The 72,089-nt window shown below is 39.0% G+C and overlaps 3 protein-coding genes across 7 annotated transcripts in view; 1 reads left to right on the top strand and 2 right to left on the bottom strand.

Annotated features, from left to right (window-relative positions):
* rnf144aa (ring finger protein 144aa) overlaps positions 1-11,323 on the bottom strand; it is a 90,890-nt gene extending 79,567 nt beyond the window's left edge. Inside the window, exons 1-2 of one of the 3 annotated variants that reach the window (XM_062041582.1) lie at positions 11,223-11,323; positions 10,806-11,127 (exon numbers count right to left, since the gene is read on the bottom strand). The gene's annotated coding sequence lies outside the window, so the exon portion shown is untranslated. Of the gene's footprint in view, positions 1-10,805 lie in introns of all 3 variants that reach the window. The other 2 variants (XM_062041581.1, XM_062041583.1) reach the window with 2 other exon arrangements.
* Positions 11,324-21,674: 10,351 nt separating this feature from the next.
* On the bottom strand, positions 21,675-32,146 carry rsad2 (radical S-adenosyl methionine domain containing 2). Its single transcript, XM_062041580.1, has 6 exons — positions 31,846-32,146; positions 31,623-31,784; positions 26,802-27,031; positions 26,582-26,731; positions 26,201-26,233; positions 21,675-24,649 (listed from the first exon to the last, which is right to left on the bottom strand). The coding sequence occupies exons 1-6, from the start codon at positions 32,144-32,146 to the stop codon at positions 24,485-24,487; spliced, it is 1,041 nt and encodes a 346-aa protein (XP_061897564.1). The 3' UTR covers positions 21,675-24,484.
* A 512-nt stretch (positions 32,147-32,658) lies between these two features.
* Positions 32,659-48,953, top strand: cmpk2 (cytidine monophosphate (UMP-CMP) kinase 2, mitochondrial). Of its 3 annotated transcripts, XM_062041577.1 has the most exons (6): positions 32,661-33,289; positions 39,735-39,867; positions 40,158-40,359; positions 40,455-40,688; positions 46,160-46,317; positions 48,694-48,950. In XM_062041577.1, exons 1-5 carry the CDS (start codon positions 32,723-32,725, stop codon positions 46,278-46,280), a joined length of 1,257 nt encoding a protein of 418 aa, XP_061897561.1. In that variant the 5' UTR covers positions 32,661-32,722; the 3' UTR covers positions 46,281-46,317; positions 48,694-48,950. The 3 variants fall into 3 exon arrangements, with proteins under 3 accessions (XP_061897563.1, XP_061897561.1, XP_061897560.1); XM_062041579.1 differs by lacking the exon at positions 46,160-46,317 and having other exon boundaries at positions 32,659-33,289; positions 48,694-48,953; XM_062041576.1 differs by lacking the exon at positions 48,694-48,950 and having other exon boundaries at positions 46,160-47,606.
* The last annotated feature ends 23,136 nt before the right edge of the window (positions 48,954-72,089 follow it).

Below are 72,089 nucleotides of genomic sequence, written 5' to 3'. Positions count from 1 at the left end.
TTAGTTTCAATATACCTGCTTCATTATCTTTCATCTCATTCGTATTTTGCTCGGGAGACTGAACTAATTAATTATTTTACATTTCCTTAGCTACCTTCTTAAATAAATCTCTGTTTCCTTTTTACTACCATCGATGCACTTCTATATGTTCTTTTAATTAGTGAAGCACATGAAGAGTCTCCTATTTATTACAATAGCTGCTACGTTTTTATAAAATAGAATTTGCTTCCGGGTTGCATCACGCACGTTGAGAGTGGCGCATACGCGATACGAAGGGTCCTCTCCAGCCGCACACAACCCCTCGAGAGATCTGGTTTCCAATCGCATAACTTAGGTTTGTTAGTCCGACTTTTCAAAAACCGAACACGATCGGATTAAGGTGTTTCCATGGGTTGTAGGAGGTTTATTTAAAGCTAAACTATTTGAGAAATCGGACTAATTTGGTGCATACACACGTACTGAGTGTGTAGTGTAGCATGTTAGCTATTCCTCAACTTCCATTGATAATGTCAATTGTTAAAAATGGTTTATTTCTCACCATGGAGGAGAGAATCGCTGACTTAGAAGCTGCATTTTGGAGGGAAGTTAGCTGCCAGCTCGCTAGCTAGGAAACTACATTGTGTTGAGGATGCGTCTGTTCGCTTATTGCTGTCTAATTTGCGAGACACAGCTAGAATGTGTCATCAACATGCGCTATCACCGTTGCATTAAAAGCTCTACCGTCGGCCAAATTTATATTATCTATACTGTATCATATATCGTCAATATCGCGCAACCCTACAACAACAATAATAACAGAAGAATGGAAAGTGAGCTGTCTTTATGTGAAGCAACACACCAAAGCACAAGTGGTCATTAAAAAATTTTTTTTACGATATACTGTCAACTTATTTTTTCAATGTTATAGATGCTGTGATGTTACGTAAAACATTTCCAGGTGATTCAACTTTTAAGATGGCTAAAGGTCGTTCCCAGGAATGGAGGATTTTTTATTTACTGTATGTGATTTCTTACAGGAAAAATTAACCCGAAAAGTTGACAATAGTGTTTGACTTCAGAGGTTGTAATGTAAAGTAAAAAAAGTGTCACAAATGGTAAGAACGGCTTTTAAACAACCCCTAACTTGTGCTGGGTTGTAGCACCTCCTACCTCCTGGTACTCGCAACTTTCAGTCTACCACTCCTCTTGACTCATCTCGTTCTATTGTGGTTGGTTACTCACTGCCAAATAAAAGGGAGTCCAAGTCTGGACGCCCTCTGTTCTGTTCTAACGTGTAGGCGGAAGGAGTGCAGTGATAGACGCACACTTCGTTAGCGCCATGGGCTGGCGTGATTCCCGGTCGAGATGAAGTGTGAGAACACGAAACACGGTTTGTTATTGAACTGAGCTGAACTCTGCTGAGGCGTAATGTTTATATTTATCTCCCTATACAAAATCTCTCTTTCTGTCTTTCCATTCCAAATAAGTTGAGAAAGAATTGCTGGCACAGTGAGTGGAAGTGGAAAGCAAAACATGTTTAGAAAGCTTTCTTGTAAAAAGTCAGTTTTAACCGTGTTGGAAATGGCTCGGCTTCATGCATACCATGGTGCTGAATAATGTATAAGTTTGGCATGTAAGTAGATTCCAAACAAAACCTGGGGCCAAAATAGTATTGACATCTATTATTAAAGTGAGTCAATATGTGCTGCATGTGCAATAAATAGTATTAGGTCACCCGCCTATGACACTAAAGGAGAGTAGAATTAAATATAATATGTAGTTGGTCTCCTTTATATGCAGCTTTCACTATTCTGGGAAGACGTTCTACAAGATTTTGGAACAGGTCAGGGATTTTTTTCCCTCCATTTACCCAAAAAAACAATTGTTAGGTCAGAAGTCACTGATGTTGGAACTGAGAAATCTCTGTTTTGGTGGGAGACTACATTAACAGGTACATTTTTACTTAGAACGTTAGAACTGTTACAATACATAAACATGCGTATAATATAAGCATATGATTGATCAAAATATATTGTTAAGATGAAGAGTTAAGTTTTAAGTTAGGTATTGCAATAGTTTTGGCCAAACAGTATATGGTATATGGGCTTATGTGCAAAAAATAATTATGACCTATGGGTTAAAACTGGAATAAATGAAAATACATAGGTAACATAGATGGATAGATGGAAGTACTATCTATCTATCTATCTATCTATCTATCTATCTAACATACATAAAGTGAACCCACTTTTACTTTAAGACCAGATTGTGGAAAAACTATTTTAAGACAAATAAAAAAACAGAAGTCCTGTTTCCAATACTGTATCAGTGAAATAACAACTAGTTGGTAACAATTAATCACCATCATTTTTAAATTTGTATAATAACCATGCATGGGTATCGCTTACATTTTAACCAATAACTTGTGCCAAACGATACTTAAACGATGCCTGAACTGGTGCAAACATTTTGTTTAAAAACAATAGATTTATAAGTTTTCAGAATTTTGCGACATGCAATTTGAACAGAATAGTAATGTGAATACTTCAATCATATGAATGAAATAACTAACCAATACAGTCAACAATAAGAAACAAAATTTACAACAAATAGTTATCGCAGCGATAAAAAACAAAAGAATTTGAAAAAAAACCACGTCCTGCTTGTGCTTGAGAATGCCTGTGACCGTGATTGGTACATAATGAGCAAGTGTTGCGCTGCTGCGGTGTTAGACCAGAGTACTTCAGTTTGTTTGATTGTTAGTTTAGTTTAGTCTTTTTTTGAAGGGACAATGTACAGAAACATTAAGCTCAAAGACAGATATGTTCTGTACCAGATTATAGCTAAATAGCTAATTTCCATCTGCAGTCCCTGGCTACCTAAATTAAAGGGATACAAAAATCATGCAATAAAATTATGACAATAAAATCATACACAAGTATTAAGAAAAAAGTCATAAAATGCCCTTTCATGGACACATACTTAATATACAATACAACCACACCTCATTTACATAGTCACACAGACAATACATGCTTTTGTTAACATCTGTCATCATTTGTAAAAACAAGCTTGATTTTAACACACACACCTCACAATTTACAATACAAATGCTCTCATGGATAAAGGTCGGCAATAAAGTTTTTATAGGACATCAGGCTGTGTGTGTTTTTGTGGGGACTGTATCTTACTTACAAGACGTTACTTGCGCAATATCACCATGATCAAGGGTGATGGGTCAAATGCAGAGAATAATTTCGCCACACCTCGTGTGTGTGTGACAATCTTTGGTACTTTAACTTTTAACTTTAATCAAACACTTGTTGCAGGTGGCTGAGTCTGCATTCATGTAGCACTGAACTGAGGCATTGGTAGCTACTTTTTGTCGGTCTGGTTACTACACTAGTGCTAATATGGAACCGACAACCTAATCATTACTTTGCTAACATGCTAAAAGCCCTTCAGACACGTTTTTCAAGATCTCTGTCACGGCGACCAAACCGCTGGTGTAGGTGTGGGTGACAGGAAGAAAAACTCTGACAGTTACTTGGGGAGAAGTTGTTGGGTGCTTGTTACCTGTCAAGTTTTCATGGATACATCTCAACACAGTATATACTAGAGATGCGCAGATAGGCAATTATTTCATCCGCAACCGCATCACAAAAGTCGTCATCCACCCGAACTAACATTTTATCAAAACCACAACCGCCCGCCACCAGCCACCCACCCGTTGTTATACATCTAATTTAATATAGACGATGCAAGGCATTCCTGTTAAAGAAAGAAGACTGATCCAATGCAGCAGAGACATTCAATGCGTGCCACGCATTAATATCTTTTGGCCACGCATTAGAGCATACTTGCCAACCCTCCCGGTTTTACCGGGAGACTCACGGTATTCAGCGCCTCTCCCGATAACCTCCCGGCAGAAATGTTCTCCCGATAAACTCCCGGAATTCAGCCGGAGCTGTAGGCCACGCCCCCTCCAGCTCAATGCGGACCTGAGTGGGGACAGCGGCGACAGTCTGTTTTCACGTCCGCTTTCCCACAATATTAACAGCGTGCCTGCCCAATCACGTTATAACTGTAGAATGATCGAGGGTGAGTTCTTGGTTTCTTATGTGGGTTTATTGTTAGGCAGTTTAATTAACGTCCTCCCAGCGCGGTAACAACACACAACAACAGCAGTCACGTTTTCGTCTACCGTAAAGCAGTTCGTCTGCCGTAAACAGCAATGTTGTGACACTCTTAAACAGGACAATACTGCCATCTACTGGATAGCCTCAAGAACACTGAAATTCAAGTATTTATTTTATTTATATGTATAATAAAATAAATAAATAAATTAATTAATTAATTAATTAATTAATCTATATATATATATATATATGAAATACTTGAGTTGGTGAATTCTAGCTTAAATATATTCCCCTCTTAACCACGCCCTTAACATCGCCCCCAAACACGACCCCGGCCCAACTACGCCCACCCCCGACCACAATTTCTTCTCCCTACAAAAACCTCCCCCCCCCCCATTTACTTCCGTGTTCATGTTTCCTCTTACGTCATTGACAGCGATCGATAGCACTTCGGCTTTGACTGCCCGTCGCTGGAAGGATACTTCGTCTTTGACAGCTGCTGGAATCTGAAGAAATCGATTATTGTTTTTTTCTGTACAGGCGCGAAACAGGACAGTGGCGTGCGGGTTAAGGACCCCCGGCAACTTTGTGACTTTATTGGACGCAGCCCCGGAAGTAAATGGGGGGGCGGGGGGGGGTTTGTAGGGGGGAAGAAATTTGTCGTGACAGCTGCAGCAGTGCCTGATGAATAATTGCCTGTTTCAAAGAGTGCTGCTCGTTTTTCGTATGTGGGTAACATTTAACTATGTATTTTTATTTTCGGAATTGGTTCAACCGCCACCCGCCCGAATCTATTTAAAATCTATTTTTTTCGTAATGCATCCGCCCGACCCGCGGATTATCCGCGGACTATGCAGTTGTGTCCGCAAACCGCGCATCTCTAGTATATACTGTATGTTATTTTCAGAATGTTTTCTATGGAGAAAATAGCATCTTAGTTTTGGCTCAATACAGTTTAAATTGAATGAGTGTCACACTTCAAGCCTCTCTTTACCAGAAGGCAACTAATTGTCTCAGTTTCGTTTCTAGATTATAGCATGACAAACCTAGAAAAAAATCTTATTGTCAACTATATTTCCACAAAGCTGATGTTTTAATTGATCTATTTGGAAACAATTTACATGGTTGTCCTTATGACAGTGGTGTCAGTGGGTGGTAGTTATTTTAGTACCGCATACAGAACATGCTGGACACGCTAATGTTGTCCACATCAGACTGTCAACCGTCAACTTATAAAAACCTTAACAACGTTAGGCCTCCACACTGGGGCATCACTCATTTTGATTTATGTTGTTCTAATAGACCAGGGGTCGGCAACCTTTACCACTCAAAGAGCCATTTTGGCAAGTTTCATAAAAAAAAGAAAATAATGGGAGCCACAAAAAAAAAATTTAATTTTAAAATGGAAAACACCGCATACAAAGCTTAAATTGCTTTTTGCTATTTTAACCAGGGGTCTCAGACACACGCACCGGCACGCACTCTAACATGGAAATTTGATGTCAGTGCGGCCCGCGAGTTTGGAATGAATGGCGCTTGATAGCGTCATACTTGCCAACTCTCTCACTATTTCCGGGAGACTCCAGAGTCCAGGGGTGGGCAATTAATTTTTACCGGGGGCCGCATGAGCAACCCGAGCACTGCTGGAGGGCCACACCGACAATATTTCAATTAAATTTTGCACAAATTATTTTTGATATACCGTAAGAAAGATAATAATATTTTCATTTAACCTAACTTATCTTTATACAAAAGCAGATGGCTTTTGATGGTTTTATTTTTAACACTTTCTTACACAACACTTCCTGATGTGTAATACAATACAAAAATGTCCATTTCTGTCACTTCATCCTGCATCCTCTTTGTTGTGAACGTAGCACGCTTGTAAGGTGATTGGCGAAGAAGGAAGAAGCGTTGCTGTTGCGGAAATGAGGAGTGAGGATTGGTTTTCCTTTTGGAAAGAACGAGATAAGTTGAGCTGTGTTAGTATAGCTTGCTCAATAAAAGTTTAAAAAGAGCATCAGACTTGGTGTGCACTTCTTCTGGACGCTACAATTGGTGTCATAAGTGGGATGAAATGCCTCCCAGTTCGCCTTGCCATCAAACCTGGGAGTCTTCATTGAGGGCGGAATTCCCCCGTGGCAAGCAGCGTGGCTGCACCTGTAAACGCTGCCTCTCTCTCTCTCTCTCTCTCTCTCTCTTTTTGCGGCAAGCTCCTCACGTAGCACACAAGCAGCGCAGTATGCGCAGTTTTACTTCTGCCACCAATTGTAGCGTCCAGAAGAAGTGCACACCAAGTCTGATGCTCTTTTTAAACTTTTCTTGAGCAAGCTATACTAACACAGCTCAACATATCTCGTTCCTTCCACACGCACGTCTCCTCACTCCTCATTTACACAACTCAAGAAGACAACATCTACTTCAGCAGGTCGTTACACTATATTCTTTAAACACAACAACGTGTGTACCACAAATTGAGCACACGGCTTTACCTTTACTTGGCAGTCCATGTCTTGTTGAAAACACGCCATTCGTCATCAACTTTTCTCTTTTTAGCGTCTCGGGGATAACCGGGCATCACTTGTCGCTGTGCGCCTTCCCTCACAGGACATACACACATATAACACTTTTCAAAATAAAAGCAGCACAGTTGTATTGCACGCACGACAAAGATGTTTTTTTAAATTTATTTTGTGATTGCCACTCGTGAATTTTGTATTTGTGATTGCCGCTGCGCGCACGAGCATACGTCCACACGGAAGTAATACAAATAACGCTTTTCAAAACAAAAGCAGCACCGTTGTATTGCACACTCGAAATAGATACTTTTTAAAATGTATTTTGTAATTTATAATTGGCCTCACGCGGGCCGCCGCAGAATTCCCAGGTCTGCTCCAGACCATCAGAGCGAGATGGCACTGCTTTGGCGCCCTCTGCAGTCTGCCCTAATAGTGTACCTGCTCGACCACATGTAGAATGCAGCTTCAACTTGCTCACGTTGGTGACAGCAAGGCGTACTAGGTCAGCAGCCACACAGCTTACACTGACGGTAGCCGTACCGTATAAAACAACTTTAACACTGTTACGTTACAAATATGCACCACACTTTGAATCCACACCAAAAAAGAATGACAAACACATTTCTGGAGAACATCTGCACTGTAACACAACATAAACACAACACAACAAATACCCAGAATCCCATGCAGCACTAACTCTTCCGCTCAACCGACGCACGGAGGGGGGGTGGGGGGGGGGGTTATGTGTGGGGGGGTTTGGTGGTAGGGGGGGGCTGTATAATCTAGACCGGAAGAGTTAGGGCTGCATGGGATTCTGGGTATTGGTTGTGTTGTGTTTATGTTGTGTTACGGTGGGATGTTCTCCAGAAATGTGTTTGTCATTCTTTTTTGGTGTGGGTTCACAGTGTGGCGCATATTTGTAACGTAGCAGTGTTAAAGTTGTTTTATACGGCTACCGTCAGTGTAAGCTGTGTGGCTGATGACTAAGTATGCTTTGCTGTCTCCTACGTGTGCAAGTACAATCTACATACAACATGTGGCACGCTGGCACGCTGTTTGTAAATGCTATAGAGGACAATTACTGCAGTTCAATTAGGGCACGCCCTTAATTTAGTAATTAGAGTGAAAATAGGATTATATTTTCCCTGGGAGTTATCTAGGAGAGGCACCGAGATCCATAAATCTCCTGGGATAATGGGGGGGTCGGCAAGTATGCAGTTGAGCCGCATCAGAGTGGTCAAAGAGCCGCTTGCGGCTCCGGAGCCGCGGGTTGCCGACCCCTGTAATAGACCATCATTTACAACAGTTACAAAACACTTAAAACATGCATACACCGCATCCAAAATCTTACAAAATACAAGAAACGTTCCAAACTATTTGCCTTTACAAAGATTTTTAAAAAATGGTCAGCTTTAACTGGAAATGCCAAGGTGGTATTGATTACAGAGTTATTGACGTACTAAATGTGCATGCACATGAGGAACCTCACTCAATTCACCAGTCTATTTTCTCTGAATAGGAATGTGGTATTCCTATTCAAACATTATTTTTCCATACCGCTTGTCTTAAATAGGGTCACTGGAGCTGGAGCCTAAACCACCTGATTTCAGGGGAGAGGCAGGGTACACACTGGAATGGTCTTTAGTCAATCACAGGGTACATATAGACAAACAAGCATTCAGAACTGTCTCCAATTAACTTTACATGCATATTTTTGGAGTATGAAGGTTAAAGGGAAGAACATGCAATCTCCACACAGAGATGCCTGGTGGAGATTGGAACCCTCAACCTTATTCTGTGAGGAAATGCTAAAGTTGTCTTATATACAGAAGTTAGAAATGTATACATTTCTTCTTCACCCAATCATCTTCCCAAGAAAGTTAGGAGCTTTTCTTCCTGTCACTCACAGTGATCTAGGGGTCTGTACAATACAGAATGATGAGTGTCTTTTTATTCAAACCTACAAAGGACAAATTTAGGGCACGAGTACGCTACATTGGAGGTTTATAAAAGTTTTTGAAGAAATCGCAATGTTGTCCGTGTTCATGAATACCTGCAAAAAACGACAACAGTTGGAAATGTCACTTTGTAAAGAAGAAGGATGTTATCCAAAATTTAAATGTACTTCTTATTTCGTCTCTTGAGCCGGAAGTACTTGTCTACAGCGTCTCTGCTTGAAAAGATTCTTCATTTGTAAGTTTTACAACATAACTAAACCAATTCATACTTACTAAATGCACGATGTTTGTAGGAATGCTTTCATGCATAACTGTGCGTGCCATCATTATGTAATCAAGCTAGCGTCGTTATCATTACACGTTTACAAGTGTCTGTGTTAGTATTATTAACTTAAACTAGCATTCTTATTGTATTGTTTCAGTTTGTCCTGGGCATGACAGTAAAGTGCATCCGGCAGTGGAGGCTCCTCTATGGGCTCTTGGGGCACTAGGAGGTTAACCCCTTTACTACTGTTACCCCAGGTGGCCTTTGGCAAAGGCCTAGTAACTGACTTCCCCCGAGCCAGGAATACGGTGAAGACCTCAACGGCGGTGAAGGCGGAAGACGGTAGATGTAAGAACTACCACAACGGCTGCGATGGCGGAAGAAGGCACCCCCACATCCATGCGGGCTCAGTTATGGGGAAATAACAACCCAAGACCTCAACGGTAGAACAGGCGGAGGATGATTGCTAACCCTATGGAGCGTCACAACGGCTGGGATGGCGGATGAAGGCTGCAGCAGAAAAGGGTCTCCAGTCGTCTTGGACTCCATGCCACTGGACCCTGACCCGGATTTGTCAAGGATCGTGTGGTGACGGTCTGTGCACCAGTCTCCCCACGTTAAACAAAGTCACGCACAGGCATCCTCCATAAAGGGATACGCCCCTACCAGGAGGATCGTCATACTCGCTTCGAGTGACCGCCGATGATTGGTTCAGTATCGTAAATTCACCAGAACGTTACCGTGGAGTTATTGAGTCTGTTTGGCTGATTGGAGAGTTAGTTTCCGCAGCTAGTGGGTCCATGATGATGACTTCTGTTTCGTCTGGTAAGCTGTTTTGCTGCCGTGTTACAGACACCGTTTGGAAATAAACTAAATATTTTGTACCGGTATACACTACCGTTCAAAAGTTTGGGGTCACATTGAAATGTCCTTATTTTTGAAGGAAAAGCACTGTACTTTTCAATGAGGATAACTTTAAACTATTCTTAACTTTAAAGAAATACACTCTATACATTGCTAATGTGGTAAATGACTATTCTAGCTGCAAATGTCTGGTTTTTGGTGCAATATCTACATAGGTGTATAGAGGCCCATTTCCAGCAACTATCACTCCAGTGTTCTAATGGTACAATGTGTTTGCTCATTGGCTCAGAAGGCTAATTGATGATTAGAAAACCCTTGTGCAATCATGTTCACACATCTGAAAACAGTTTAGCTTGTTACAGAAGTTACAAAACTGACCTTCCTTTGAGCAGATTGAGTTTCTGGAGCATCACATTTGTGGGGTCAATTAAACGCTCAAAATGGCCAGAAAAAGAGAACTTTCATCTGAAACTCGACAGTCTATTCTTGTTCTTAGAAATGAAGGCTATTCCACAAAATTGTTTGGGTGACCCCAAACTTTTGAACGGTAGTGTATATCTGCGGCTTATATAGCACGGAAATCACGGTAGGTTTTTATTTTCTTAATACTCAATAACAGTACTCAAATCATGTGTTTTCTCTTTGGCCTGGCATGCAGTCATGCAGCTTTTTTTCCCTGAGCATCAACACAATCTTCCTCCTCCTCACTCTTTTAAATAAACTCATCTTTCCTGTGGGAGCTTGGCTGATGGCCGCTGGGCCTGATAGGGAGGGTGTTTCTGTTTAGTGTGGGCCATCTTTGTACTTGTTCTCAGCAAAACACAGTATTTTAGTCACCATTATGTCATTTCAAAGCAGGACATTAAAGAGGAAATGCATTTAGACAATAAAAGGAAGATTAGTTAACATACATCTAAGGAATATATTGTTTAAGGGGCATGCTATTTAGATTAAAAACAACAATTTACTGTACAACCCAAGGGAATGTTGTGTTGCCCAGCCTACTACTTTAAAATTGAAATGGCATTTGAACAATTCACTGTCACGGAGAAACAAAAAGTCTAAAGGAAACACGTCTTACCCGTCTCTAAAGCAGGCTTGATGTTTGGAGTTGGACGGGAGAGGTGAAGATGAGCTCCTGAATTGGATTTAGCAACAAACAAAAAAAAGGGCGTCCAGCCAGCAGAGTAAGATGGGGGTGGGGGGGGGGGTTATTTCAGGAGGGCTGGTGCCCATCCATGGTCTTTGTAGACATCAGCACCATTACCTTCGCCTTGTGACAAACTAGCAATCCTTCCCGGATGATAGTCTCGATGCGTGCCAGCCGAGGCTTGTTGGTGCATCACCACAACAACAGCAGCAGCTATCTGTTCCCGTAAAGAGTGCGCAATGTCCGCCAGTGCCTGCGACACACAAATGTTCTCCTTTATAAAAAAATAACAATAATAAAAGGAGAGAGGCAACGTTGGAGAAAAGAGAGGTGCCGTCCGGTTACCACCTAGTTGCCGTCAATTGTTGTGCCAAGCTCGGCGGGGAATGAAGCCACTGCAAGGACGCCATATCTAAAGACCAGAGATAGAGAGAGAGGGAGATAGAGAGAGAGAGAGATAGAGAGAGAGAGAGAGAGAGAGAGAGAGAGAGAGAGAGAGAGAGAGAGAGAGAGAGAGAGAGAGAGAGAGAGAGACAGAGAGAGAGAGAGAGAGAGAGAGAGAGAGAGAGAGAGAGAGAGAGAGAGAGGCTTACAGGAAAACACCAGCTACTTTTAACCGCCGACAGCGCCCCTTGTTGGACAAACTATGCTATCGCACCATACCGCACTTCTACAGCGCCTAATCACTGGATACAGCATCCGTACCACAAAAGCGCCTTTAAAAAAATCTTCGCTGACTCAAGATGGTGCGTTTCCCACCTAGGCCTTCAGTGATCTCCGACTTCAATGATTACCTCTCAAAGTACCATAAATGATGTAACGCATTCTCCTTCCATGCCACATTGATTGATTGATTGAAACTTTTATTAGTAGATTGCTCAGTGAAGTACATATTCCGTACAATTGACCACTAAATGGTAACACCCGAATACGTTTTTCAACTTGTTTAAGTCGGGGTCCACTTAAATTGATTCGTGATACAGATATATACTATCAAATATATACTAACATCATAAAACAGTCATCACACAAGATAATCATCAGAGTATATACATTGAATTATTTACATTATTTACATTATTTACAATCCCGGGTGTGGGATATGGAGGGGGGGTGGGGTAGGTTTGGTTGGTATCAACACTTCAGTCATCAACAATCAGCATCAACAATTGCATCATCAGAGAAATGCACATCGAAACAGTGTAGGACTGACTTGGTAGGATATGTACAGCAAGTAGTGGACATAGAGAGAGAGATCAGAAAGTATAAGAAAAAGTGTCTACATTTGATTATTTACATTTGATTATTTACAATCCGAAGAGGTATTATGTGGAAGGGAGGGTGTTAGTTTAGGGCTGCCTGGAGGTGTTCTTTTAGTGTGGTTTTGAAGGAGGATAGAGATGCACATTTGTCCAAGAAAGTCTTGATACCCATGTCCTTGACCCAGTCACACACAAATAAATTGTAGACCTCCATGCTTTTCCAAGTTTTCATCTGTTTTGTCGTGTAGAATGATGTCTGGACCACACGATAGTTCGACACGCCTGGGAACTCCACTGACGAATAATGCTATTTATCACTCAACCATCTATCCATCCATGTTATACCGCTTGTCTCTTCTCTGGGTATCGGGGGGGGGGGGGGGGGGGGGGGGGGGGGGGGGGTGCTGGAGCCTATCTCAGCAGTATTCGGGCGGTAGGCGGGGTACACCCTGGACAAGTCAACCAATCTTTTTTTTTTTTTATAAAGTATAGGGATCTATTCCATTGTTTTGTTGGATTTGTTGCTCATATGTGCTTTTTGCAGGAATATATAGACACCTTGTATACTCAGATAATGCGCGCTGCTTGCTGTGCAACAGCCATCGTAGCTTAGTTGACCACCACTGGTTTTCACTTCAGAGAATTCACTTGTCCGAATACAAGCAATTGTATCTGTAATAAAATAGAAAATGTGAGTCATTTATTTTTTGATTTGTGACACTGCATTTATTTTGGGTGTGGGTGGAGATAAGAGGTTGGCGAAAATTATAATGCATAGGAATGACAGGAAGAGGAATATGGATGACAAAAAGGCACTTTGATTGTGTGGAGGGGGCGTGGCCTGCGGGCCTGCCGCGGAACGGTGTGTGCAAGGACCGGCCTTGAAGACAGCGACAGGTGAGTGGATGGCTCAGGCGGGCCTTGTTATCTAATCACCTGTCGCCTTATAGCAGCAGCCGGAACGAGACACGGGGAGAGAGTTGGAGTGGGAGCCAGAGAGAGAGAGAAACACGGAATAAGAACATACATTTTGCTGGAAAGCAAACAGCTCTCACATTTATGACAATACAACAGTGTTGTTTCCAGAATACCGAGCTCGCGTGTCAGTGTGTGGTGGTCAGGGGAACCCACGGCAGAGCACTGCCACAGATTGCTTTTAAGAATGATCTGAGAGAACAAAGTTGTGATAATGTGTACAGTGAAAATGATGTAGATGAAGCATATGGTATTTTTAAAAAATATTTTCATGATGCTTTATGACAAACATTGTCTATGGAAACAACCAAGTAAGTAAGAAGTAAAAGAAGATCAACCGATCTTCGATCAACCATGGACGACAAAGGGATTGAAAAATGCTTGTAACAAAAAGAAGACATTATATAGAATATTTATGACACAAAAATCAACAAAGGCAGGAAAAACGTATGAAGCGTATAAGAACAAACTAACGAGCATCTTACGAGCACGTGTAGCCGAGCTAAATTTTATTTTATTTTATTTTAATTTTGGTCAATTATTCACATCATTTTTTGTTGTGAACTTCCCCAAAAGTGTTTCTCATTGTAAATAGGTTCCACTCTATTATTTTCCGTTACATACCTTTTTGTTTCCCTGGGGGGTGATTTGGCGTCGCACCTTTGTGACCAGCTTCAGTTAGGGATGGGCGATACCACACTTTTAGGATTCGATACGATACCGATACTTTTTCTTGCATTTTCATCGATACCGATACCGATACCATTAATTTCTTATTGGCAGTTTTTGTCAGTCAAAAATATTATTACTATTATTATTTAAGACAAATCACAAGACAAATACAGACCATTTTCACCACATGTATTATGGTCAATATATAATAAAAGTAAAATTAAAATAAATAACATAAATATGAAAAATAAATTCAATATTATATATAATAATAATTATATATTATATATAATAATAATTAGATATTAAGGCTTTCCAATTAACTGTCAAATCCGAATCGCAAGAAGCTGCAGTTATTTTTTAAAGTTTGTGATATAATTACCAATTAATGAAATATGAAATAGGCTAATGTTTTCAAAATGTAAGAAATCATGTTACAGATTAAAACCAAAATCACATTCAATGATATATTTCAAGATTTTCTTGGAAAAAAATAAAACTGTAATGCAAAGATGAAGAAATTCTTCTCCAAATTGCATCTCTTTCTTATCTTGTTTTAAATACTCAAGCAATTTTCAACCAACAGTAAATTCCCCTGTGTGGAAATTATTTGAATTTAGGATAATAATTTCAACAAAAATATTCAGTAAAAAAATAAAATAAACAATGCCTGACACTGGATATGCCTGGCTGCATCGCTGTCGGCTGGCTGTGTGTGTGTTGCACGTTGACGACGCTCATTCGCTGTCTCCTGTCACGTGACTGGGCCAGCTCTATACTCTGCCAGGTACAGGGGTGTCCCAGCACATAGTAAGTTAAGTAAGTCATCAAAAACATCTGAAAGTGATGCTTGCACCCCCCACACGCCGTTTTTTGGTTTATATCGATACTTTTTTCAGAAAAGTGATGCCAAATGAGTAGCGTGTGAGTATCGATATATCTATACCACAGGATCGATACGCACATCCCTAGCGCCTTCAGTGAGCACTGACGCTCGGAGCTGGTAAGTCACGTTTATGGCTCTCTCCTTTTGTTTTTTATAAACTTTTTGGTTGTCGCTTTTAAAAGTGTTTTGTGGGAATGCACACTGTTTTGTGACTTGTTGGTGTGCACGTGTGTTGAATTCCCGAATGGTTGTTGAATTTTTGAAAAAAACTAACTTTTGTATGCTAAAGGATGTGTGGATTAGCTTGATTAGCTTACTGCTAGCGGCAGTTGTTGCGGGGTCTCCTGTCTCATGAGTTTGTGCACGGGTCAGGGGCTCTGCTGTGTGTCTGTGTGGACATCTTGTGTGCCGCTGTAGCATTAATATGAGTGTGTATTTTTTTCTTTATTCTTTAGTGGAGAGGGATTCTGTTTGCCGTGGACTGTGTGTGACGCCCTGTTTTTGTTTTTTTCTAAAAAAAAAGGTATGTCTGTTATGAGTTTTTTTGGCATAGTTTATTGTATAAAAAATATAAAAATAATTGATGTGGGTGGGAAAGATGAGGTGTATTGCTGCACATTTAAAGGCCTACTGAAATGATTTTTTTTTATTTCAACGGGGATAGCAGATCTATTCTATGTGTCATACTTGATCATTTTGCGATATTGCCATATTTTTGCTGAAAGGATTTAGTATAGAACAACGACGATAAAGATTGCAACTTTTGGTATCTGATAAAAAAAAGGCTTGCCCCTACCGGAAGTAGCGTGACGTAGTCAGTTGAACATATACGCAAAGTTCCCTATTGTTTACAATGATGGCCGCATGAAGTGAGAGAGATTCGGACCGAGAAAGCGACAATTTCCCCATTAATTTGAGCGAGGATGAAAGATTTGTGGATGAGTAAAGTGCAAGTGAAGGACTAGTGGGGAGTTGAAGCTATTCAGATGCTGTGAGAGCCGGGGGTGACCTGATATTCAGCTGGGAATGACTACAACAGTAAATAAACACAAGACATATATATACTCTATTAGCCACAACACAACCAGGCTTATATTTAATATGCCACAAATTAATCCTGCATAAAAACACCTGCGTGTTTGTTACGCTAGCTCCTAGCTCCTCTGCTAGCTCCTAGCTCCATAGAACACGCCAATACAATTCAAACACCTGATCAACACACACAATCACTCAGCCCAAAGGACCGTTCACCTAACCCAAGGTTCATAAAGCTTATATATTTTTAAAAAGTTACGTACGTGACGCGCACATACGGTCAAGCTGTCAAATGTTTAGCAGCCAAGGCTGCATACTCACGGTACCTGATATTCAGCTGGGAATGACTACAACAGTAAATAAACACAAGACATATATATACTCTATTAGCCACAACACAACCAGGCTTATATTTAATATGCCACAAATTAATCCTGCATAAAAACACCTGCGTGTTTGTTACGCTAGCTCCTAGCTCCTCTGCTAGCTCCTAGCTCCATAGAACACGCCAATACAATTCAAACACCTGATCAACACACACAATCACTCAGCCCAAAAGACCGTTCACCTAACCCAAGGTTCATAAAGCTTATATATTTTTAAAAAGTTACGTACATACGCAAAAAAAAGTTGCGCACATACGGTCAAGCGATCAAATGTTTAGAAGCCAAAGCTGCATACTCACAGTAGCACGTCTGCGTCTTTGTCATCCAAATCAAAGTAATCCTGGTAAGAGTCTGTGTTGTCCCAGTTCTCTACAGGCGTCTGTGTATCGAAGTCAAAAGTCCTCCTGGTTAGAGTCTCTGTTATCCGAGTTCTTCCATCTTGACTGCATCTTCCGGGAATGTAAACAAAGAAGCGCCGGCTGTGTACTGTTGTTGCTGACTACGTTTGAAAAATACGTCCATTTCGCACCGACAACTTTCTTCTTTGCTTGCTCAGCTTCCTTCTCCATAATGCAATGAACATGATTGCAACAGATTCACGAACACAGATGTCCAGAATACTGTGGAATTATGAAATGAAAACAGAGCTTTTTCGTATTGGCTTCAATGTGGAAGGCATACCCGTGTTCGCCGGTCTACGTCACGCGCATACGTCATCCTCAGAGGCGTTTCGAACCGGAAGTTTAGCGGCAAATTTAAAATGTCACTTTATAAGTTAACCCGGCCGTATTGGCATGTGTTATAATGTTAAGATTTCATCATTGATATATAAACTATCAGACTGCGTGGTCGGTAGTAGTGGGTTTCAGTAGGCCTTTAAGGATCCTTTTTCTTAATATATATTGTTATTTGCTGAAGTATATATTTTATATACTGTGTTTTATTTAATTAATTTATTTCAGACTATTTTATGCTTTATTTACCATTATTATTATTATTATTTCCATTTCCACATTTAAACATATATAATTGAATTCAGTGAGCACTGACGCTCGGAGCTGTGGAGAGGGATTCTGTTTGCCGTGGACTGTGTGTGACGCCCTATTTTTGTTTTTTTTCCAAAAAAAGGTGAATAAATCCCCATGATTCAACTCCGGTGTGTGCGCCTCACTAAGAAGATACACAACGCAGAACACTGACTGTTACACACGTAAAAAAGATTTTTACTATTTTTAGATAGGAACAAAAACAAAATGAGAGCTGAGAGGGGCATCCTAAATTGCATCATTAACAATGGTACAAAGAGGGATTACTCTCAATATTTATTGAATGGAAATGTAAAAAAAGGAAAAGATGAATGAAGTAGTTGAACGTTTCAATAACTACTTTGTAAATATTAGAACCAATCAGGAGAAATATATTCTAGATCAAGTCTCAGTTGAGGACGTCAATGAAATTTCAGCTCAATGTTCCTCACAGACATGACAGAAGAACAAATAATCTAAATTGTGAATAAATGTGTCAATTAGATCAGATTTTAGACTTCATTTGGGAATACAAATGACTCACAAGTTACGTAAACCCTATTTGCACAGACCCAAATTGTCAGGAGGATTAGCACTACCAAACTTTAGGTTTTACTATACTAGGCCACCAACATTAGATTTCTTAAATATTGGCTGCAATATGAAGCATTTGATCCTGCTCCATTAAAGCTGGTTATGGAGGCAAACACAACTAAACCAGTATCTCTTAGGGCTCTGATTGACTCTCCCATTCCTTCATCTACTTTCGCTTATATGAAACACCCAACTGTAAAAACTTCATTTAGTATTTGGATTCAGTTTAAGCGCTATTTTGTTTTGGAGACTATTTCTAGTCCTGCACCCTTCAGTGCTAACCATGCTTTCCCTCCCTCGCTTGTCGATAGTGCCTTTTTAAGATGGTCAAGTCTGGGGATCAACAACATTAAAGATTTATACATTGACAACACTTTTGCCTCTTTTCAGCAACTTTGTAATACATTTTCGCTCCCCGAGTAAAACTTTTTCAGAAATCTACAGATCCGCAGTTTTGTTCTGAATACTTTCCCCAGGTTCCCAAACTTACAGACTTACACAGTTTTAGATGTGTTTCTGACACAGCTTCCAACTTTAAAAAGATCAATTACGCGTATTTATAGCCAATTTTTATGTTATGCCCTGAGTCTTTGAATTCCAATTAGTCACTTTGGGATAAATATTTAAGAATTACCCTATCTGAGGAGAGCTGGACATAGGTTTTAAGTAGAGTTCATGAGTCTTCTATTTGTGCAAGACACAGCCTCATTCAATGCAAGCTAATACATTGTAGTTCGTACTTATTATACCAAAATCTGACTAGCTAAGATGTATGACGGAATATCAGTATCATGTGATCGTTGTCAGTCTCCAGCTAACTTAATACATATGTTTTGGCTCTGCCCATCCCTGTGCAGTTATTGGACTGACATTTTTAATACTTTGTCTTTGGTAACTGGCAAAAACATTGAACCGAATCCTCTAAGTCAGTGGTCCCCAACCACCGGGCCGCGTCCTGGTTCCGGTCCGTGGACCGATTGGTACCGGGCCGCACAAGAAATTTAAAAAAAAAATATATATATATATTTTTTTTTTATTAAATCAACATACAAAACACAATATATACATTATATATCAATGTAGATCAATACAGTCTGCAGGGATACAGTCCGTAAGCACACATGATTGTATTTCTTTATGACAAAAAAAAAAATAAAATCAATCAATCAATCAATGTTTATTTATATAGCCCTAAATCACAAGTGTCTCAAAGGGCTTTACAAGCCACAACGACATCCTCGGTACAGAGCCCACATACGGGCAAGGAAAAACTCACCCCAGTGGGACGTCGGTGAATGACTATGAGAAACCTTGGAGAGGACCGCATATGTGGGTAACCCCCCCCCCCTCTAGGGGAGACCGAAAGCAACGGATGTCGAGTGGGTCTGACATAACATTGTGAAAGTCCAGTCCACAGTGGATCCAACACATCAGCGGGAGTCCAGTCCACAGCGGGGCCAACAGGAAACCATCCCGAGCGGAGACGGGTCAGCAGCGCAGAGATGTCCCCAACCGATGCACAGGCTAGTGGTCCACCCGGGGTCCCGACTCTGGACAGCCAGCACTTCATCCATGGCCACCGGACCTATGCAACTCCCCCTCGCAAGGGACAGGGGAGAAGAGGAGAGAAGAAAAGAAACGGCAGATCAACTGGTCTAAAAAGGGGGGGTCTATTTAAAGGCTAGATTATACAAATGAGTTTTAAGATGGGACTTAAATGCTTCTACTGAGGTAGCATCTCTAACTGTTACCGGGAGGGCATTCCAGAGTACTGGAGCCCGAATAGAAAACGCTCTATAGCCCGCAGACTTTTTTTTGGCTCTGGGAATCACTAATAAGCCGGAGTTCTTTGAACGCAGATTTCTTGTCGGGACATATGGTACAATACAATCGGCGAGATAGGCTGGAGCTAAACCGTGTAATATTTTATACGTAAGTAGTAAAACCTTAAAGTCGCATCTTAAGTGCACAGGAAGCCAGTGCAAGTGAGCCAGTATAGGCGTAATATGATCAAACTTTCTTGTTTTTGTCAGAAGCCTTGCAGCCGCATTTTGTACCAACTGTAATCTTTTAATGCTAGACATAGGGAGGCCCGAAAATAAAACGTAAATAAAAAAATAATAATACAACCCACCCACCCCTGGTCCGTGGGACAAATTTTCAAGCGTTGACCGGTCCGCAGCTACAAAAAGGTTGGGGACCACTGCTCTAAGTGGACTATTTGGGGTGGCCCCTCTGTCTTCTCTCAGCAAATCCAAAAAGAATCTGGCAGCATTCACTACTTTGTTGGGTGAAAGACTCATTGTGTTAAATTGGAAGGATGCAGCCCATCCCTGCCACACCTGCTGGGTTGTAGATATTATTTATTTCCTTAAATTTGGGAAAATTAGGCTGACATTCAATGTGTAAAATTCTGTAAAGTTCTGTAAAGAATTAAGAAGTATGGGGTGCTTTCCTAAAATATGTAACGGTAAAAGAGACTGATCTTCAATTTAGCCCCAATTGAAACGCCATTGAAATGTAGCTAATTTATGGGCGTTTTGTTTGCTTTTGTGTATTTCTGCACCATGTTAGGGCCACTCAGGAGTGCCGTTGTCTGTGGCATTATGTCAACAATATTTGCCTGCAATTATTAAACAATTTTTTTTTCTTTTGGGTGGGGAAAAATAATTATTAATTGTATTGTATTTCTGTTAACTGTGTTTCAAGAATTCAATAAACAACTGTTTCATTTTTTTTTTTTTAAATTGTGACTAAATCTAAATTCAAGACCTCAACTGATTTAAACGAAATTAACATGGGAATGATTAAAAAAAAGGTTACTAAACTTCCTCATTGGCGTCGTTAGGCATATTTTAGGGGGCTGAAGCCGCCCTATTAAATATTGAATAATATAATATAATATACTAATAATAATTAATTAATTAATAATAATAATAATATATTAAATAATAATATAACCTATCATTATTCACTATGATTATAAATCATTTGAAGACCCTTTGTCAGCGCTTATTATTCAATCCAATTTGTCCCATCAGTAACGCCCGCATTACTATACTGAAAATCCAGCCTTAGCAAGGTGGAGCCAGACCGCAGCAGTATTAAGAGTACTTCAGTGCGTTCACAACACTGCAGGGTAGGATGTCCAATTCAGATTTTTTTTATCAAATCTGATCTTTTTTTGTAGTCGTTCATATGACAAAAAAAAAATGTGTCCGAACTCCAATGTGAATGCAAACTGACCCAAATACAGACACAGCGTCATGATGTCGCACGTCCTGCAGCGTTTATGGAAGTAAACCCGGAAGTAGACATGCTTCAATTCTAGTCGCATATTGCAAATACTGGCGTATTTGTTGCCATTTAAAAATTCTGTGTAATTAAAGTCAACATTTTCTGGACTGCGGAGAAGATTATGAAAGAAGATTTGCGGACATTTGCTGCATTCGGGTGGAAGGCGGGGTACACCCCGGACAAGTTGCGACCTTTATTATAATCCACTTTAAGAAACTGAACTCAAAGTGTTCATAAAATAAAAGTGGATCTTGAACCTTATTCATGAACGACACAATCTATCGCATGTTCAGTAAATTATGTGAACCATACAGTAATTTAACTATATTCATGTGAACTCTGTTGATATTTATTTATTCCGTTTTTTGTTGTTGTTGAAAAATGACGTTAACTATTGTGTTGGAAATTATTTCTAGACAGAAAAGTGGTGGGGTTAAAAAAGCTCTGCTTCTACCTACTCATTTTCAGACATGTTAGAATCTGAAACTGTAAACATGTGATGTAAACATTGAAACAGTATACATGTTCTAAAAACATCACTATGTTGTTATTTTATTTTCATTACTCAATTGTTGCTGTTTTGTTTCTCTCTTCTTTTTTTTTTTAAATGTCCAAAATAAATACTTCCAAAACAATACAATACAGAGGTATAGAGATCTCCACATGGATGGAAGGATGGATCTTTATTGCCATTGCACAAGTACAACAAAATTTCATTTTCAGCACAAACCCATTCAAGATTAGGCAAACATTGTTCAGGGTTACAGAACAGGAACGCTGACGGGTTGCCACATACGGCGCCCCGTAAAAGGTGGGAAAAAGATAGACGCTGGGGAAGGATGAGTAAAAAAAAAATCGATTATAGACTCGGCTCCTATTGAGAGGGCCACAGTCTGGAGTAGCGTTGTACGGTATACTAGTACTATTAAAGTACCGCAGTACTAATGAATCAAAAACGGTACTCCGTTTGAAAAATACCGGTTCCCATTTCTTTTTTTTTAACAGGCATGACAGCGCGCTTTAATCACGTTGGGACATTGCTGGCTTTACAAGCAGTGCAGAGGAGCATGTTAAAGCAGACACAGTGTGTCGACAGAAAAGAGAGAACAGACGCATTTTGGCTTAAAAACTAACAATAAAGGTGAAGCTATAACACTATTTATTAAAAAATATTTTTAATTATCAATTTACCAGTAATTTATTTATTTTAGCACAACATAATTGTTTGTAAATTTATGTAAATGTATTTTTCGCCAATTAAAAATGAGTCCCTTCTCATGCAATATATTTGGTTGGTACTTATGTTTCTAATCAGCCTCACTTAAGCTTAAGGTTTATGTGTTAAATAAATAATATTTGGTGATTAACACATGGTTTCATATCATTTGACAAACTATAAGTAGGTTAGATATCAATACTGAATATGATTAAAATCAAGATTACTAATTTAGTGTTAATATTTGAGTGGTCCCTCTGTAGTGGAAAAGGTGGACCCTGGTATCAAAAAGGATAAGAACCCATGCCTTAAATTATTGTCTTGTATTTTAATGTTGATCATAATGGTGACACTTGGAAAGCCATGTGTTTTGTGAGGTGGTACTAGTACTAGTTCAAAAACCACTGCTGTAAGGGTTAACTGAGAGCCAATAGTAACTTTTGCTCAAATAATAAAATGAAGTAATTGCATGATTTGTGTTGATATTGTTACATAATCTTATATTGTATGAAATATTTTCATATCCCCAATTATTTATACTGTAACTGTTAAAAATAAGATAACTTTAAATAAACCACAAAAATGATCTCATTAATAATGTATACACGCAGATTACAATTTATTTTGTTTGCAAATACTCCTTTACCTTAACCATGGATGGTTACATTAAAGGTGGTTGGGTTGTTATATGGTCAGTGATCAGGTCAATTCATACACCAGTGCAAAGATAAGTGAGAAGACTCCGACTGATGTGCTCGGTAGCAAATTTTCCTTCAAAATAAACCTCAATGGGACTTTAGCTGTAATTGTTATCAAGTTTTGAATAAATGACGTGCAATCAATTAAAACATCTTAAAAATGTTCCTGTATGACATTCTGACAATAAAATAGCTTTAATGTCCAAATATTGTTTTTTTTCTTTAAGTTAATTTAAATTATGCAAGCGATGTATTACTTTATGTAATGTGTATTGTTATGTAACCTGCGAGTAATCATGATTAATCCAAATTCAAAAGTGTGATTAATCCGATTTTAAAATGTAATCATTCGATAGCACTAGTTCATACAGAAGTTTGTTGATTTGTTACAAATATGTTTTTACTTGCCTAAAATCTTTGTCCAGTGTTTTATTTTCATTATAACTATGATCAACAAATTAAAGTAAAACAATTACACAATATTTCAATGATCTTGAAAATGTCCGGCTGACATCAAAGTATTGGTGTTGGCCAATACTTACTTGGTATCGGATCGATACCAAAACCTGTAGTACTGTATCAACTACCTTGTCTGCAAAACTTCAAGCATCTTTAAGCCCTACTTTCTTCATAAAAAACAACAATAATAGGTAGACACCTTGATAGTTTTTTTTTTCTTTTTCCAGTCTTCTAGGGAAAATATGTGCTGTTCGGTGCGATCAATAACATTAGGAAATTTCACAATACAGTATGAGCTTCTCATCACTACGTACAGTGGTTCTGAATTCTGATGTCGACATAACGAATATAACAACTAAAGGTGTTCCAAACTTTTTCACTTCTGATACAAATTGGATTTTTTAGTACTGACAGATACCAATATTGATTTAAATAGATCATAACAAATCATCCATACTTTTATTATTTTGTAGTTTGGAATGTTAGAAAAGGTTTAATCAAGTGAAATTACTCAGAGAACAATGGTAGATACGAAAAACACTAACCTATTTGTATTAAATCTCTGGAATGGATTTATGATGTCTTTAAATTGAAGTGGAGTGGTCATTGCTTTTTTGGCACCACATATTGGCCACAATAAATCATGACGTAAAGCCTGGAAAGCAGTAAGTGGAATGTTGTTAATGGATGCTTTGGAGACTTTGTATCTGTAATAAATATGCAGGTATAATTATTGCTTATAATTATTAGGACACTCATTACTTATATATAGATTATTGCTATTGTGTGCTTGGCTGTTGGGTAGTTGCTAGCTCTATGTAGCCCATGGCCTACCATTTTTTTTTAAAACATTTTATAAATGATTTCACTAAATAAAAGAAAAGACCAACCTTGTGGAGATCCGTTAGCTTTTAGCTGGCTCTTTAGCTCTGCACTGCAGAACTACTTAATGCTGTAACCCCTTTTTTTATGCTGATATCGGACCAATTTCCGATATTAATAATGAATCAGGACACCCTGATATTAACAGCAAAAAAAACGTTTTTGACAAAAACAACATAAAGTTTTTTATGTACAGTGTATCAAGTTTGGGTATCGTACAATGTTACCACTCCAACTTCATGTCTGCTTTGCTCCACACATACTTTCCTCCCCTTTTTAGAAACATTTTCTCATCAAAGCCACTGAAAGTGATGGCCTCTTCCACGCCGACATCGAGGATGGACTTAGACGGGTCTTTTCGACCCTCTCGACAGTCCAAGAAACGCATCTGAGGGGAGGAAAAGGACGATAACGAGTGCACAAGACAATGATAGACAATGTAACTGCTCCAAAAATGGTTCAAGTCGGCAGGTGCGTGGTCTACAAAGGCAAAAGACAGCTGGGGTTCCTAATTAGCACCAGGTCAAAAAACATTGGCATTTACAGCTGTGGCTGTAGTCAACCTCCTGATGTAGTTTTTATCAACTCTACAAGAACGCAGTAGCGGCATTTGAAGTAGCATGAGTGGTCAGCGTCGAGCTTTGTTCTCTCCCTCTGCATGCACTTTAAAATGGTGCTACTGAGCATATTTCCCCATAAGGTTGTTAATAAATGGCATGGTTTATTACATATACATACATACACATACATACATATACACATATGTATGTATATATATATATATATACATATATATATATATAGTCGAGGTTTCTGTGGTGTGTCCGTTATACAGTGCTCAACACCGGGGTAGAGCGGAATATACTCTTCAGGGATTTTTTAGGAAAATCCCCTGAAGAGCAGTGAAACCTGCGAAACAGGCTTGTAGGGATGAAATAGCCTCTGTGTTTTTTCCTGACCTAACGTATATATATATATATACACCAGGGGTCACCAACGCGGTGCCCGCGGGCACCAGGTAGCCCGTAAGGACCAGATGAGTAGCCTGCTGGCCTGTTCTAAAAATAGCTGAAATAGCCTGCCTCTATTTTTTTTAATTGTATTTATTTACTAGCAAGCTGGTCTCGCTTTGCTCGACATTTTTAATTCTAAGAAAGACAAAACTCAAATAGAATTTGAAAATCCAAGAAAATATTTTAAAGACTTGGTCTTCACTAACTGACAAAGAAACAGATAACAGATTTGGTGTCCAGTTCAAAGTGTGACATGATTTATTTAAACATTTGAGAGTTGACTTTTGTATTTTACATGAGTTATTATTTGTACAAACATGGTGCAAAGTAATTCATGATTTGTTAAAAAATGTTAGTGGCTAGCTAGTTAAAATGGGATATTGTGATTTCACAAGACTGTCTTAGAAGTGATCATTTGAAAATGTTCAATTTGAAAAATGTGCACTTAGAGAAAATATAAAAATAAAGTGTTGCATATTGATATTTATCTGTTTCTATATATATTTATTGTGAAAAATCATTGAGATGATCAGTGTTTCCACAAAGATAAATATCATTAATTATTAATAATAACATGTAAATTGAGCAAATTGGCTATTTCTGGCAATTTATTTAAGTGTGTATCAAACTGGTAGCCCTTCACATTAATCAGTATCCAAGAAGTAGCTCTTGGTTTCAAAAAGGTTGGTGACCCCTGATATACACAAACTTGTTAATAAATTACCATGTGGTGAAATAGTTAAGTTTTCAATTCCACGTTCTCATGCATTCCAAAATTATGATTGAGGTTAAAACATGTACTTGCTTAATTTCATGAAGAGATTACATCTTTTCTCAAAGTATTGTCTACTTCCAATTTACATCCCGTCATTTTTGCCACCTATTATTAGAGCGTTTACGACAGATATGAGATAGAACATACTTACGTATTCATCCAAGATCAAGTAAGAATTCCTCATCTGTGAAGATAAAATTCACAAAAAATGTTTTGGGTCTCAACAACTTAAGGGTTTCCATATTGTATATTCCATCCATTGTGACTATGTTCACATGAGTAAAAGCATAGACTTGTTAATTTATCAAATGTTTTTAGCAAACATTAACAATATTTTATTACATATTTATTAATCTAAAAAAGTGTGAGACTTTCTTTCTCAATGTTGTAAATTCCAGTTTCCATGCCAATCAAATGTTGTGTTCCTCTTAACTAGACAAATAAGACTGGCCTCCAGAATACTGGTTGTAGCAGAGTAGTGCACTCTATTTTGCACACACTGAATCAACAGTCAATAGAATGGAAAACTAACCTTCTCATTGGACTCAGGAACCAAGCAGGAGACACTGCTGTGTATGTCCAGAAACTCCTGAAACTGTTGGTCGCTGATGGTGAACCTCTCAGCCTCTCTCAGGGCTTTCTCGCCCACATTTTCACCATCAATCAGCAGACACTGGAAGACCTGAAACAAACAAAAGACAAGTTACACGGCAGGTAATTATTATATACACCAAACAATGTCACTTGCTTACCTTCCATCGGACCGGGCTGAGCTGAACAATGGGCTCTGCCATGTTCTCGTCCACGTTGAAGGTGTTGATAACTGAGTTGATTTTGAAGGCCACTTTATACTTCTGGCACCAGTTCCGGATGTTGTACAGACAGTTCAGGTGGCTCTTCTTGCCTTGAGCTCGGCCAATCAGCTGGTTGGTCGCTTCATCAAAACTGTCACAGGATATGGCCAGGATGTCAAGATGGCTGCCTAACAGTGAGGTAGGAGGGAAGATCCTTAACCATGAACACTTTTTTCATAGATAATCACCTCAAAATACTTCATGAATATAAAGTAGCCTTTTATAAAGCTAGGAACCAAATTTGTATGTATATATACACACACATATAAACATATACGTATGTATATACACATACATTATATGTATATAGACATACGTTATATGCATATACAGTATATACACACATACATTATATGTATATACAGACACACATATGTACACATTGATATATATATATACACACCCATTGACAATCAATGGGTGGCTGACTAAATACTTTTTTGCCCCACTGTGTATATATATATATATATATATATATATATATATTTATTAATCGATATATTATTAATCAATTAATAATCGGATAAAAGAGACAAACTACATTTCTATCCTATCCAGTATTTTATTGAAAAAAAACCCCAGCATATTGGCACCATACTTATTTTGATTATTGTTTCTCAGCCGTTTGTAAATGTTGCAGTTTATAAATAAAGGTTTATTAAAAAACAAAACAAAAACAAAAAATTAAAAAAAAAAACAAAAAAAAACTCTGTGCATGCGCATAGCATAGATCCAACGAATCGATGACTAAATTAATCGGCAACTATTTTATTAATCGATTTTAATCGATTGGTTGTTGCAGCCCTAATATATATATATATATATATATATATATATATATATATATATATATATATATATATATATATATATATATATATATATATGTGTGTGTGTGTGTAGGGATGTCCCGATACAACTTTTTCACTTCCGATACGATACCGATATTGTAGCCTTGAGTATCGGCCGATACCGATATCAATACGATACGATATAGGCACGAATCATACATATATTCATTCCTTATCTTGTTGTGTGGAATGTTAGAAAAGGCTTGATAAAGTGATGTTACTGTTACTGATGTTGTAGTGTTAAAACAGAAAACAATAGTCAGCAAGAGTAGGTATAGGAAAAACTGACCCATTTATTATTAACCAATTGGTTACATAAATTTTAACCTTCACATAAGAGTATTACCTCAACAAATCCAATAAAAACAAAATGTTATATTCAAAGTGCAAAATAACCACTAATACCAACATAATTATACAATTGAATAGAATAAATTAAAAATAAATTAGAAGACCCTGAAAAATAACCTAAATAAATCCAATTTAAAAAAAACAAAACATTTTAAAGTGCAAACAATTCAAGTTCACTATGGGGGCGGCGTGGCGAAGTTGGTAGAGTGGCCGTGCCAGCAATCGGAGAGTTGCTGGTTACTGGGGTTCAATCCCCACCTTCTACCATCCTAGTCACGTCCGTTGTGTCCTTGGGCAAGACACTTCACCCTTGCTCCTGATGGCTGCTGGTTAGCGCCTTGCATGGCAGCTCCCGCCATCAGTGTGTGAATGTGTGTGTGAATGGGTGAATGTGGAAATACTGTCAAAGCGCTTTGAGTACCTTGAAGGTAGAAAAGCGCTATACAAGTATAACTCATTTATCATTTCAGTTATTTTTTTACTGTCAGCATATGTTGGAAACATCTGTGGGCAGGGACAAAAACAACACAATACTGTCCACTGTCCAACTGCTCTAAGTTAAGAGTTCACAGCTCCAGTTTCACTGACTGACTGTGCCCAAAACAATGTAGTAATTACTCTTAGTCATCACTGAAGAATAGTGTAAACACAATAAACATATCACTCTAATAACAAGAGCATAAAACAAATAATAATCAGTCAGTGCTGACTACCCTTACTACTCCTCGTCCTCCTTCTCCACTTTCTGCAGTCTGAGCATAATGTGGAGATTTTTTTTAAGAAGATAAGCATTTCGGCATAATAATAATGTAGCGAGGTTCGAGGTGCTCCATTAAGCGTTTAAACCCGACATTACTCACCACCGACAGGGGCTGGTCATCAAGCACAATAAACTGGGCTATCTTTTCTGTTATGGCCATTGCCTTTTTGCTGTCCAGTGGTAGTTTGTCACGTCTTGCAAAGCTTTCGGCCAGCGTGGGTTGCTGAAGCGAGCCAGAGGTTTGTTGCTTCGCCTTGCTGCTCTCGCGAAAATCCTCATGTTCTTTTTTGTGGCGTTTTTTCAAATGTGCGATGAGGTTGCTTGTATTGAACCTTCCCGGTTCTGTCCCTCCACGGGACACTTGCGCCTGACAAATGTTGCATTTAGCGGCAACGTCTTTGTCCGAGTTTAGGTTAAAATACTTCCACACACACATCACTACACTTTGCTGCAAGCACACGCATTGTTGTTGTTGTGATTACGTGGGCTGTGCATGCTGGATCAGAGACGCTCTTCTTCCGCGGCCGGCACCAACGTTAATTTAGGGCCATTGCCGCCACCTATTGTGTTGGAGTGTGATCAAACCAGAGTCACCTATTATAGACGTGCTGCAGCGGTAAATGGACAGCTTATATCGGAGCGCTTATATCGGAGTTTTTAGATTCAGTCCGATAAAATCTGATATTCACTTTTTTGGCTAATATCGGACTGATTTCCGATATCAATATTGGATCGGAACATCCCTATATATATATTTATATGTATATACAGTACATACACGTTCCGGCTTCACAATAATAGCGCTACGTGTCACATCCGATCTAACTACAATAAAATGAAAAATCATCTTACATTACGATCATGCTTTGTCAAAATGTTTTGCACTGTAATCTGTAATATTTCTAAATGTTTGTTGGTAGATTGAAACAAAGTGTATATTATTTTCTAACCTGTTACTATTGATAGTCCTGCAATTACAGAATGTTAAGCAGGCTGAATATTACATTTTATAGAGATAGAGAAGGTTAGAGAAGGTTAAAACATCATCATGCAGAGACATGAATACCATTAACTTAAATAAAAATATCACAGATTACATTACCAAAGATCTTTGACAATCAAACATTGATCGTAAGAATCCGCATTTTGTGTTATTAATGTAATATATAAACTGGTATCTAAACATTGATCATGGAAACATATTTATTAATAATTGAGTTTGTGTTATGGCGCAACATAAGTGTTTATAAAAAATTTGTTTTGAGTTATTTATGAGTCCCTTATCAGTGTTGGGACTAACGCATTACTGTAACGCCGTTCGTTTCGGCGGTAACTAGTAATCTAACGCGTTATCTTTTATATTCAGTAACTCAGTTACCGTTACTACATGATGCGTTATTTTACGTTATTTTTTATGTAGTATCGGCTAGAAACAGAAGATCTGAGTGTGTTTTATTGGAGCGCTGCGGTGGAAAAGAAGAGGCATGCTTTATGTGGGTGGGGGCTTTCAGACCGTAGTTGAGGGGCGCAGGGGAGACGTTCCTCCAGGGCCTATGTACTTCGGGGCTAACAACCTTCACTTTACCCGGAAGTGGGTCTTTACAGCTGAGGGTGAATGACGAGGCCGGCGGTTTGTTGCAACTTTGTGACTTTATTGGACGCAGCCATCCACCAAGCTAGAGCACCTGCACTCACTCACTGTCGCCGTTCCCTCACCTCTCTCGCCCACTCACTCACTGACGTCACTCATCTCACATGCTGTCATATCTTAAAGGGCCACACACACATACGCTACTCTCATAACAACTAACAAGACATCACGGTGAAGCCAGAAGTCGAGTGTCTTAACATTCTCACTTCTTTTCTTTTGTCGAGCACAAAGAAAATAACATTTTAGTTAAATGTAAGTTGTGTTTAGGATCAAAGATCCTATCTACTTAAAGTTAAAGTGCCATTATGTTGCAGCTATTTAAAATAGTTTTGTCAATTTGTTCTGGCCTGAAATAAATTGGCCCTTTGAAACTTATCTTTGTCTTTGTGTGTTGTATGTAGACCACATTGCTTAGCAGAGTTTGTGTGTTGTATGTAGAGCACATTGCTTAGCAAAGTTCAGTGATGCAAATGCATGTCAAGTTGATCAACACATTGTATTATTCTCCAGTGCAATAACAGTACTAAAATGAAGGCTGAAAGGGCATTAATGGGAGCCTTAAAAAAAAGGGGGGGGAAAAAAGAAGTAACTAAATAGTTACTTTTCACAGTAACGCATTACTTTTTGGTGTAAGTAACTGAGTTAGTAACTGAGTTACTTTTGAAATAAAGTAACTAGTAACTGTATCTAGTTACTGGTTTTCAGTAACTAACCCAACACTGCTTATTATGCAGTATATTTGGTTAGTACTTATTTTTCTAATCAGCCTGACCTAAGCCTAAGGTTTGTGTTAAATAAATAATATTTGTAACTAACACATGGTTCATTTTATTTTACAAGGATTTAAATTGTAAATAGGATAGATATAATTATTGAATACGAGGAAATTCAAAAGTAAGATTACTAATTCAGTGTTAATTTTGAATGTTGCTGGGGCCTTCTGTGGTGAAAAGTTGAGTTTGAGCTTAAAAAGGTTAAGAACCCCTGATCTACCCAACAAAGATTTCTCAGGTTGAATTAAAAATACAATCCAACAAAAAGTTATTTTGATAAACAATTTACAAACATATTAAACACATAACACCACGCACAAAATAGATATTTACCATATTTTTGGAACCACGTTTCTTTGATCATGCTACCATTGCTGACAATGCTGACACTTGGAAGTTGTAGCTCTTGTTTGCAGTATTGGACCAATTTTCCAAGATAGTCGCCCTTTTCATGCAAGAATGGTTCTCCACCAGAGAAGTTGATCTTTTCCATTCCTGCGAGGGATATAAATGTTTAAATAAAGAATAAGAGTCAAGGCGGTGTCATGTAATTTACCTGAATCCCTCAGGAGTTTAAGGCCCCTCTTTGCTTCCTCCAGAGGCAGTACAAAGGATGTCTTTGCAGTGTGGAAACAAAAGCCACACTTGTAGTTACACTTGCGTGTATAATGGTAGTTGACGCTGGTCGGAGTAACTGCATTTGGACTTCTTTTGCTGACTCCTGTTTCAGTGCCTGGTCCTGTGCACACTCTCCAGGAGTAGAGTTTGTCCAAGAGTCTGTTGAAAAAGGAGAGGATGGTCATGATGCACAGCTGCACAGGCAGCAGATGATCTACAACTATGGAGGACAGGTTCATTTCCACGCACAGCTTTAATCCCACTCATCAAATGTGGTGATATTGTGATCAAGGCTGCTTAAATAGAAGCAGCAGGTGGTCAGCTGACTAAGCTCATAGTTTCTGTTTACAAACATCGAAATAGAAACTTACTGATGGGTGTGTTACTGTGTAGTCCTGTTCTGCAGGGTAAAAGTATTAGTCATCCAGCACTGTACAAAATATTCTTATAATAATTACCTTACTCAAAGTTGACAGCATGAAAGGCGTTAGCAACTGCATTTACTGGGGTTTAATTTGAGAAAGTGGTAACTAAGCAAATACTAAAACAAATAAGTAGTTTTACCTCTTTTTTTTTTAGCCATTACGGTACTCATTGTCAAAGGTTAATTGTGTAACTTCTTACATTTTAAATTAAGTTAATATTGCGTATCGCAGGTGTGCCTAATATACAACGATGTCCTAATGTTGTAAACACGACTGGTGATTGCATTCAGGGCATTTACGTAACTTACTAGGTTGCGTTTTCCAATGCAGTGTTTACTTTCGTTTTCCTTATACATAGCGCAGCCCGGGAACAGAAACACAGCCAGGCAGATGTCACGACGCAGCATGGCTTTGGTACCCCTGTGGTCCTCCCGTGTTTTCTCCGTGGATGTGGACGGAGGGCCGGTCTACTTTCGACTCCAAAACGAACACCCCGGAAAAGGAGGCAAGGTAGTGAAGCGGTTGTTTGAAACTAGCATGCTAAAGGACGCCGGGTGTTACTCTATCCTCGTTTCCAGCGGGGACAAACTCCACAACGCCAGGTTTTACTGGGAACTGAAAGAGAAACTTTTAGGAGGACTTAGTCAAGGGTGTCGTTTATCTCCAATGTGCGCGTTCCTGCCCGGCGTCAAGGACTCGCTCATAAGGGGCTATTTCGTGAAGGACGCCTCCATTGCGACGGAGAGACTTTTACGACAGTTTGTGCTGCGTGACGACCCTGCGTTAGTGTGCTCGTACACAGAAGATGGCCCACTGTGGACTCAGCATCTGTGGACGCACGCACAGAACCACTACATGGTGCCCTCAGAACCTCCTGATTGCCACCCTGCCACCCTCAACATGGTCAACTCTGATGTTTTCTACAGTTTCCAGGAGGCCCGTGACGTTTTAAAGAAGGTAACACGATATGACGTCACATAAACACTCAGGTGACACTTCATTAGGTACACCTGTAAAAGCTAGCCTGTTACCTGTAATAATACTGGCATCAAACCCTATTTTTACAGGTCTTTATTATAGCAACATGTATTCAGTTCAGTTTCAGTTTAGGCTGAATTTCCCCCAGGGATCAATAAAGTACTTTCTATTCTATTATTTCGAACATGCATACGATACAATGGAATGCGTCACACATTTCCAGTTGTTTCATTACAGCACGTCCGAAAAGGAGTAGGAAGAAGCAAAGCTTATTTAATCCTACCCATTTTTATTGCATAGCAATTTGATCCTATTTCCTTGTTCTTTGTAACAGAACAATGAACAAATAAATAATATACCATAGTAAGCATACAAATATTACATACAAATAATCTGTCTCAATAAAAAAAAAGGTTCAAGGTGTTCATCATAATTTTGATTGATTGATTGATTGAAACTTGTATTAGTAGATTGCACAGTGAAGTACCTATTCCGTACAATTGACCACTAAATGGTAACACCCGAATAAGTTTTTCAACTTGTTTAGTCGGGGTCCACTTAAATTGATTCATGATACAGATATATACTATCAGATATATACTATCATCATAATACAGTCATCACACAAGATAATCATCAGAGTATATACAATTAATTATTTACATTATTTACAATCCGGGGTGTGGGATATGGGGGGGGGTGTGTGGTTAGGATTGGTTGGTATCAACACTTCAGTCATCAACAATTGCATCATCAGAGAAATGGACATTGGAACAGTGTAGGACTGACTTGGTAGGATATGTACAGCAAGTAGTGGACACAGAGAGAGAGATCAGAAAGTATAAGAAAAAGTGTCTACATTTGATTATTTACATTTGATTATTTACAATCCGAAGAGGTATGATGTGGAAGGGAGGGTGTTGATTTAGGGTTGAAGTTGCCTGGAGGTGTTGTTTTATTGCGGTTTTGAAGGAGGATAGAGATGCCCTTTCTTTTACACCTGTTGGGAGCGCATTCCACATTAATGTGGCATAGAAAGAGAATGAGTTAAGACCTTTGTTAGATCGGAATCTGGGTTTAACGTGGTTAGTGGAGCTCCCTCTGTTGTTATGGTTATGGCAGTCATTTACGTTAAGGAAGTAGTTTGACATGTACTTCGGTATCAGGCAGGTGTAGCGGATTTTATAGACTAGGCTCAGTGCAAGTTGTTTTACTCTGTCCTCCACCCTGAGCCAGCCCACTTTGGAGAAGTGGGTTGGAGTGAGGTGTGATCTGGGGTGGAGGTCTAAAAGTAACCTGACTAGCTTGGTCTGGGATGTTTGGAGTCTAGATTTGAGGGTTTTGGAGGTGCTAGGGTACCAGGAGGTGCATGCCTAATCGAAAAAGGGTTGAACGAGAGTTCCCGTCAGAATCTTCATGGTGCTTTTTTTGACCAGAGAGTAGATTCTATAGAGAAATCTCGTTTGTTGGTTGACCTTTTTGATTACCTTGGTTGCCATTTTATCACAGGAAAGGTTAGCCTCTAGAATGGAACCTAGGTAGGTGACCTCATCTTTCCTGGTGATAACAACGTCACCCACTTTTATAGTGAAATCATTGACTTTCTTAAGGTTGATGTGGGACCCAAACAGGATGGATTCCGTTTTACTGAAGTGTATGGATAGCTTGTTGTCAGCGAGCCAGGTGCAAGTTCTACAGAGTTCAGCACTGTAATAATGCTGTCATCAAACCCTATTTTTACAGGTCTTTATTATAGCAACATTTATTCAGTCCAGTTTCAGTTTATTTCGAACATGCATACGATACAATGGAATGCTTCACACATTCCCAGTTGTTTCATGACAGCACGTCCGAAAAGGAGTAGGAAGAAGCAGAGCTTATTTAATCTCACCCCTTTTCATTCCATAGCAATTTTTATCATATTTCCTTGTTCTCTGTAACAGAACAGTGAACAAATAAATAATATACCATAGTAAGCATACAAATATTAAATACAAATAATCTTTGTCTCAATAATAAAAAAAAAAGGGTTCAAGATGTTCATCATAATTCTTGTTCTGTGTACTTTGTGAACACTTGTAGTTGTCTTAAACTGAATCATATTGGTGCTTTGTTTGATTTTTTTACTTAATCCATTCCATAATTTCATTCCACATACGGATATGTTAAAGGTTTTAAGTGTTGTACGAGCATATACATGTTTTAAATAACATTTTCCTCTAAGGTTATAGTTCTCCTCTTTTGTTGAGAAGAATTGTTGTACATTCTTGGGTAGCAGGTTATAGTTTGCTTTGTACATACTTTTAGCTGTTTGCAAATGCACCAAATCGTTGAATTTCAATAATTGTGATTTAATAAATAAAGGGTTTGTATGTTCTCTATATCCAATATTTTGTATTATTCTAATGGATCTTTTTTGTAACACCGTTAATGAATGAAGCGCACATTTGTAGTTGTTTCCCCATATTTCTACACAATAAGTCAGATACGGTAACACTAGCGAGCAGTAGAGAATATGAAGTGATTTTTGGTCTAGATCATGTTTTGCTTTATTCATTGTTGACGTGTTTCTTGCTACTTTATGTTGTATATAGGGACGGCGTGGCGAAGTTGGTAGAGTGGCTGTGCCAGCAATCGGAGTGTTGCTGGTTACTGGGGTTCAATTCCCACCTTCTACCTTCCTTGTCACGTCCGTTGTGTCCTTGGGCAAGACACTTCACCCTTTGCCTCTGATGGGTGCTGGTTAGCGCCTTGCATGGCAGCTCCCTCCATCAGTGTGTGAATGTGTGTGTGAATGGGTAAATGTGGAAATACTGTCAAAGCGCTTTGAGTACCTTGAAGGTAGAAAAGCGCTATACAAGTATAACCCATTTATCATTTATATTTTTTACATGAGCTTTCCAATTTATTTTATCATCTATTATTACACCCCAAAATTTGGTTTCTTTTACCCTTTCAATATTTATTCCGTCTATCTGTATTTGTGTTTGACTTTCTCTTCTACTGTTACCAAATAGCATTATTTTAGTCTGACTGAGATTCAAAGATAGTCTGTTTTTGTCAAACCATCTTTTTAATTTGTTCATTTCTTCTGTTATTATTTGTATTATCTTCTGTGTGTTCTCTCCTGAACAAAATGCCGTTGTATCATCTGCAAATAACACTAACTTTAAGACAATTATTACCACAATGATAATTGACTAATGATAATTGGTATTTGAATTACCACAAAGTAGGAATTATTGATGATACATTTGTAAAGCTAAAAAAAACTGTTTATAATTTTACATATCGGTTTAAATATGCCAGAATGTTTTTTGATTAAATTATGCAATTACTAATTGTTCATTGGATTGTGAAGGCAACTGTGTAGGTAACCGTGATTAAATGGCCTTTGACGTGGGCAGTGCTGCGAAATCAAAAAATGCAAGTTTTGGAGAATGCCGCCATCATGTGGTCATATGTGGTGTTACACTTCTATGGCTAAATATGTAAACCCACACATCTCAAGAACCTGTGTGAAGTTGTGTTGCACATATTTTTGGTGTAACTATTATGGTTTTTAAATTATTACCGAATTATGATTAATAACCAGCTCCATAAAACGTTAATAACATACAAACAATAATAGTAAGACCAAAAAAAACCAACAACAGCAAAAACAGTTAGGACTGGTTTGGGGAAGTTTTGACAAGGTGGCGGCGGTCAACTTCACGCAGGTGTCCCAATATGAATATTTTTGTAGTTTTTTGTTTTTCAATTCACATGATTTTTTTTTGTTGTGAGCACAGCAACAATACCATTTTAATCAGAATGAACTCCTAAAAATAATAGCAGTCACTGAGAAAAATCTTGACAATTCTAGTGATGGTAAGTAAAAGTGTAAAACCCAACTGTAGGTATTAGAATTATATTCCATTGTGTCATTTTCTTTTATGTTTTCAGTTACGACTGCTAATTGTATATAGGCATCCCTCCTTTATCACTGTTAATTGGTTCCGGGCCTTACCATGGTAAAGGAATTACCACAAAGTAGGAATTATTATTGATACATTTTTAAAGCTAAAAACCTGTTAACAACCTTCTAAATACGTTTTTTAAACATTATTAGAGCCCTCGAGACATGAAATAACATCCATCATAGTCACCTTTACACTCATTTAATCCAATATAGTAATAGGAAATTAGACATACAGTATACTGCACTGACTTTATGAGTCAGAGTCTCATCTTGTGGCCAATACTATTGTAGTATTGATCATTTCAGTTCATTTAGCCATTTGTATGCTTTAAAATGCTTAATTTAGGTCAAAAATATGCGATCTTCGAACTTCAAAGTGCGATGTTATTTTTTTTAAAAACTTTTTAAAGTAATATATTTTTCTGATGTAGATATTACAATAATATTCGAGAGCTTAGGGGGAATTATTGAATTAGTATTGGAAAGTATTGCAATTGGCCCTTTGATGAGTTGGCGACTTGTCCAGGGTGTACCCCGCCTTCCGCCCGAATGCAGCTGGGATAGGCTCCAGCACCCCCCGCGACCCTGAACCGGGACAAGCGGCAGAAAATGGATAGATAGATGGAGTATTGAAATTCAATGTTAACAAAAGTGGGGAAAATAGTGTATGTAAGCTTAAGTGTACAATAGTGGGTAGTGATGGGTTTAAAATGATGTCGTTTAAAACACAAGGAGGGATACTGTGTCTCTCAAAGCCTCGATATGTTTGTCCCTTCAAGAAATGAACCATGTGATTGATACAGCTGCTCTGTCATTTGACTGGGAAGCACCAAACTGTTTATCAGGAAGCACTTCTTTTTGCTCGCAGGTGACATTTTGTACTAAACGAAGTCGAAGTGCTGTGTTTTACAGTTTTCTCCACCATCATCGATGGAACTAAGAAAAAAAAGAAAAGATATATATATATATATATATATATATATATATATATATATATATATATATATATATATATATATATATATATGATATTAAAATGAAGAATAAATAATAATAAAACAAATAAATGGAACTAAAAAAAAAAGAAACAATCGGAAGTGTGGGATAAGGTAAATGTTCCTTTTTTCTCGTTTACTAATTGGCTCAGTGACCAGAGTTGAACATTGCACATTCCTTTCTGCGCAACTATTGGTTTTAAAAAACAAAAACAATTTGATATGCTCAATGTTGTGGCTTTTTTAATCCAACAGATGGCATATGACCATTATGAAACACCAACACATCATAAATGCCGTGCCAATATAGCTAGTGAGTGTTTCATACACTCACTGAGGCATTATTAACCCATCCCTTTTATTGGGTTGTAATTATATAATGATATAATATATATATATGAATAAGTGTTGTTAAGTAAATAAATATAATTATATTAGGCAGCACGGTGGAACAGGGGTTAGTGCGTGTGCCTCACAATACAAAGGTCCTGGGCTCGGGATCTTTCTGTGTGTGGTTTGTGTTGGCCCTGCGATGAGGTGGCAACTTGTCCAGGGTGTACCCCGCCTACTGCCCGAATGCAGCTGAGAATAGGCTCCAGCACCCCCCGCCACCCCGAAAGGGACAAGCGGTAGAAAATGGCTGGATGGATATGTAGAAGTCCTTGTCAAATAGTGAGACGGGCCCCCCTGGGAGGCGTGTTGTGATGCAAGGGGCGGGTGGTTCAAGTCAGTCAAAATCAAACTGCTTTACTGTAAGGTCGGCCGCCGCCTCCTTCCTGAAGCTTATTTTTGGAACTACCTCAGGTTGAAAAATGTTCCCAAGAAAAATGTTGTCGATTTTTTTAGCGACAATTTTTTTTACCAACCGAGCGGTATATTCACTTCACTTCAAAAAATGTTTATGTTTGGTGAAGTGAATTATATTTATATAGCGCTTTTGTCTGGTGACTCAAAGCGCTTTAAATAGTGAAACCCAATATCTAAGTTACATTTAAACCAGTGTGGGTGGCACTGGGAGCAGGTGGGTAAAGTGTCTTGCCCGAGGACACAACAGCAGTGCCAGGATGGCGGAAGCGGGGATCAAACCTGGAACCCTCAAGTTGCCGCTCTACCAACCAAGCCATGCCGCCCCACAAATAAGGATTCTTTTTTGGTTTTAATTTCACTACAATTGATGCACTTTAAAACTTTTCTGTTGAAAAAAACAGTGTTAATAAAGTTATTCTTTGTTGCAAGTTGAGCTATATTTCTTCTTTTATTTGATGTTTTCTTTAATGTTAATAAGGATAACATGTTATGCAGTGGTGTCCTTATAACACAATTTTATTTTTTAAATCAAAAATAATAATTTTATAGACCGAGACTACAAATAGTATAATTTGAGGACAGTGAAAATAATTGAGAAGCACTGTGTTAACCTAAGCACTCTGCCATTATACATGATCGATGATTTTTGTGTGCCCTGCAGTGTGCTGACATCATTCCAGAAGCCACATCTGTACTGGAGCTTCTGCCCAGAGGCGGCGGGGGCTGTGGCAGCGTAGAGGCCAGAAGCGAACCAGATTTCCCCGTTATTGTCTTGGAAGGCCTTGATGCCACAGGTTAATTTCATTAGGCCACTAACAAAGATATGGCCGCCATGATGTATAGATGTTATGTGAAAGCAATGGCCGCTCGCTGTCTGCTAAGGCTATTATCTCCCAGCGAGCTCGGCCTAATGGAATATCGTGTATCATGACCTCAGAGGAGGAACGTCACCGAGAGAAAGGTTTATTGAATAGCTCACTCATGCCATAGTCTTTGGCAAGCCTCCTGCAAACCTGCGAGACTATTTTTTTTTTTTTTGAGCTCATCAACTTTAAAATGGTCATACTTATTTTTCTCATCGCAGGTAAAACAACATTGACAGAGTCTCTCCGGGACGCACTGGGAGCCACTCTTTTGCAATCCCCTCCTCAGTGCCTCTCCCCCTGGAGGGCCCGCTTTGATCAAGAGCCCCCCATCATACGCAGGGCCTTCTACGCTGTGGGCAACTACATCACAGCACAGCAAATAGTCCACCACGCCTCCAAGAAACCCGTCATTGTTGACAGGTAAAAGCTATCAGATTGAAGTTCTGTAACCTTTCCTTCACTTTTAAGACACAAGAGACACCCAGAGGAGATAATAGCGTTTTGACCTGTTTTAGGTTCTGGCACAGCACAGCCGCTTACGCCATCGCGACAGCAGTGAGCGGTTCAACATGTGACCTCCCAACAGAGGGCTCCGAGCTGTACCGCTGGCCCGGTGACCTGCTCCGACCCAGTCTGGTTGTCCTGCTCACGCTGGACCCTGAGGAGAGGAAGAGGAGGCTGAAGGGTAGAGGTCAAGAGAAGACGAAAGAGGAAAATGAGCTGGATCGAAACCAACACTTCAGGCTCAGGTAACAGTCAAATACAGTATCCACTTAATTTGTACATAACTATAGGGATAGAAAACTTGGATGTGTTATAGAAAAGTCAGGGTACAGCTTGTATAGATTTACTATCCACTAAGAAATAACTCAGCACACAGCCATTATTGTCGGGATATTCGGCAACACAGTGAGTAGCAAGATAATTGTGTCTTGCTTACAGCCAAGCCTAATGGTGGTAGCGTCATGGTCTGGGGTTGCATGAGGGCTCCTAAAGCTGCGGTTCATTGAGGGATCAGACCTTGTAAGTTCCAAATAGAGACATTTTAAAATGGCACTTGCTACTACTTTGCTAATACAGGGATCACTGTATTATTTGTATAATTAACTATGACGCATGTATTTTTTTTAAAGGCTACAACAAATCTATGCACACTGTATATTTAAAGACACGTCTTTGTTATTAGTTATTAGTATCAACATATCTTTTGGTTGTTACATTATATTGTTATGCTGTATTTTCAATTCTTGCTGCTTATTTCATTACTAACTTTTTTTTCCAACATGTCCTGTCCAGCCATTCAGGCAAATCATATTGTTAGTGTAGATGTCCATATCTGCTGTATAGAATTGCTTTACAAAGAGAAGTTTTCAAACTAACAATTGTATACCCCGGGTTTATTTACATACACTACCAGTCAAAAGTTGTAGGACTCATCATTTATAGTAATATGTCCCAATATTTCACTTGTACTTTAAATTTAGCCAAAATTTTTATACTTAACATATTTTGCTGTCAATGTTATTGTTTTGTAAACATAATATTTGAACACAGAATTTTTTTAAATGGTTTTGCCGTTTACAGAATACAGTCACGACCAGAATGGATCAGAAATAAATCAATAAATACATCAGCATGAGATTGAAGTGAAGACTTTAGATTAAGAGCTGTGACAAAAATACATAAATTGCATTTCAGGAATTAAATCTACAGATACAGTATATAGCATTGCGTGTGCTCCAACACAATCTGAAAATATAACCACCATTTCAAAACTTGAATGAAAATCCTTTGCAGTAAGTGAAACCCATGGACATCATTAATGTATTCGTAGTAAACAAAATAAATACTATAGTGTGAATTGGATGGTGTCCTGTAATTCCCTAATGGTACTGTAGATGCCATATTTTCAGGTGAGTTCAGTTCAGTTTCAGTTTATTTCGAACATGCATACGATACAATGTAATGCATCACATGTTCCCAGTTGTTTCTTTACAGCATGTCCGAAAAGGAGTAGGAAGAAACAGAACTTATTTAATCCTACCCCTTTTCATATTTGGTCGAACCGCTCAATTGTGAAAATCAACACTCGAATCACATGTTGATTGTTTATGGATTTATTTATTTCAAATCCATTGTAGTTTTATGTACTGTAATGTAGATAAGGCAAATACTTACCAAAATACCAAATACTTCCAGACCTCACTTTACCTAGGTTTAAAACAACAATATAATTGATAACAAAGGTTGTAAACATTGTGGTTAATTTTACAATACCACTCAAATGTTTTCCTTGATTGTTGGAATTTAGTTAGGCGGGTAGGTAAACCGTCTTTTAAATTAGATTAATTTTAATTTCAATCTTATTTATTGATAGTTTTTCCATAATGAAGTTTCTGTAAAGTTAAACGTAATGTTTGTGAAAACGGGCACGTCCCCTTTAAGAGACGGGAGTCTCCAGTCTCTTGCGGTCCTAGGAAGTTAGACGTTGATAGCACAGAGAGCCGGCGTAGTGCCAGTTTAGGTACAACTGAGTAGGATTGATGTGTTAAGGTGTTCATTAAACACAGTTACTGTATATAAAACAAGTATAACACCGTGAGGACCTCACGTTTCTACACTAAGCATACAAAGGTAAGTACTAATATACACATAAAGTGCACATAGATGTAGGAATCACGTTAAATCGTCAATACAGTTTGTCATAAATTGAAAAAAGCAATGCAAACATACACTATGAAGGTTGACACTTATGCTGCTAGCATAATATATGCTAGCGAAAATTAGCATCGCGATCGTTTTAAACCTGTACAAATGTTGACCAAATTAGATTTTAAAAACGAAAAATGCATTTCTACTTCCAAGCATATAGCCACTATCGCAAAATCAAAGAAATATAATAAAAAATTGAATTTACTTATATGAATGTATGGTAAACACTGATGGTGCATTCATTTAAAACGGCAAAGTTGGAAGTTCCAAAGCTTGAATTGAACTGTAAGTTCCTTCTAAAAGAAGCAGCAATTTGATCACAAACAATGGTGGTGCCCGCAGAGACATGCTAGACCAGGGGTTGTAAACCTCTTTGGCCTCAGGCCACTACAGAGGGGCCTGGATTAACACTTAATTATTAACTGTTCTCTTGATTTTAATCGTATTCAATAATTATATCTAACTTACTTAAAATTTTAAAATTTAAAATCTTGTCAAATAATATGAAGCCATGTTTTAATCACAAAGATTGTTTATTTAAGGCATAAACCTTAGACTTAGGTCAGGCTGATTAGGAAAAATAAGTAGCCAAATATACTGCATGAGAAGGGACTCCTAAATAACTGACAAAAAATTATTTACATCCAATTATACTGTGCTAAAATAAACACACTAAATTAATAATGAATATGTCTCTTAATTGACTGTCAATAGAATTTAAGTGCAAATCAAATTACAGCTTTACCATTTTAGTCATAATTTTTGTGCTTTAGAAACGTCATTATGACTTAAGCTCCAGACTTCTTCTGTTTGTTTGATATTGTTATTACTACCACAAGTGGGGGAAAAGTGTATTACAACTGCAGACTACACAGGGCACGGCTGAGAAATAGATATTTTTTGGCAGCCCTTTAGGGACCTATGGTTAAGAAACACTGCACTAAACTATAATACAGTGCATCTGGAATGTACTCACAGCGCTTCACTTTTTCCACTGTTTGTTATATTACAGCCTTATTCAAAAATGGAATTAATTCATGTTTTCCCTCAAAATTATACACACAACACCCCATAATGACAATGTCATCATTTTTTATTTTAATTTTGCAAATGTATTAAAAATAAAAAATCACATGTACATATATATGCACAGCCTTTGCTCAATACTTTGTTGATGCACCTTTAGCAGCAATTACAGCCTCAAGTCTTTTTGAATAAGATGCCACAAGCTTGGCACACCCATATATGGGCAGTTTCGCCAATTCCTCTTTGCAGCACCCCTCAAGCTCCATCAGGTTGCATGGGAAGCGTGGGTCTTCATCCAGAATGTCTCTGTACATTGCTGCATTTATATTTCCCTCTGACTAGTCCCCCAGTTCTTACTGCTGAAAAACATCCCTACAGCATGATGCTGCCACCACCATGCTTCACTGTAGTGATGGTATTGGCCTGGTGATGAGCAGTGCCTGGTTTCCTCCAAACATGACGCCTGGCATTCACGCCAAAGAGTTCAATCTTTGTCTCATCAGACCAGATCATTTTGTTTCTTATGGTCTGAAAGTCTCTCTGGTGCATTTTGGCAAACTTTTACGAAGGAATGGCTTCCGTCTGGCCACTATACCATACAGGCCCGATTGGTGGTTTGCTGCAGAGAAGGTTCTCCTCTCTCCACTGAGGAATGATGTAGCTCTGATAGAGTGACCATCGGGTTCTTGGTCACCTCCCTGACTACACTAAGATGAACGCAGCAATGTAAAGAGACATCCTGGATGAAAAGCAACACTTCCCATCCAACTAGATGGAGTTTGAGAGGTGTTGCAAAGAGGAATGGACAAAAGGTGTGCCAAGCTTGCGGCATTGTATTCAAAAAGACTCGAGGCTGTAATTGCTGCCAAAGGTGCATCAACTAAGTATTGAGCAAAGGCGTGTTTTAGTGTTTAGTGTTTTAGTTTTAATAAATTTGCAATTTAAAACTTTTCACATTGTCATTGTGGGGTATTGTCTGTAGAATTTTAAAGGACAAAAATGAATTTATCCCATTTTGGAATAAGGCTGTAACATAACAACATGTCGAAAATGTGAATGGCTATGAATATTTTCCGAATGCACCATAAATGATGTAGCAGACTGTAAATGTTGTGTAAATAAATCGATATAGTAAGTCATTCAGTAAAATGTATGGTGACGATTTATGTTGCCTTAAAACAGGGGTTCTCAAATGGGGGCACGCGTACCCCTTGGGGTACTTGAAGGTATGCCAAGGGGTACGTGAGATTTTTTAAAAATGTCTGTCAAAAAGAACTGTGAAAATAAATGCAACAATGCAATATTCAGTGTTGACAGCTAGATTTTTTTGAGGACATGTTCCATAAATATTGATGTTAAAGATTTCTTTTTTTGTGAAGAAATGTTTAGAATTAAGTTCATGAATCCAGATGGATCTCTATTACAATCCCCAAAGAGGGCACTTTAAGTTGATGATTACTTCTATGTGTAGAAATCTTTATTTATAATTGAATCCCTTGTTTATTTTTCAACAAGTTTTTAGTTATTTTTATATCTTTTTTTCCAAATAGTTCAAGAAAGACCACAACCAATGAGCAATATTTTGCACTGTTATACAATTTAATAAATCAGAAACTGATGACATAGTGCTGTATTTTACTTCTTTACCTCTTTTTTTCAACCAAAAATGCTTTGCTCTGATTAGGGGGTACTTGAATTAAAAAATTTTTCCCAAGGGGTACATCACTGAAAAAAGGTTGAACACCACTGCCTTAAAAGACCAGGTTTGTTGTCAGGAAAGCCAAGTTGTCAGCCATGATTTTTTTAGTTCTAGACTCGACTCTGACCCTGTAAGCTTTACGTGGGATACCTCTTATTTCCCAGCAGTCTCTAACGCATCATCCTTTTTTTATAACATTATGAGTGATGAAATATACAATAAAGTTCTCAGAGTGGACCTGGCTGTGTTCAGACGGAGTACCACGCCAGGTCAGCTCAGTGTGTGTCTTATCCATCAACCGCTCAACAATCAATTACTTTCCTGTGTGAGGGGAGGCGGCGGCTGATGAGGAAGAGCAGGCGATTAGTTGCCGAAGCCATTAAAGCGAGTCCAAACTCTACAGTCACGGCCGGGGCGAGCGGGCCGCTGCGCAGGCAGGTCGATGGCGACTTTCATTCATCTTTCCTCCCGACATAATGGCCTTTCCACATGGGACAGCCAGATGTTGGGCCAGCACAATTAGAAAATGGAGGCGAAGATTGTGCCGACTTGGTCAATCACTATCACGAGGACTCATTTGTCTCCGGAAATGGCTGTGCTGTGGGCCATCTGTGCGGTTTCTTTTCTCATATATTTCAAGGATGCCCAGCGATTCATCACCGTCTTCTTCGTTCACCGTCAACGCCAAACTCACTCGGAGTTATTCCAACGCTGATTATTAATGTAAAGTGCTTTTTGCTCGGGATGCATTTTTGACATATGCACTTGTGTGTGTGTTTGCAGAGTGGAGGAGGCTTACAGGAGGATCAGCGGTCCAACGTGCATCAGCGTGGACGCTAGCTCCTCTGCAGAGCAAGTGTTTCAACAAGTGCTGCTTTTAATTAAGGCCAAATGCCACTTGTAAACAGCTCTCTTGTCTGTGATAGGCCTCTGAGCATTAAGTGAGTGCACTTTCTTTTGTGACCACTGGGTGCCAGTAGAGTTATGTGAATAAGAAGCGGTTGGAAAGGAGTGAAAGCAAGAGGGGATGCTACCAACAAAGGGGGGTCAGAGGAGTCACAGTCCAATCAGGGATACATATTCATGCACACAATTCCTCAGAAGAAAAGTGCATTTAACTGCTGTTATGAGTCACAACTAATTTAGCTCAGCACTGATTATTTAATATCAGTGTGTAAGAGCAGAGGAAATCCACAGCAGAATTATTATTAAACAATGGAGACATATTTGTTAACTAAGAATATCTCAAATAAAAGCAATTATCGTAACACTATAGCAGGGGTGTCAAACATACGAAACAGGTTTTATCCGGTCCGCGGGATGAGTTTTCTCCGTATAAAAATGAGCAGAAATTTTTGAATGAAAGAAACTGCTGTTCTAAATGTGTCCACTAGATGTCGCATTAGCAATTATTTGTATCTTTGTAGATGATGCTACATATGTAAAAAAATAAAATAAACCACATGATCTAAAATGTACACCAGTCGAGGTTAATGAGCAAACTACATAAATAACATTCTGTAGTTTGATTTTGATATTTTTTTTATCTTGATAGATTGAAAATTAACACCAATGAGTTGACTGATGAACATTATCACATAATTTATTCAGAAAGTATAAATAAAGACAGAATACTATTAACCACAACATTATGATTTATACGTTTTCAGAATGTGCTTGTTCTCTTTCTAAACACAAAAAACAATCTGAAGTTTTCTTTATTTTTAAGTTATCGTGACGTGATTATACCAGTCCGGCCCGCTTGGGAGTAGATTTTTCTCCATGTGGCCCCCGGTCTAAAATGAGTTTGACACCCCTGCACTATAGCATATCAAATATGTGTGCTATGAATACAGTGCATATAAAAAGTGAACACCTAATTCAAATGCCAGCGTCTCCTGAAGTTATAAAGTCTAAACCTCAACTACAACTCATTTTTATTTCATTTTTTATATGTTAATTACTCAGTATTTTAAGGTAAAAGACAAAAACCATGAGACGTTTTAGTGCTTCGAATCTGTGAACAGATGTTCTATTAGGTTTAGGTCTAGTCTCTGGCTGGGACATTTCAAAACTGTTCAGGCTTTTATTTTTCATCGGGTGCAGTCCTTGTATTGTTAATTAGGATGTAAGCTACTATGTTTGTGTTTAGTCTTGCTTATGTAAGTGCCAATGAGCCCTCATGCGAATTAAGTGTGTTGCATTCCACTAAAAGCGAATCTTTCCTCGATTTACTGCTGTTGTTCTAAATTCCATTTGCCAGTTACACAAGTGGCTCTTATGAACGTGGACGTGAGCTTCATTTGAGCGCAACAAGCTAAAAAGGTACGCTAAAAATAAATATAGCTATTTTTGGAAAAAGCATGCGATAGTAGTAAACATTTACCTCCCAGCAGCACAGACACCTGCAACTACAACCTATTATAATTCATATGGTTTAAACACTTTCCAAAAGTGGAGCACACATAACTTTTACTGGAATAATATGTCTCAAAATATAACCAAAAAAAGATAAATCTGGCTCATAAATAGGGATTGGTACAGAATCCAGTACTTTTTAGGCACCCACGGAATCCCGCCGGTCCTTCCTGGCACCGACTCACGTAAAATTAACCAGTGCCATGTTTCGGTATCTGAAATGCTCGTGACGTTTTGTCTTTTTTTGCAATTTGGCACTCCAGCAGCACTGAGAGCGGCCTCAGCCAAACTACCTCTAGATAATGTTACAATCTTCGATGCCAACATGGAAAATGATTAAAAAAACACTCCAATGTAAGTAAAGTAAGGCTCCACTTTTCCAAAAAATGTGCTAGCTTGATGCTAAAATACATTGGTTTGGTTATTGACATGCTATCGATTAGCATTAGCGATTTTAGATGGCAATTTCAACACCTCCAAATATATTGATGAAAACTACAACTGGTGTGTAATAAGTACAATACTTACTGTATTAACTCTTTCCCTCTGACGTATTGAACTTGCAACTTAATGTAATTCTTGTAAATGATAATATGATTATAATATAATAAGATATAACAACTGGACAGCAGTTGTCATAATCAGCTCATTTTATGATGTTGCAATACAAATATTTTATTATCAAAACAATATCTATTAAGACACTAAACGGTACCAAAAATTTGTACCACTGAGTACCGGTGTCGACTCCCAGGTATCAGGAATTGGTACCATATTGGTTCAAACATGAACGGTACACATGCCTACACATAAACCATCATTGTGTGTGTAAATCTTGTAAAATCTAAGCTCAGTGAGCATTTTAAGAAGTGTTTCTCTTTTTCTTTGGTTTTTTTCAGGGGTAAGGTCATCACAGAAGGGTACCAACAGTGTCAAAGGGGCAAAGTGTGACGATAACCATAGAACTGCAAATGGAAATGACAACAATGTAGGTCAGATTTTGGCGGCCCAGTGCAACGTGATCAATACAAGGCTTTCTTAAATCCAGAATGACCTATGCCAGGGGTCCCCAAAATGTTTGAATCGGGGGGCCGCATATATATATATATATATATATATATATATATATATATATATATATGTATATACACATACACACACATATACATACACACACAGCCCGGTCCACGGCCACATTTTTTTAACCCAATGCGGCCCCCCGAGATATATACATATACATATATATATATACATATATATATATATATATATATATATATATATATATATATATATATATATATATATATATATATATATATATATATATATATATATGTATATATATATATATATATATATATATATATATATATATATATATATATATATATATGTATATATATATATATATATATATATATATATGTATGTATGTATGTATGTATGTATCTATGTATATATATATATATATATATATATATATGTGTATGTATGTATGTATATGTATGTATGTGTGTATGTATATTCCTCACGCACTAATTGACTAAAAGGGTGCGCACTTGCCGCACGCTCGCCAGACACTGCGGCGTGAGCGCGATGATGTCATGTTATCGATGGGAAAATGCATTTTTAGACAATATGATTTGCCTGAGCTGCTAGGAGACCCCGAGAGTAACAAGCAGTAGAATAAAGATGCAAAACGACAAATACAAATTAAAAAAACTTGAGACTTCCTAGGGCCGGATTTTGTACGCTGGTGGGCCGTATTCGGCCCGCGGGCCGTAGTTTAGGGACAGGTGAGCTAAACTTTACCGCTGCCGGGATTTTTTTCCTATACTTATATTGTAATATTTTCAGAATGTGTTTGTTCTATTTTTGGCCAAAGTAAGAAAAAGAAAACAAGTTGTCTTTATTTTTTAGTTTCAATGGCATGATTTTAGTAGTCCGCAGATTTTCCTCCATGTGGCCCCTGAGCTAAAATGAGTTGGACACCCCAGATGTACAGTATTACAATATATGTAACAGCTGCAGCAAAAAAAAAAAAGGGCAGCATAAAATAGAGAGTAGATCCAGCAGAAAATAGACATAAACAAAGAGAGGTAGCTAAGATAGAAGCGGGCGGACAAATAAAAAAAAATAGAGACTTCCTGCGGGCCGGATTTTGGGGACCCCTGACCTATGCAAACATAAATAGGTGACAGTATTTCTATGCAAACACCTTCTCCTTATGACTCTTAGAAATGTGCATTTTTTATTTCAATTTACAGTGGCAAACTTTCTTCACATGTTTATGTCAATTAAAAATGTTTACATTGTATGTAAAATAATGCTTCAACGTTTAATAAATGTCTTATCATGTCAACAAGGGACATTTGCAACAGCTTCATGAGACATCGCATTGGCTCTCCCTTCCAGAACAGGTGTACCTATTATTGTGACCAGTGAGACTCTGTGGGTGCAGGTGGTCACTGGCCACACATGCACAACATGAACGTACACCCACTACACAGTGCCCATTTATCGCGGGCCATGCTGTATTTATACAGGGAGGAAGTGTATATTTGGCCTATGTGATGGGAAGATTAATTGGGGGTTTTAGTAATTATGAGCTTGGGGGGCTGCACAAGACAGAGTGACCCATCTCTTTCTCTGTGATGCATCAGCAGCACGCCAACCACCGCAGAACCTATTCATATGGCAATTAATGGAGCGCTGTATATCAATGTCATTCCAGCGCTTCCCCCCCACCTAAAGCGCAAGGATTCCAATTATGGTGCTGTGGATGCAAAACTTACTATCACGCGCAATCAGTACACTAAGGTGTTTAGCGGGTATGCGTGGGGTACAGTAAGTATTACAGTGCGGTTTATTTAATTCATTAGTCACAAGCCGCCTGGCAACGCATTGGATGTGCAGCGTGAGGCGAAATGAATGTAGTTTTTGATAGCTGCTAACACAGTAGCCTCATTCTCGAGAGAGGTTAACTTGATGAAGTAGGAGAGCAAAGCAATTAGGCTTCATACCATACATCATGCCTGAATGTAAAGCTAGTATACATGTCCCCATGTATACTAGATATAGCTCTGCTTAGTTATCCTTGGCAACAAGAAGTGCGTACTGTAGTAATATTTATTTCTCTCTTTACCAATGATTGTCTTACACACACACACTAGGTGTGGTGAAATTATCCTCTGCATTTGACCCATCCCCTTGTTCCACCCCCTGGGTGGGGAGGGGAGCAGTGAGCAGCAGCGGTGGCCGCGCCCGTGAATCCTTTTGGTGATTTAACCCCCAATTCCAACCCTTGATGCTGAGTGCCAAGCAGGGAGGTAATGGGTCCCATTTTTATAGTCTTTGGTATGACTCGGCCGGGGTTTGAACTCATGCCATTACTACCCCTGCAGGCACAAGACGTTGAGAAAATGTTGATTATGCATCCATGTTTTTTAAAACTGACTTTGAAACAACGTTGCAAAATAGTTGTATTTGTAAATTGAGTCAACATTGATGTCCAACGTTGGATCCAGGTTGTTGGTTGGGAGTAGGGCTGGGCGATATGGTCAAAAAAGTATATCTCAATATATTTTTGCTTAAACCCGATATTCGATATATATCTCGATATATTTTTCGGTGAAAATATACATATAAAGATATACATTTTTGAGCGATATTCACTGAAATTGAACTGAATGACAACTGTACTGTAAACAATCAGTGGCACTTTTATTAACCCAGTTAGTAAAGATGGGTATTTACAGCACAGAAAAGAAGCTATTTAAGTAACACAAAATTAAATAACATAAATAAAATAGAAAAATATTATGTCTACTGTGGAGGTTGCCCTCCCGTGGATCCTCCTAGACCACCAAGCATGGACATGACAGCCCGGATCAGGGTTACAACACTGTTTTATTTTTCAATAAAGTGTCTCTGTGCTTTTCAGCAATGGTCTTTCCGTGTCTGTCTGTCTCTCTCTCTCTCGCTCCAGCTCCACCACCTCTCTCTTCCCCTGCCTGTCGCTGATCTCGAAGCCGGTCCTGACACACCCCGCTTCGCTGCAGGTCCGCAGGCCACGCCCCTCTCCACATCTACATAAAATAAATAACATAGCTGTGCTAATAATACAACATGTATCAAACTCAGATAAAAAAATACATTTGCAGGCAGGCACTTTTTAATTCCCAGTCGACGATGTTATGGACTGTCACACACGTACGGTTCAGTGGTCCTACTAGAAGTGGTCAGCGCAAAGTAAGTGACTTTAATTGTGCGGCTAGTTGGGAGATGACCAAATTTCAATGGTCAAATCAACGTCACAACCTGACATTGCATAGGTTATATTTGTGTTACGAAATGACCAACATTTTATGGTCAAATCAATGTGAGAACCCAACATTGATTAAGCGTTGTCAAAAAGCATGTTTTTTCAACGTTATGTTCGCGTTGCTCAATGTCAGGACCTAATTCAACAAGTTCTCAACGTTGTTTTAATGTCTTGTGCCTGCTGGGACCCTACTGCAACTACACAATCAGCACGGTGGCAGAGGGGTTAGTGCGTCTGTCTCACAATACGAAGGTCCTGAGTAGTCGTGAGTTCAATCCCGGCCTCGGGATCTTTCTGTGTGGAGTTTGCATGTTCTCCCCATGACTGCGTGGGTTCCCTCCGGGTACTCCGGCTTCCTCCCACCTCCAAAGACATGCACCTGGGGATAGGTTGATTGGCAACACTAAATTGGCCCTAGTGTGTGAATGTGAGTGTGAATGTTGTCTGTCTATCTGTGTTGGCCCTGCGATGAGGTGGCGACTTGTCCAGGGTGTACCCCGCCTTCCGCCCGATTGTAGCTGAGATAGGCTCCAGCGCCCCCCGCGACCCCGAAGGGAATACGCGGTAGAAAATGGATGGATGGATGGAACGTCATCATCACAAATTACACATATAATTAAATGATTATTTATATATTTGTAAATACGGCGGTTTCCTCTTTTGTAAGTTTTGTCAGAGGGACACACACACAAATACATACACACATGCATGTGTCAAAGCAATTTGCTTTTAATCCGTGAGCTTTATTGCACTGGTTGACTTCGATGTTGTTCTGATTTCTAAATTATATTTCCCATAAGAAATCATGTTAAGGGATTTTTTTTTCAGGCTCAAACTGATACAGGCAATGTACAATTTAAATAACTGGAATACAGGGCTGTAGATTTAACCACTGTAAAATAAAACTACCCTAGTTTTCAGTCCATAAGGCACACTGCCGATGAGCACGTCTATTTAGGTCTATTGTCATACAAAAGGCACAACAAAGGGGTCATATAATTATTTTTGTTCTACATTTAAAATACGTCCTTGTGGTCTACATAACATGTCATAGTGGTTCTTTGGTCAAAATGTTGCATAGATTATGTTTTACAGACCATCTTCAAACCGCTTTTTTTAACCTTCTCTTCAGGATGCGGTCTTATTTTTCTGGCTCCACTTCGACAGCGTCTCCTCCCTATCATTTTTGTTGTACCGGCAGTTTTTAGCGCTTCCGTAGCGAGTCTACTGACAATTATATGTTAGAACTTGTATGCTACTTTATACTAAAATTGGCAACGGTGGAGGATGAATGCCCCACAATAAGAGGATAGAGAAAAAGAAGGAGCTTATTGACTATAGTGCAAATTTTCGAAACTTATGCAGATCCCAAATACACATCAGCAGGTACCAGAAAGTAGGAAAAGCTAGTTTTGCATAATATTGCCAAACAAAACACCAAATAATATATCTCCAAATAGGTGCCTTTTTGGGGTCCTTATACATACACCCTAATAATACCCGTATGTTGAAGCACAGCATGTCTGACTATGGTAGCTGTAAAGCTCTGTTAAAAAATAGTTAGAAAAATACTGTAATATGAAGCAGAACTACTCAACCATTAACGGAAAGGAGCAAACATGAACCGACAAAGGAAAATGGAAGGTTTTTATAACATACAAGTCTAGAGACTCTAAAATATAAATAGTTACAACTTTAAAAAGTTCACCAACTTAAAGCAAATTCACCAAAACGTCACTGTGGAGTTATTGTGTCTAGTGGGTCCATGATGATGACTTAAGGTATCCAAATAAACATTTACAATATATTTATGCGAAAATAACTAATTTCACAACGTATATATCTGCAGCTTATAGCCCGGTGCGGCTAATATATGGAAAGCATGTTTTCTTCTAGAATTAAGACTTAGACGGTGCCGCTTGTATAACAGTGCGCTCTGTAGTGCAGAAAATACGGTAACTATACAGTCAATATTGTATCGCATTTTTTGTCTTGCAAATCTAAAGTGATTGACCTGTGTAAAATAGACTAAAATAAAGCAAAACAACTCACCCTTAAAGACAGTTGATGTAGTGAAAATGTGACGGGAAGGAACATGAACATGGAATGTTTTTGATAACAGTTGAACATTCTTTACTGTCATGGAAGGCTTCAGAGAAGTTACCTCTGTAAAATACAACTACCGTATTTTCCGGACTATTAGGCGCACTTAAAGTCCTTTTTTTCCCTCAACACTCAATAGTGCGCCTTATAACCCGATGCGCCTAATGTAAGGAATACGTTTGGTTGAGCTCACCCACCTCAAAGCTATTTTATTTGGTACATGGTGTAATGATAAGTGTGACCAGTAGATGGCAGTCAAACATAAGAGACACGTGTAGCCTGCGTTATAATAATAATAATAATAATAATAATAATAATAATGGATAGCAATATGACTCAAGTAAACAACACCAACATTTTAAATGTTCCATTGAAAATATAGAACATTACACACGGCGCTCAAAAATCTATCAACATGTTTTAGTACGACTTTGGTAAGCTATGAAGTCGCACCACTTGATGGTTTGTCGGCGCATTAAACATACGAGTATTAGTATGGTGTGTGTATAAGGTAAGACATATTATTTGGCCGAAGGTGAGCCACGTAAATAAGACTGCCCACAAAACGGCGCATCTGGAAGCTACTGTCAGAAAGCGGCTTTAAGATGATCTGTAAAACATAATCTATGCAACATTTTGACCATTACATGTTATGTAGACCACAAGGAAGTGTTTTACATTTAGAAAATAATAATAATAATATGACTCCTTTAATGCGCCCTATAATCCGGTGCACCTAATATATGAAAAATAGACCATTCATCGGCAGTGCGCCTTTTAATCCGGTGCGCCCTATGGTCCGGAAAATATAGTAGTTAAAACTAAAATAAAGTAAAACGACTCACCCTTTGTCTAATATTTAGGAAAACTGAATAAGAGGAAGGAAATAAACTGTACAGACAATGTTGTATCGCAATTTAGCGTTCTTAACTGTCATACAAATCTAATGACGTAATCAAAAGGGAACAGAAAGGAAAGTGCAGGGACATTTTGTAGAGTTTTAACATTCTTAACTGTCCTACAAGTGTACAGAGAAGTTAACCATTGTGTAATATAAATAAATAAAGTAAAACTACATATCTGGAGGGGAGAAGGGAACAGGAAGGTATTACAGAGCAAATATTGTCACCTCATGGCCTTTTATAGGTACTGCTAAAACGATGAAAGCCTTGTAAATATAGAATGAATTGCTCCTTTTTGGGTTGTATGGTTATCATCACATTTGTCCTCTGGCACCCTTCTGTGGTGGCATCACAAAAAAAAAGCTTCTGAGAGGAAAAAGTAGACCCTGTGAAGTTAATCTTACTGTGAATCCCACATTTAGATTGACCACCACTAATTTCGCAATATCCACAGTTGTTTCCATTGATGTTGATCTTTAAAGGTTCCCGCTCCATGTGCAAAAAAAATTAAGGCCACATTTATGTCCAAAACAGCAGGGTCCGTCTGAGGGTCTTGGCTAACACGCACATCTCTTCCCACCCTGCGCAGGGCCACTTTGCACTACACTCCTCAACTTTAATATTTCATCTGCACAACAGAGCAGGAGCAGCGGCGAGGAGGAAAGCCCTCCGTGAAATAATTAAAGATCCAGCAGGGATGCGGCAGCGCAGCAGCAGCCGTCCCATCCTAAGTAATAGATCAAATGAAAGCTGTCCCTCAGATCATTAATAATGAGTGGGGTATGGAGAATTGAACTTGAGGGGGTTCAGGGGAATAAAAAAAAGGGGGCGGTATAGATTGGGCATGCACAAGGTGTTTTAGATACAGTGTGTGTGTGTGTGTGGGGGGGGGGGGGGGGGGTTTGAATAGTCGTCTGGTTCCCCTGGCAAAGAACCTAAGCGGGCCTCACTTGGCTGCCACATGAAGCAGCATGGTAAGGGGAGTCATGCATATGATTTGGCACCAACAGTCTGCCACAGCCCACAGCCGTATCTGTCAAATATATACCCCGCCCCTTGTCAAATAAGCATCATCCTGCATAGCGCATGTTAGCACTGAGGACTAAGTGGGTCTGAATTTTGGGAGGGGAAGGGGAGGGGTATGGGCGTGTCACATGTTCCAGATTTAGGATTTAGATTTATATTTTAGATTTAGTGTCCTGGGCATGACGTTAAAGTGCATCCGGCAGTGGAGGCTCCTCTATGGGGTCTTGGGGCACCAGGAGGTTAACCCCTTTACTACTTGTGGGGAGGCGTGGCCGGCAAACCGACAGCGAGGCAGGGCACGCCGGGGCCGACTCCAAGATGGTGGCGAGGAGGCGTGGTCGGCGGGCCAGCGGCGAGGCGGGGCACGCCGGGATCGACGCCGTAACAATTATCAGGTGCGTGGATCGCCCACCTGGGCACAATTATATAATCTCCTCCAAGAGTGTAAAAGGGCGGCAGCCGAGAACGACGGGGCAGAAGGAGGAGTTGGAGAGCCAGAAGCACATGCAGCTCGCAAGAGGAAGAGAGCCAGAGGAAGACGCAGACGCGGCCGGCTGAAAAGCGGACCACAGAGCGAGCAGAGAAGAGGAGCTGAAAAGCGACCTGCACTAAGGTTTATTTGAAAAAATAAACAAAGTCACAACCCTGCTCGAAGTCATGTCAGTTCTTGGTGGTCCATGGAACCCCGACAGTGAGACTCTGTCACACTACTGTTACCCCAGGTGGCCCTTGGCAAAGGCCTAGTACCTGACCGCCCCCTAGCCAGGGATACGGTGAAGACCTCAACGGCGGAGCAGGCGGAAGACGGTAGATATAAGAACTACCACAAGGGCTGCGATGGCGGAAGAAGGCTGCAGCAGAAAAGGGTCCCCAGTCGTCTTGGACTCCATACCACTGGACCCTGACCCGATTCTGTCAAGGATCGTGTGGTGACTGTCTGTGCACCAGTCTCCCCACGTTAAACTAAGTCACGCACTGGCATCCTCCATAAAGGGATACACCCCTACCAGGAGGATCGTCATACTCGTTCGAGTGACCGCCGATGACATGACATGACATGTATCAGATTTAGAAGGGGCACCAACCATCTAGGAAGGATACCTAAAGTACATAAAACTACAATATATGATTTTTTACTGTACAGCATGTGTTTTTTCTAAAATGGTGTTTTAGGGCCACATTGAAGAGAGAACTAAATGAGAAAGTTGTAATTTAAGGAGATAGCGAGTATAATCGTAGGAGGACATACTGTAGATGTAGCTTTGAGGAGTCAATGTCAAAATTAAACCACCGTATTTATCGGATGATAAGGCGCACTAAAAATCTATTCATTTCATTTTCATTTTCTCCTTGTAACCCGGAGCGCTTATGAACGTATTAATTCCGGTTCTGCTTACCGAACTCAAAGCTATTTTATTTGGTACATGGTGTAATGATAAGTGTAAACAGCAGATGGCAGTCACACATAAGAGACACGCGTGGACTGTAGGTTGAAGCCTGTTCAATAAATGACGCTAGCAAGTACCGGTAAGCAAGCAAGACCAAAACGTTGATGTTTCATTGAGAATACAGAACATTACACGCGGCGCTCGAAAATCTGTCAAAATGTTTTAGTATGACTTTGGTTAGCTACGACGCCCTCCCGGTAACAGTTAGAGATGCTACCTCAGTAGAAGCATTTAAGTCCCATCTTAAAACTCAGACCCCCCTTTTAGACCAGTTGATCTGACGTTTCTTTTCTGCTCTGCCCCCCTCTCCCTCGTGGAGGGGTGGGGGGCACAGGTTCGGTGGCCACGGATGAAGCCTGGCTGTCCAGAGTTGGGACCCGGGGTGGCTCCAGTAGATTTATGCTGCTTTAACATCTGCTGACTGAAGCCTTGCTTTTGAAGAATCCTCCATCAAGTCTTTTATTGGGCGCCAAACAATCATCCATGCCACACCCACTTCAAGTCCACTACTTTTTCAGTCAGGCCCTTGAAAATCCGGGGGAGAAGGTGTAAATCTCGCGCCAGGCCGTACCCATATCCGCAGCAGGTCTCCAAGGTGAACAGCCTCTGGCATGTTAGTCTGTGCATCGGATGGGGACGTCTCTGTGCTGCTGACCTGTCTCCGCTCGGGATGGTCTCCTGCTGGCCCCACTATGGACTGGACTCTCACTATTATGTTAGATCCACTACGGACTGGACTCTCACAATATTATGCTAGATCCACTCGACTTCCATTGCACCGGTCGCCCTACGGGGGGGAGGGTCCCCACATCTGCGGTCCTCTCCAAGGTTTCTCATTGTCCCATTGGGTTGAGTTTTTCCTTGCCCTGATGTGGGATCTGAACCGAGGATGTCGTTGTGGCTTGTGATTTAGGGCTATATAAATTGATTGATTGAACGTGAAACATTGCGGCAACCATAGTCAGACGTGCTGTGCTTCAACATAGGGTTATTATTATGTCACGTGTATAAGGACCCCAAAATGGAACTTATTAGGAGACAAATTATCTGGCGTTTTGTTTCGCAATATTATGCAAAACCAAAATGTGATGTGACGTGATCACTGCCCGTGCAATGCACGCTGCCTCCTGCCGGTCAAAACAAACACTGTGATTAATCTTCATTTATTTATGGTAACGCGATACTTTTCTTTGTAATAATCACATGCGTTAACGCGTTAAAGTTAACAGCCCTGATACATATATAAGGTGCAACGGGTTATAAGGTGCACCAGGTTACAAGGCGCACGGTTCATCTGTGAGAAAATGAAAGGATTTTAAGTGCGCTTTATTGTCCGTAAAATACGTAAGGCACACACATAGAATCTGACGCTCTTTTAAAACTTACAACCTCAACACACCAACATTAGTGCTCAGATCCAACAAAACATTTTCTTAGACCCATGTACACGCTTCTCCGTCGCTCTCCTCACCAGCAAGACAACACTTCCTCATTATTTACCAATAAAACTCAGACGGAGGTGCCTTCACGAACACCGGAATTCTGAACATCAACATTTCAACACAAGCAGGTCATTACATTAACTTCCTATTGTTCAGTTAATACACTACCATATTTTCCGGACCGTAGGGCGCACCGGATTATAAAGCGCACTACCGATGAGCGGGCCTATTCAGGTCTATTTTCATACAAAAGACACACCGGATTATAGGGCGCATTAAAGGGGTTATATTACAATATTTTTTTCTAAATTGAAAACACTACATAACATGTAATGGTGGTTCTTTGGTCAAAATGTTGTATAGATTATGTTTTACAGATCAACTTCAAGTCGCTTTCTGACTGTCGCTTCCGGATGCGCCGTTTCGTGGGCAATCTTATTTACGTGGCTCACCTTCGGCAGCGTCTTTTCTACGTCATCTTTGTTGTAGCGGTGTAGCGTGCAAGGACGAAAGTGGAAGAAGTGTCAAAAGATGGAGCTAACTGTTTTAATGACCTTCAGACTTTACTTCAATCAATAACGGAGCAGCATCTCCTCATCTATGGCTCACTAGTGCAACAACGACGCCGGAAATGTGTCCGTGAAAAAAAACGTCCGACCGGAACTCTCTAATAACTAAAGTTCCTTGGGTGAATAATGCAAACTCACTACACAGGTATGTTTTAGCGCTTTCATGGCGAGTTTACTGACAGATATAAGTAAGAACTTTGCACTACTTTATATTAGAAATGGCAACAGCGGAGGATGAATGTCACTTAACAAGAAGATAGAGAAAAAGAAGAAGCTTATTGACGCGGTGTAGTCCCGGACTATAAAGGTGGATGCGCGCAAATTTTTTTTTAGGACTTATGCAGATCCCAAATATAGATCAGCAGGTACCAGAAGGTAAGACAATTTGCTTTTGCATAATATTGCGAAACAAAACGCCAGATAATGTTTTACCTTACACACACACCATAATAATACTCGTATGTTGAACACAGTACATACAATCCATCAAGCAGTGCGGCTTCATAGCTTACCAAAGTTGTACTAAAACATTTTGATAGATTTTTGAGCGCCGTGTGTAATGTTCTATATTTTCAATGGAACACATAAAATGCTGGTGTTGTTTACCTGAGACATATTGCAGTCTACACATATCTCATGTGTGACTGCCATCTACTTGTCACACTTATCATTTCACCATGTACCAAATAAAATAGCTTCTAGGTCGGTAAGCACAACCAAACTTATTCCATACATTAGGCGCACTGGGTTATAAGGCGCACAGTCAAGTTTTGAGAAAATAAAAGGATTTTAAGTACGCCTTTTAGTCCGAAAAATACGGTGCCTACATGTACAGTAGGATTAACCAGCAAACACTTTGTAAAAGTAGTCTAACGTCACAGTAATTGTATATCAATTATCAATTTCTACCTGTATAAACATTAAGATCTGAGCCGAGGATGTCGTTGTGGCTTGTGCAGCCCTTTGAGACACTGTGATTAAGGGCAATATAAATAAACTTTGATTGATTGAAGTACTGTAAGATATCTTTTTTTTTTTTTTTTTGCACATTCCCTGTATTCTGCAATGCACCTTGTTCAACTTGCATGTCACCATATTGCGAAAAAATTAAAATCAATGTGTTTGGACACAATTTGTATGTTTTCCATTTTTAAGTACCGCTTCCGTCTCTTATTTTTATACACTGTGCCAAAAAGTACCGCTTTGGCACTCATATCGGATAATATTTAAATGATACCCAGCAGCAGCGCCTTTCTATATTTAAAAACATACTTTTAAAAAAGTAGATATTTTGTTCCAAAGTATGAACTGGCATAATCATTCCCTGAATCTTACTTATGCAATTATACTGAGACCAAGACCAGTGCAATTATATTTGGATAACATCATAGGCGCCAATCTACATTTCTGCCAGTAGGTGCTCAATGTGTGTGTATTTAAAAAAAAAAAAAAGAAGTTCAGCAAAGTTAATATCCCATATGATTTGTGGCTTTATTATTTTGTAAAACGGACCAAATTCGCCACCAAATTAACTACAATAAGATGGATTTTTCACAAATTATTTTAAAGATTGGAAATTGTCATCAATCCCACATGGGTGCTCGGCATTGTCCGGGATCGGCGCCTATGGATAACATAACATAAAGAGAACGCATATTTTTCAAATCTGTAGATCTACTTTCAATATTGTAAAAGCTAAAATAAATAGATTTCAGATCTTATAGAGAATATGTAAGCAAGTCTGGGGTGACCATAAAACTCCACAAAATATACTGAAAAAAAAATCTGTTTTTGGGTGAGTAGGAGAGGGTGCTGCAATTTATAAAGCTTTGCTCTAAGGTGGTACTGTGGTAGGAGTGCCACTAGTGGTATGCGGGCTTCATCTAGGAGTAAGCCAAATAAATAGTTAATTAAATATTGTAATGACGTGACTCGAGTCATTATCAAAGGTTTATCAGCCTTCAATTCGACTATGTTAGGCTGTGGTCGATGCCAAAATAATAGACACCCAGTCCGTTACGAAATGAATAACATAAAACATATCAAAATCCTGTATTACTTTCCTATATTCAAACACAGTATCACTGTTCAAACTGTGCGTAATGTTACAGGGGCCAAAAATATTAAATAAAACCTCTGCCTTGTTTTTAATGAATACTTAGGCCTATTATGCTACTATATACATATATATATATATATTTGTTTTTAATGAATACTTAGGCCTATTATGCTACTATATACATATATATATATATATATGTATATATATATATATATATATATATATATATATATATATATATATATATATATATATATATATATGTATATATATATATATATATATATATATATATATATATATATATATATATATATATATATATATATATATATATATATATATATATATATATATATATATATATATATAAATGGTGGTCATTATGGTGGTACTTGGAGAGCTAAGTGTTTTCTGAGGTGGTTCTTGGTGTAACAAGTTTGAGAATCACTGGTTTAAGTAACCCTATAGAAGAAGCCATACAATAATTTATTATTATAATGTGTATTAGTAATAGTAGAAGCATTGTAGTTACATCACAACGCATATTATTAAATGAAAATTAAATGTGCCACAGCTAAATTTTGTAGATAGTAATTTAGTACAGAATAAATAAAGTTAGGTTAGAACTGATTTAAGGTGGGTTAGAGTAGAGGAGGAAAGGAGTGGGCTTTAAAAAGCAAGCAAAAGAGCTGCTGCCCACACTGCAGTCTGTGGGCTTAACTTCCTCCAGAGTCCTACAGCTGGCAGACACAACATCCTCCCCAAATACAGCTTCATCTGTCTCCCTTCTCGAGCAGATTTGCTAAATGTTCACCAACCCACAGGAAACCCTAAAACACCTTCTGCAGGGAGGTGTGTAAATGCATTACACAGAAATTGATTATAAGAATGTGACCGCAAAAAAATAAAAAATCCACAGTATATGTAATGTAAGATGGTATTTAGTATTTAGAATCAAAACAACTTGTTCAACTGGCAGCACTTTTGGGTGCATAGCTATAAATAAGGAATAATCATCGCTTTAATCACTATAGTGGCAGTAAGGAGGAGATTTCTTAATTTGGATCAGCAGCAAATTGCTTCAAAATGTAATCACACATATCTACTGAAAGGTACGTGCATTATTATTTACTGAACAAATAGGAACAATAAAATAACTATTAATTACAGTAATACAATTAATCTTGGGAGTAATACATTATTTAAATACATTAATTTACCAGTACATTCAATTAAAGAAAAACATTGTGAAACTGTGCAGCAGTGCAAAAAAAAAGAAGAAAAAAAAAGTATTGCGTATGGATAGACTATTTGATTTGTAGGAATCCAATTCGAATGTTAATCTTTCGGTCAAATCGACAGACATTGAACCAGACCCGACTGCAGAAAAACATGGGGGAGGGGAATTACATTTTTACATGGGGGCCCAAGCCAAAAATTTATTCCTGCCGCAGGAGCGCACATGCTTGTTAAAGCAGCACTGCTGGGGCTTCGTCCGTCCACAACTGATTACTACGTGTGAGACAAACACCTATAATTGTGGTTATTGTAACGATATGTTTGACATTTTTAAGCCTTTGTTGAGTCTGAAAAATGAAACAGTTGGCCATTTCTATGGTATTAATTAGGGATGTCCGATAATGGCTTTTTGCCGATATCCGATATTGTCCAACTCTTAATTACCGATACCAATATCAACCGATATCAACCGATGCCGATATATACAGTCGTGGAATTAACACATTTTTATGCCTAATTTGGACAACCAAGTATGGTGAAGATAAGGTCTTTTTTTTTTTTTTTAAATAATGAAATAAAATAAGATAAATAAATTATAAACATTTTCTTTAATAAAAAAGAAAGTAAAACAATATAAAAACAGTTACATAGAAACTAGTAATTAATGAAAATGAGTAAAATTAACTGTTAAAGGTTAGTACTATTAGTGGACCAGCAGCACGCACAATCATGTGTGCTTATGGACTGTATCCCTTGCAGACTGTATTGATATATATTGATATATAATGTAGGAACCAGAATGTTAATAACAGGAAGAAACAACCCTTTTGTGTGAATGAGTGTGAATGAGTGTAAATGGGGGAGGGAGGATACCGATAATTTCCGATATTACATTTTAATGCATTTATCGGCCGATAATATCGGCAGGCCGATATTATCGGACATCTCTAGTATTAATGAGATTGTAAAGGACTGTTGTTGATTCAATGTCGATGTGCTAAAACCTCTTTCTAGTTTAAATGCTACATACAATATTAACTGTTTTTGTTCATGTACATAATAAATATTAATTAAGTGTTTGTATGTATTCACTAAATCAATGTATTCTTGCTTGCCAAAAAGGGATTTAAAGTAATACTTTGATATTAACACATCTCATCACTGCATACATTTTTAGACTACCCGTAGCAGAGGCACAGGTGAGATGTTTCAATTTCAAAATATTATGTTCAATCACTTTTTGGCAACCACTGAATTGTCGTTTGGAGTTGATTTCAGCTGTTTTAAAGGGTACTTCAACACGTAAACAGTAAAATATGGTCTTATCATATACAGGTACTGTATGTAACTTAAGTGTAATTTGGTAATTTGTTCACAGATGACATGGGTCAATATCAAAATATTATGTTGAATCACTTTTTGAAAATTAACATATTGATTTAAAGAATACATCCAAACACTTGATTAATATTTATTTTGTGCATGAACAAAGAACAGTTAATATTGTATGTAGCTTCTAAACAAGAAAGAGGTTTAGCACATCAACATCGGATCGACAACAGTCATTTACAATCACATTAATTAATTATACATATTGTTACAATAACCACAAGTGTTTTTCTTACATGTAGTAATCAGTTGTGGACAGATTAAGACTGAAAGCGGTACATGAAACCATTTTTGGCAGGGAATCAGTTTTGGGCAGCAAATTTTAGATTGAACTTTGTCCCGTCAGGGTCGCATGTTAACGCGCGGATCGTTTTCCCAAAATGCAGACGGAACTCCGGAGGCAGTGTGCAGGTAAGAAAATGATTTATTGTCCTTAAATCAGGCAAGAAAACAAGAACATAAAAGCGTGCCGATTGCACGGGAAGCTAGGGTAGAGCTAAGCACAGGAACAGGAACAAGAAGCAAACAAGACAGCCAGACTGAGTGTGAAAAGCAGGAATAAGTAGCTCTCTGATTAGTGCCCGGGAGCAGTTGAGCATCCCAAACTCTAATCAGAGGCAGGTGAAACTAATCAGCACCTATGGAAACCAAGAACACACAAACCCAGAAGTGCTGAAACAGAACCAAGGTAGTCTTTAACTAAACAAAACATGATCCGGGCAACGGATCATGACAAACTTCGAGTTGTTTAGAGGTCATAATCAATGACTCGCCTGCTGATGTACACATATTACCATGTGGACCATGATAAAGACACACGTTTTGTTTTTGTCGGTGACTTTCTTAACTTACTAGAAAAAGCATCTGATTGGCTCTTTTTCATAACTAATCCCAAACCGCCATTAAAGAGCTGTTATTGGATATATTCCGAACTTGTCCCAACCAACGACAAGACACAATTAAATATGATTGGATTTTGTTTCTGTCAACATTTTTGTAAATGTTTTATACGTTAACTAACATGTGAGTTAATTTTGTTATTGTCTTAGTCAACGTGCCTTTGTTTTGATTAGTTATCGTCGTCTTTTTACCTGATTCGATGTAAAAAAAAATAAAAAAAATAAAATACCCAGCTTCCAGCCCAGAGCAGGCATGGCTGCCTCTGTGGGAGGGAAGCCCCCCCGCAAACAGCGAGTGTATCGGAAGGATGTTCCGTGATGGGGGACGTGGGGCCCGTTGAGACGCGTCGCTGCAGGACAGGAGACCTTTGTCGGACATATTGCACGCCATGGCACCGCGTGTTTCAGGCAGGCCAAAAACACGCCATCAACCCTGCTGGGATTCGGCGGAAATTGGCCCCGGTGGTGTAGCTTTGACCAGTTTGCTCAGGCAGGCAACCTCCCTCACTGCTCCCCTCTGGCAAAGGCAATGATCCTTCCGCACAGGGACATCATTTGGTGTTTTCTAAAGGCAGTTTTTGTCCTTTGCACTTTTTTTCACTGTCCAAAAATAATCGGGAAAACGGCTGCTGAAGCTGAAGCCTGCATGTTTCCCCCAAATCACTGATTGGCTCTGTGGCGATGCTGTTTCTTGCTAACGTGACACTGCGCTGACAGCAGCTGACTAATCAGCAGTTAGATGCACTGACAAGCAGTTGAATGCTGGTGGATAGAAGAGTTGGCATCCAAATGGCAAAATGAAGCACTTAAAGGCCTACTGGAATGCGATTTTCTTATTTAAACGGGGATATTCTAAGTGCGCATTCTATGTGTCATACTTGATCATTTCGCGATATTGTCATATTCTTGCTGAAAGGATTTAGTAGAGAAAATCGACGATAAAGTTCGCAACTTTTGGTCGCTGATAAAAAAGCCTTGCCTGTACCGGAAGTTTACAAACATGGCCACCAGCAGCGAGAGCGATTCGGACCGAGAAAGGGACGATTTCCCCATTAATTTAAGCGAGGATGAAAGATTTGTGGATGAGGAAAGTGAGAGTGAAGGACTAGAGGGCAGTGGAAGCGATTCAGATAGGGAAGATGCTGTGAGAGGCAGGTGGGACCTGATATTCAGCTGGGAATGACTAAAACAGTAAATAAACACAAGACATATATATACTCTATTAGCCACAACACAACCAGGCTTATATTTAATATGCCACACATTAATCCCGCATAACAAACACCTCCCCCCTCCCGTCCATACAACCCGCCAATACAAATCAAACACCCGCACAACACACTCAATCCCACAGCCCAAAGTACCGTTCACCTCCGTAAAGTTCATACAGCACATATATTTCCCCAAAGTTACGTACGTGACATGCACATAGCGGCACGCACGTACGGGCAAGCGATCAAATATTTGGAAGCCGCAGCTGCGTACTGCGTTACACATACAAATTAAACAAAATGCTTATGGCAACATTCTGGTTGCGTACTAACTGTACCGCGTCTGCGTATCCAACTCAAAATCCTCCTGGTAAGAGTCTCTGTTGTCCCAGTTCTCCACAGGCCAATGGTAAAGCTTGACTGTCATCTTTCGGGAATGTAAACAATGAAACACCGGCTACGAGTTTGTGTTGCTGCAGCTGGGCGAAATACACCGCTTCCCCCCTACAGCTTTCTTCTTTGCTGTCTCCATCTCCATCTTCATCTTTTGCCCAGACTGCCTTTTCAATAAAAGGACCACAACTATGGAACTCTTTACCGGACACTTTGAAAAGTATACCTGCACTTGTCACTTTCAAAAAACAAACAAAATTATGGCTAGTTGAGCAACAATCGTGTTCCCATGTTTAGTTTTTACTCATTTTTACTAATTGTTTTTTTATCTAGTCTGCACTTTGTTTGTGTTATTATTATTAGTATTGGCTTTTATCTAGTTTGCACTTTGTCTGTGTTATTACTATCATCATTATTATCAACTCATTCTTTTTTTTATTTTCCTATTTTAATGATGTTGGATCTGTGTTGTTGTTGTTGTTGGGGACAAGTGTTGTAAATTAGCTTTGGCTACAAACACTGTGATGCATGCATCGGATAACTGTTTCAGATGTCTATGTTTTTGTATCTGTCCCTATTTCAAATAAACCTCTATAATAATAATTGTTCATTGAACAAATTGCAAAAGATTCACCAACACAGATGTCCAGAATACTGTGGAATTTTGCGATGAAAACAGACGACTTAATAGCTGGCCACAATGCTGTCCCAAAATGCCCTCTACAATCCGTGACGTCACGTGCAGGCGTCATCATACCGAATCGTTTTCAGCAGGATATTTCGCGCGAAATTTAAAATTGCACTTTAGTAATCTAACCCGGCCGTATTGGCATGTGTTGCAATGTTAAGATTTCATCATTGATACATAAACTATCAGACTGCGTGGTCGGTAGTAGTGGGTTTCAGTAGGCCTTTAAAAGAAAGAAAACATTTCAACAAGTTTTGTTCTTATGTACCATATTTTCCGGACCATAAAGCGCACTGGTATATAAGTCGCAACCACCAAATTTGAGAAGAAAAATATATTTTAAAATATATTAGACCCTCAAACCTAATTATTTACTGTATACAGAAAGATTTTCAAAATGTTTATTTACATACCTTAATAGTTTCCAAACGGTGCCTGTAAAACGGCAGTAAAACGGCTGATCAAACAAAACAGAAGTCATGAACCCATTAACTGCTGAAGCTAGCTCTCCAATCAGCTAAACAGACTCAATAAGTTCATGGTGACTTTTTGGTGAATTTACAGAGGAATTTGTGAAACAGAAACAATACAAAAATAATGCCGTTGTAAGTTATTAATACTTACACGGACACTTGTAAACCTTTTAGCATTTTAGCTAATGCTACCTACACTCGCTTCATTACATTATGATGGCATGTACAAATATGCATGAAAAGCCTGCTACAGACATCACACATGGGACAGTTTAGTAAGTATAAACAGTTTTAGTTATATTGTAAAACTTACAAACATAGCTTGGAGTTATGAATGAAGAAACCATACGAGTACAAACGCTATTGATGACTAGTAGACAGAATGGCACTTGTACTTCCGGTTCAAGTCACTAAATAGATGTAAATACTGTAGATGTTCAACTCGCAGCACTTGCAGTGAGAAAACTCATCCAAAAGATGGCGCCATAGCACAAACAACAACACACTTTTTCAATATAAAAACTATTTCTTGAATACAAAACATTGTGGCCGTTAGCGACGAAAAATCCATAAATTAGCCGAAACCATTTTATCAAAGCGTAGGAAAAAAGTAGCGTCTCATAGTCCGGAAAATACAGGACATAAAAGTGTTTCCCATGTACCTACAAAAGGGGTCGCCAACCCGTCGATGGCGATCGACCAGTCGATCTTTGGGACCTTCCCGATCATAGCAAAAATATGAGGAAAAAAAAAAGTGACACATCCACCCGGAGAGTGAATAACAGACCCACAAATAGGAGCACATTTTAACCCCTGAAAACGCCCGCATGCCTCGCCTCTCTCTCTTCAGCCTCAGATCCAGTCGCTCTCGACACCCCGGGCACACCCCTCGACCATGGTGGCACACTTCACCCACTCGTCTTGGGACGCGCCGCCATCGGGCCGAGGCCCGTACGTCGGTCACGGAGCCCACCGTCATCATCATCATCGCTCGCCTGCAACAGGAAGCTAACAAGCCAAACAAGAGAGTCAGTGAACATTGCTCCAAAGTACGGATCTTGTGTTGATTTATATACAAAAGTAAACATTGACATGTGCAAAGGCAGGCAGTTATATATGATAAACCAAGGCGGCAGCTAAAGAAGGACTTCTCTGTTTATCCCCTCTTTTATCACACAGGTTAAACCTGCCAAGTGAACAGCTGATTTGACTGCTGAAAATGATGGAAAGCGCCACTCTACATAGCAACCAAAGCTGTGGTCAAAGTTGGAATTGCCACAAAACTCATTTTAATATAGTCAACACTCTATTGCCATCTGGCGGCTAAAGTGGATAGTGCAACCCCCTGATCCGTCACGTTGTATGTGTCAGGTAAACCGCGACGAATGGGGCCATATGAGTCCCCTTCCTACTGTAGATGGAATAATCCACTAAAATTACACAAACCACAGCAACTAGGCAACATTTAGCTCTGGCAGGTCAGTCTGCATGCTCTCCAGCCGTGCCACCGGTCCATCATTGCCCACACTCTTCCACATTCCCTCGCCTGTGCACGTGCCCCCCAGTGGCGGCACACATCAACACGCTACAAGCGTACTCGCTGCTCCCACTTCCTCGCTCTGAACACAGCAGGTGGTGGCAGACGCCCCACCGTCGCTGCGTGTGAAAGGCGGCTGCCAGCTGAGTCCGAACTGAACGGTGGGGAGAGGTTTTTGAAAAACATAAAGCGAAGCAAAAAACGAGGCGAGAAAAAAGAAACGAGAGGAAAAAGGCAAGTTGTTGAAAAAAGAAGAAATCATGTATCATTCAAACTTTCTGTTTTTGTGTGTCATGATTCTGAACGTGTGCAAGGTGCAAATAAAACATCCCTGCCGAGTTTCAACACTGGTCTCCCTCCAACTTGTCCAAATAGTCCTTTTACAGTAAATCAGTTTTCCTAATACAAAATAATAGAATTGTTATCCATTTCTTCCAGGCTCAATCTGTCAGCATGCTAAAATGTTTACCAACTGTACATGCATAGTTTTGAGCAGTATTTTAACATTTCAAACTGCCCTACAAGTGCAAAAATACTCTTCAGATGGACCTTCCCTTTAATGACAATTGACAGTTAATATTACGACTTCGACTTCACATAAAGACGACACACAACTCACATTAATTCGTGCATTGTGGTCTTTTTTATAGCATAATTGTGGAAAATAGGCATTCTGTACTGAGTTGCCATGACATAGACATGTGTACTGCTCTACCCTCATTTTATATTTCAAGTTCGAGTTCTAAGGTTGTGATGTATGTATGTTTAACGGCGTGGCACAGTTGGGAGAGTGTCAGGTTCGAACACTGATGACATCTATTAAACAGACAAGAAGCAAGGAATCATGCAGAGCCAGAGTTCAATTTTGCTCAATGAGGAGAGACGTATTGGGCTGTACACTCAGTTACAGTTCCAACCTACGCCCTAAGGCACAGCCCACGTGCTCCACTATTTATTCGGGAGGTCCCTGGTTACATCACTGAGGCTGCTTCTGAAGGAAGGGGGGTAATTTCAGCAGTCCCAGTTAGACAAAATATATGATTATTCAGAAATGGAAATGTGCTGACACTCGTGATATCGCCCTGTCTCTGCTTTGTCTGTGTCAAGGTACTCGATGTTCACCCTTGGCAGTCAGCAGGACAGTCTGGACACAAACACTGATACGAGACGACTCGCAATCCAAGATTGCAAGTTATCCCTTTGCACGGATAGTAAAGTACAACTTCAGCACAATTGATAATAACTATAGCAACGGCCTTTAAGCATAAGAGTTGTGTGATAACTTATACATAATTATACTAAGAGAGAGTGGCCGTGCCAGCAACCTGAGGTTTCCTGGTTCGATCGCCACCTTCTACCAACCTCGTCACGTCCGTTGTGTCCTTGAGCAAGACACTTCACTCTTGCTCCTGATGGGTCGTGGTTAGGGCCTTGCATGGCAGCTCCCGCCATCAGTGTGTGAATGTGTGTGTGAAGGGGTGAATGTGGAAATAGTGTCAAAGCGCTTTGAGTACCTTGAAGGTAGAAAAGCGCTATACAACTATAACCCATTTACCATTTCATATAAGTTAAACATTAAAAATGATTTACCTCCAGAATCAACGCTTACAAAAACAAATAATACATGGTGTCCCAAAAAATGGTATTAAAAATAATTTTCAATAATGTGAAATATAAATATTTGAGTAATATGTCCCAGACTCACATTGAATGAGGAGAAAAAAAAAAAAAGCTTCTTCTAGCTTATCTGGGGGACCCTTTCACATACCACCATCCTTAAATGGATATTCACTACTGTTGTAATTTGTAATATGGTATTGTGAATAAACTTGAAACTTGAAATAGTCAGGAAAATAAAGAAAACATAAAGACTAACAACATTAAGTATGTGTTTATCAAAATTCCAACGACATATTCAAACAGATGTAAATTTCATACCCGATCAAACATTTTCAAAATGACGTGTGACTCTAATTAAAGCCAAACATGCTGTACAGTAGCATCTCTTGCGTGACTGTACATTTAGTTAGTACTAGTCATGGGCGATATGGCCTACAAATAATTATTAAAACATTTTTTTAGTCAGGATTTTTTTCTACTTCTTAAAGAAACCAATACAAATACAAATGACGGATACAATTCAAAACCAAATTACGTTTTCTGTTATCAAATACTACCACCCGAATGCAGTTGGGATAGGCTCCAGCGACCTCTGCCACCCGCAAAGGGACAAGCGGTAGAAAATGGATGGATGGACTTGTAGTTTGAAATGAGACAATGTCACAACTTACTGTACAGGTATACATACGTACATACAATGCCTTTTGCTCTTAATAATAGTAATAATGCAGTATATTTATATAGAACTTTTTTATACTGACTCGAAGGGCACTTTGCAGAATTTAAATTTCTATGAAGTTGTTCTTTTTTAGAACCAATATACAAGACCCAAAACCAGTGAAGTTGGCACGTTGTGTAAATCGTAAATAAAAACAGAATACAATGAACATATGTTGCTCCAAAACCTGTATGTACCTTTCAGCATTAATGGTGCCTTCACTGATGTGTAATTTACCCATGCCTT

The sequence above is a fragment of the Entelurus aequoreus genome, linkage group LG03, assembly GCF_033978785.1.
Source record: "Entelurus aequoreus isolate RoL-2023_Sb linkage group LG03, RoL_Eaeq_v1.1, whole genome shotgun sequence".
NCBI classification, from domain to species: domain Eukaryota; kingdom Metazoa; phylum Chordata; class Actinopteri; order Syngnathiformes; family Syngnathidae; genus Entelurus; species Entelurus aequoreus.
The sequence above is the reverse complement of the archived record's forward strand: the minus strand, read 5'-3'. Positions and strand labels throughout refer to the sequence as shown.

Coding starts and splice junctions, on each gene's coding strand:
- rsad2 (XM_062041580.1), bottom strand. CDS start 32,146: ATGAACCTGTCCTCCATAGTTGTAGATCATCTGCTGCCTGTGCAGCTG. Junction 26,732..26,801: donor TCAGCCCGGTCCGATGGAAG/GTAAGCAAGTGA, acceptor TGTTTGTTTCAG/GTCTTCCAGTGTCTGCTGAT. Junction 24,650..26,200: donor ACTTGATCTTGGATGAATAC/GTAAGTATGTTC, acceptor TCCTCCCCTCAG/ATGCGTTTCTTGGACTGTCG.
- cmpk2 (XM_062041577.1), top strand. CDS start 32,723: ATGTCACGACGCAGCATGGCTTTGGTACCCCTGTGGTCCTCCCGTGTT. Junction 39,868..40,157: donor GGAAGGCCTTGATGCCACAG/GTTAATTTCATT, acceptor TTCTCATCGCAG/GTAAAACAACATTGACAGAG. Junction 40,689..46,159: donor AACCAACACTTCAGGCTCAG/GTAACAGTCAAA, acceptor GTGTGTTTGCAG/AGTGGAGGAGGCTTACAGGA.